The following is a 70,411-nucleotide window of genomic DNA, read 5'->3' as shown; positions in this document are numbered from 1 at the left end:
GGGCCTTGACCGAGGACCCCCCCTCCCCCCGCAGGGTTCACAGCCCACGTCCTTCTCCCCGGGGCGGCCGCGGTCCCGGTCGGCGGCTGCGGCTCCCCCTGAGCCACTCCCGGGCTTGGGGCCGCCCTCTGCTCACGGGGTCACCGGGCTCCCCGTCCCGGCGTCTCTGCCCTGATGTCCTTGTCACATGAGGACAGCAGTCCTGCCCGGTCACGTCCATCAGAGCCCAGCCCCGGGGCACCGGGTCGCCGACGGGCTGGGGCACCGGGGCAGCACCCACCTCGGCCCGGGGCGCTGGGGGCCTGCGGGGCCTCGGGGCCCGGCCCAGGTAGGGGAGGCCTCGAGGCGGTGGCCGAGGGGAGCGGGGCCTCTGACAACATTTCAATGATGAGAAGGCGGTTTCAGGATTGCTGTGCTTACCCTTCTGAACCTACGGCTGCCAGATTTTCCAGTAAACCTCCCTGTGAAGGTCGGGGATTTTCCTGTCCCGACGTCTGGCCGCCGGTCCTGCCCCCAGACGGCTGAGTGGACGCGGGCCCCGGTCGCACACGTCCCCCGCGGCCGCGGCCTCCTCTGTGGCTCGGCGTCCGGTGCCCTTCATCCGGCTCCTGGCCTTTCACAGTAATTTGAGGATAGACGTGAGCCCGACGCGGCCCAAGGCTCCAAGCGGGGCGGCTGGGACCAGGGAACACGGGGCAGGCCGCCCTCGGGGGAGTACGGTGGCCCGGGCCCTGGGTGAAGCCCCATCCGCTCCTGTCCCGGGAGCCCTGCTGCCTGCAATCTGGAACCTTCCAGGCCATCCCGCCCAGCCCCTCCTCCCTGGTCTCTTGGAGGCCCTTCCACTGCAGGTCCAGAACCTTCCAGGCCATCATCCACAGCCCGATCCTCCCCAGTCTCCTGCAGGCCCTTCAAACTAGGCTTCAGAACCTTCCAAGACATCCTGCCCAGCCCCTCCACCCGTGTCTCTTGTAGGCCCTTCCAACTGCATTTCCAGAACCTTCCAGGCCATCTTGCCCAGCCCCTCCTCCCTGGTCCCCTGCAGGCCCTTCCAACTGCGTTTCCAGAACCTTCCAGGCCAGCCCAGCCCAGCCCCTCCTCCCTGGTCTCCTGCAGGCCCTTCCAACTGGGGGTCCAGAACCTTCAGGCCATCCTGGTCCAGCTCCTCCTCCCTGCTCTCTTGGAGGCCCTTCCAACTGCAGGTCCGGAACCTTCCGGGCCATTCTGGCCCAGCCCCTCCTACCTGGTCCCTGCAGGCCCTTCGAACTGGGTTTCAGAACCTTCCAGGCCATCCCGCCCAGCCTATCCTACAGGCCCTTCCAACTGCAGGTCCAGAACCTTCCAGGCCATCCAGGCCAAGCCCCTCCTCCCTGGTTTCCTATAAATCTTTCCAACTGTGGGTCCAGAACCTTCCAGTCCATCCCAGCTGAGCCCCTCCTCCCTGGTCTCCTGCAGGTCCTTCCAACTGTGGTTCTAGACCCTTCCAGGCCATCCCGCCCAGCCCCTCCTCCTCGGTCTCCTACAGGCCATTCCAACTGGGAGTCCAGAACCTTCCAGGCTATCCCAGCTGAGCCCCTCCTCCCTGGTCTCCTATAGGCCCTTCTAACTGTGGGTCCAGAACCTTCCAGGCCATCCTGCCCAGCCCCTCCTCCCGGGTCTCATGCAGGCCCTTCCAACTGTGGGTCTAGAACCCCTGCAGGCCCTCTCAGCGCCATCCCTTCCCTGCGTGGTAGGAATTGTGCCCCAGCCTCAGCATGTGTCACTGGAGCGGCCAGTGTCCTGCCCTGACATCGGGAGGGACGGGGACGGGGTGCTGCAGCACTCGCTCTGCTCCCAGGGCCCTGGGTCCCCCGTGCTTGCACAGTGCCCTCCCAGCGCTCCCTGGGCCCCGCGCCCCCCAGCCGACGCCGGGCCCCCCACTCGGTGCCTGCTGTCGCCCCCACGCTACGCAGCCGGACAAGGCACCACCGATGATGAGGCTGCCCTGGGGGTCACCCGATGCGGCCCTGCTCTCCGGGCACCGGGTGCCCTCGGCCCCTGGGCCCGGCCCGGCGGGTTTCCCCAGCGCCTCCCCACCGCCACAGCCCCTGCTGCTGTTCCACCGGGGGCTCCTTGGTTTCTTGTAAAAGACGAGGTTCGAGTAACCCCGAAGCTCTATTCCCACCTTATTTCATAAACACAACAGGGAAATGCCGGTGACACAGGCGTGTTTTCGAGCTCTGCAGTGGAAACACACCACTTCCTCCCACTGAGTCAGGTGGGTCACAGTCCCTGTCGGGCTCCGGGTGCCGCAGCTGCTTCATGCCACTGACACTCGACTGCTGTGTCACTATTTCCACTGAAAATTTTTACTCTCCCAGTGGAACTCAGCCATTCACAAGGCTGTGGGGTGTTTTGTGTGTGTCTGTGTTTGTGTGTGTGGTTTTCTCGGTAAGGATTGCGTTAAGTCAACAGCGGGGGGGGGGGGGGGAGGAGGGGTCAGTGGGCTCGCTCAGCATCCACGGGCAGCCCTGCCCCCCTGCACCCCCGGCTCAGGAGGCACCGGCCTCTGGACATCTCGCCCCCAGGTAGCAAGTCAAACAGGAGCCGGGCACGATCAGGGACAGGAGGCAGGAGTGGCCGGAGCCTGGCGCCCGGTTGGCTGCCCCAGGTGTCGCCGGCACGAGGCCCAGGGCCAGGCTGCCGCCTCACTGCTGCCGTCAGACCTGCAGGCCTGCTGGGCACTAGACGCTGTCTGTTCCGTGATGCCCTAGGTGCTGCGGCCGCAGCTCTCGACTCCCCATCCCAAACCTGTCAGCGTCTTCCCGCTGCCTGCACACGCGGGGTCCCTGCCAGGAGCACCCTCCGTCCCTGGGGCCCCTGCCCATCCCCAGCAGAAGGTGCCCACCCTCGCCGTCCTGCGTGGGGGCTGTGGGAAGGCTGGAGGGCTCCTCCGGGTGGGGAGAGGTCGCACCCAGAAGGCTACAGCACTGGCCAGGCAGGCAGGTGGCCAGGTCCTGGGAATGATATGGAGAAGCTTCCGGAAGCCCAAGAGTCTGGGAAAACCAGAACTGGAAGCCAGGTAGGAGCCTAATATTCCAAATATTTCCATAAGAAAATGTCGCCTGGCATTTAGCAGACAGAGACCTTTCCCGGGCAAGGGGACCTGCGGAGCCCACAGGCGGGAACGCTGGCCCTCTGGCCTCGGTGGGAAGCTCCCCCTCAAGCGCAGCAGCTCCGGACACCCCGCCTGGGCCACTGCCTGCCCCCCTCTCCCAGCCTGGGCCCCACTCTTTGCACCCAGGCCATCCTCTCCCAGCCGCAGCGTCTGTCTGAACTCCAGCTTTGGAAAGCCCGTGGTGACCCCAGTGCTTTTGCACGTCCGGTAAACACAGTGAGTGCCACCACCCGCCCCACCCAGCGGTGCTCCAGGTCCCTTTACTTCCGTTGCTCCATCTAAAGGTTCCTACCATCCCCTCATGGAGGGGTCCAGGCGCCAGCAACCCTATCTAGCTGCTAGTCTAGTCCCAAAGTCCAACTACTGCCACGGCCTTCCCTGAACACTTGGTAACCCCAGGCCCGCGGGCCACGAAGCTCGAGTAGTCTTTCCCGACCGCCAGAGACCCAGCAGGATCCAGGTCACGTCTGCGCCCCTTGAAGGACTGATTGCCCCTCAAGTTTTTCTATCTCAATCTCCAATTTTAATACAATGCGAAGCTGCATCAAGTATAAGATGTATTTGTCATTGTCAATCCATTCTTTGCTATTTTTCCTTTAAACTGTTTCTTGGAAAAAATAAAAATAAATAAAAGAAAGAAGAAAGAAAGAAAGAAAGAAAGAAAGAAAGAAAGAAAGAAAGAAAGAAAGAAAGAAGAAAGAAAGAAAGAAGAAGAAGAAAGAGAAAGAAAGAAAGGAAAGAAAGAAAGAAAGAAAGAAAGAAAGACAGAAAGAAAGAAAAAAAGAAGGAAGGACAGGGAAGGAAGGAAGGAAGAAGAAAGAAAGAAGAAAGAAAGAAAGGAAAGAAAGAAAAGAAGAAAGAAAGAAAGAAAGAAAGAAAGAAAGAAAGAAAGAAAGAAAGAAAGAAAGAAAGAAAAACTGTTTCTTGGGACAGTTCCTACGGTGGCTTCTGGAAAGGTCTGGATGGACCTGGGCTCCTGAGTGTGGCTTTTTAACCTTCATACCTGTTTTGTTCCAGAGACTCTATTTCGTAACACCAAAGTTAAAAACCACAGAAACCCGAGTTACCAGCCAGCAGGCAGGAAGATGTGTTCCATTTTGTTTATTTACAACGATTCTAATGAATCCCCTGACTTATTGCTTGAAACTCTGAAAAACCAGAAAAAAAGGGGGGAAAAAAGTCTCTATTGTCATCTGAAAGGGAAAAACAAAAACAACCCTAATCACACTTCACATGGTCTGGGGTTTCTGAGCCCCGCCTGGAGCACTGGCCGCTTTTCCATTGTTTCTCTGCGATGTAACCCTCACTCTCTCTAGAACCATCCTCTCATTTCCTCTTCACGGGTGTTGTGGTTTGGTCTTTGATTTCAAATTCATTCAACATTCATTCAGCAAAAACCTGATGAGCACGTTATCGCATCAGTTCACCAAACACCTCCTGAAAGCCTGCTGTGCCGTGTCCATCTGAGCTCCCGGGGCCTTTGGTGCCTCACCACACGGCCCTGACGATCCAGTCTTCCCCTGGGATGAGCGTGCTGAGGGGGCAGCAACTGGCTACAGGCCTATCCTGGGCCGTGTTCGTCCAGTGGGTGAAAGCATGTCGCTGCTGTGGTTCGCAGAAGTAGCCATTTGGAACACTTGTTGTAGCCTGGGATGACTCACAGATGCACCGTGAGCCACGGGCTATCATCACCCCCATTTACCTGATGATGGAAACTGAGGCACACAGCTAGTCAGCGGCAGAGTACAACGCAATAGATGAAACAAAGACAGACTGTACCTTGAAGTGATGGAGATGAAGACCACACAAGGAAAGCCAAATGTCACAGAAGCTAAATTTTTGTATCATGGAGAAACTTCATACTTGAAAGAAGCTAGAAATAATACAGTGAACCTCTATGTGCCCATCCCCTTGCCTTAAGAATGACCAAAGTGGTGTCATTCTAGTCTCATTCTTACCCGTCTTTAAAATATATCTTAAAATATGCATTGATCTATGAAATACAACATAAGGAGCTAACAATGAATTCAGCAGCATTTACAAATAAATTTGCATTTGTTCTATCACAACAGAATCATATATATTTGAAAAGAGTGGTAAAATCTACACAGGGCACCAAGTGCTCAGCTGCTACGTGCTTGATATTCACTTACAGGCCTCTATAGTAATAGCTGCGTAGCCATGGATCCAATTCTTCTTGTGCTGTTGCTCTTTAACATTTTGTTTTGAAATCATGTAGATTTGCAAAAAGCTCGCTAAAATCGTATAAAGAATTCCCATATATCGTCCACCTAGCTTCCCAAATGTCCATACTTTATTTATTGCTTGTTTAGCATTCTAGCTCTCTAAATAGTCTTTTTTTTCTGAACCGAGTGAGAGTAAATTGCGTACACTGCACTCCCTCCGCACTAAATTCTTCAGTGTGTCATTACTACAGGAAAACAGAGGCCTTCTCTCCGTAACCACAGTGTAATTACCCACATCAAGGACTACCAGCCTATAATCTTAACTCCAGACAACAGTCCAGTTTCACGAATAATCTCACCAATGCTCTTCTTTAGTGAAAAGAAGAAAATTGTTTTCTCCTGGTCTAGGGCACAATCCAGGGGCTCACAGGAAGGAAAGTGTCACCTGTCTTAAGCTTTCTCTGAGCTAGGACGGCTCTGCACTGTCTTTTGCCTTCATGACTTCAATGTTTTTGTAGAATGTCCCTGTTCCCATCACTATTATTACTCGCCGAAGTCCAAAAGGCTATGCCATCCCCTTGCAAGTGTTCCTCGGGGCGATCGTGCTTTCCCCGAGGTCGCCCGCAGTAGGGGAAGGCCGGCACCCCCATCTGCGCTCCCTGCATTCTCTGGATGGTCTGAGGTGTGGCTGTGCTTGCTCTCAGGGCCGAGCCCCGGCCCCGCAGGCCTGCTGTACCCCCCACCCGCACCCCGGGGCCCACTTGCTCTGCTCTCTACGCCCTCCAGGATCGCTCATCTCTAGTGACCCCGAGGAGATGAAATGCAAGGCCCGAGTCCCAGAGGGCTTTCTCCCCGCCCTTCTCTCATTGCCCCACCTTGTCTGCTTCCATTTGGGCTCCCAGTTAGTCAATTAGAAATTCTAAGGAAAGCAAAAGCTGAGCAAGAAAGTGCCTCCCTTGGCCACGCAAAAGCGGTCCTTCTCGTGGGCCCTTCTCATCTGTCCTTCTCATCGCTTGGTCGCCCGAGGGACCAGGAGTGGAGGCTTGATTACGGCGCCTGAACAACGGAGCTGGTGTTATCAGCTGTGACTTGGTCACAGACAGAATGTAAAATATTTGATGTAAAATAACAATGCAGCTCACAGAGGACGAGAATCCATGCACGACAGGGATAAAGGCTTCCTTTCTAAGCCCATTGAGGGAGAAATAAAAATGTATTTTTTAAGTTACAGAGATAATCAGTAAGAGAACTAGAAACAGGTTTAAGAAAAGAAATCCTCAAAAGAAAAAAAAAAAGAAAAAAAATGAAATCCTCAGGTCCGATCCTCTGGGGAAGTCAGTAGAACATTGTTTAAAATTAATAACCCAGAAAACACTGATGCTCAAATGTTACAGACCCACACGGAGGTATTTGCCAGGAGGATGGACGAAGGAATGCCAAACACGGCCTGGGAGGCAGGGCTGGGGAGGGAGACACCAGGACCATCTCTTTCCATTGAAGGCCTTCTGGTATTCTCTGCTAATCTACCTTGTAAAAATTGCCTTGATAGTTTTTTTTTTTTTTTTTTTTTAAAGACCAGTGAACTAAATCAGAGAAGCAAAATTCTTGTCTTGGTTTTCCTGTCTAGCAATTCTTGTCTAGCAATCAGCTACTATCTTGGCAACAGTTTAATGCCTTGTGGATGGTGAATCCTTGCCTCGCCAACCCTCTTGGAGTCCTTTGCAAGAGACAAGGAAGATTAGGTATTTTGTTGGCTGTGTGTTGCAAGTAGTAGCAATAGTAGTAGTAGTAGTAGTAGTAGTATCACAATATGTCATTATTAGAAGAGGGGGAACAAACATGTGAAAAACAGTCCAAAAATAAAAATAAATAAATTAAGATGCTAATGAGAGCCGTGCAATACCATGTAAATGAGGGAGAAGATTTATAAGGGAAGAGCCGAAGCACTCCATGGTAAGGTGAAGGTGCTGGTCTCGGAGAAGACCGTCCCACCCTTGGGGAAACCAAGGCCCCGATACATATATCCTATCATTTCAACCGGCGTGCCTTTGACCCAGTCATTCCACTTGTGATGATGCACGCACTCTTTTGAAGCCAACGTAAATGTTAAGTAAGGGTTAAATAGAGAATTAAGAAATCTCACTACAACATACGTCACACGTACTACTGCAACATGGAAAATCTTTATTATATTACAAGCAGACAATAAAATCACACTTGCATTATGATATATACTACAGTGATAGCCGTGCAAAAATACATGAATATGGACAATAATTGAAAAGGTATAAAGACAGTGAAAATATTCATTTGTCCATTCAAAAACTATTTGGGACACTTGACGGGATGAGCAAGCAGGTGTTATATGATGGCAAATCGAACTCCAATAAAATATAAATATTTGAATCCCCATGCTGTCCCAAGCACTATGTGAGTCAACAGAAATAGTTCCACACTCCCAGGGCTTAGGATTTAGTAACACAGTCTTAATGCCATTGTAATTATGCTAAGAATGTCAAGGATGGCATTTTATTCACAAAAACTTTTTTAAAAAGAGGAGTAGTTTTTGCTACGGGTTAAATTTGTCCCCCCCAAAATTTATATGGCGAAGCCCAACTCTCCGGTGTGATGGTATTAGGAGGTGGGGCCTTTGGGAGGTAATCAGGTCACTGGGACCCTCATGAGTGGTACTAGTGCCCTTATAAGGAGTTTTTATGAGGATACATTCGAGGACACAGTGAGAAGAGAACCGTCTACAAAACAGGAAGAGGGACCAGATACCAGCCGAGGTGGCACCTCGGTCTTGAAGCCTTCCAGCCTCTGGAAATGTGAGAAATAAATGTTTGTTGTTTAAAGCTTCCAGTCTGTGGTGATTTGTCATAGTAGCTCAAATGGACTCCGACCGTTTCTGACGAGGGAACAAGACTAAGAACAGTTATCCCTGTAGGTAGGAGGTGGCTGTGAGGACGAAGGCCGGCAGAGGCAGGTTTAGAAAGGACTATTCCATGAACTGTGCAGCGAAGTCATGAACCTTCTTTGCCCAGAGAGTTCTAGCACATGAACATGCACGTAGGTTCTCACGACTTCAGGTACGTTGACCCAACAATAGACTCATCCAAGATGAACGAGGGGGGGCCTGTTGTGTCCCCAGGTGCTGACACCGAGGCGAGAATGATGAGCAAGTGTCTGAGAGGTGCTGCAGTGGAGAGCGAGGCAGGGGCGGGAGAGGTCAGCGGGAGTCCCCGGTGCCCGGAACCCTGGAAGTAGTTCGCAGGCTCGGAACCCACGCCACCACCGAAGACCATGGAGCTAGGGCATTTGTCCTCCACGCCAACGTGCTGCTTCCCGGGGCTCCCCTGTCTGCCATCCTGCATTCATGCGGACGTGGGGTCAGAAGCCCATGGGTGCACAGGGAGGCCATGGGCAGGACCCCACACCGCCGGCTACAAGGAGAGTCTCTGAGCGTGCATGGGGGCGGTGCAGAGCGTGGTCCTCTATCTTTGGGAATTGCTCCAGGCCCTGGCCCAGGGGAGCCCCAAGCTGGGAGGCTGCTTGCTTGGGGCAGCCTACGAGGTCCACAGGCGGCATCGCTTCTCACTGCTGTTTTCCAGCGGGTAGTACCGGCAGGGGATGGAGTTTCCCCGAAACAAGTTCCATCCCGTTCCATGCATTGACCTCACCGTGCACCGTGTAGAGATGGATGCATCTGGAAAGAGCCGCAATAAGCTGCCCCAAGAGTCACTAAGGGGAAAATCAGAAACATGTGCTCCTGCCAGTGAAACTCAGTGCCTGTCCATAGGCCTGGGCCTTTCCCGAAAGGCAGCCAGGCACACGTGGCCCAAACCTCCTTAGTCTATTCTGAACCTGTCTCCCACCGGCACCCAAGCATCCACAAGCAGGATGTGACTAGTGGGCCACGCCAGTGGGGGAGGCTGGACAACGGAGAGGCCACTCCTTGAGAGTAGAGCATTGAAGGTGATTGTAGGAAGGGATTTCTGGCAGGCCAGAGTAAGTCCCAGGAAGTCCCTCAGTCTTGGGCACAGTGGGATAGTTGGTCAACCTGCACAGTAGAGGAATCCTAGTGGTGGCGTGTCCTAGAACGGCTACGGCACCGACAGAGAACGAGATCAGCCCAGGGCCCTTCGGTGTAATTTAGAGGTTTTGAGAGATCTTCCCTCCCCGAGGTAGCACTCCCATCAACCTTTCACATATTAGAAACATCTAAAACATGAATAATATTTTGGTATTACATTATCTTAGTTTATTCCTTTTTTCATTTTTGCATATTTTTTATTGGAGTTGCCAACGTATAGTATCACATCCTGTCAAGTGCCCCCCCCCAGTGCCTATCACCCAGTCACCCCCACCCCCCGCCCACCTCCCCTTCCACTACCCTTTGTTTGTTTCCGATTTAGGAGTCTCTCATGGTTTGTCTCCCTCTCTATTTTTTCCCACTCAGTTCCCCTCCTTTCCCCTATAATCCTTTCACTATTTTTTATATTCCCCAAATGAATGAGACCATATAATGTTTGTCCTTCTCCGATTGACTTACTTCACTCAGCATCATACCCTCCAGTTCCATCCACATCGAAGCAAATGGTGGGTATTTGTCGTTTCTAATGGCTGAGGAATATCCCATTGTATACATAGACCACAGCTTCTCTATCCATCATCTGTCGATGGACACCGAGGCTCCTTCCACAGCTTGGCTATTGTGGACATTGCTGCTGTGAACATCAGGGTGCAGGTGTCCTGGTGTTTCATTGCATCTGTATCTTTGGGGTAAATCCCCAGCAGGGCAATTGCTGGGTCGTAGGGCAGGTCTATTTTTAACTCTTTGAGGATCTTCTGCACAGTTTTCCAGAGTGGCTGCACCAGGTCACATTCCCACCAACAGTGTAAGATGGTTCCCCTTTCTCCACATCCTCCCCAACATTTGTGGTTTCCTGCCTTGTTAATTTTCCCCATTCTCACTGGTGTGAGGTGGGATCTCATTGTGGTTTTGATTTGTATTTCCCTGATGGCCAGTGATGCGGAGCATTTTCTCATGTGCATGTTGGCCACGTCTAGGTCTTCCTCTGTGAGATTCTTGTTCATGTCTTTTGCCCATTTCATGATTGGATTGTTTCTTTGGTGTTGAGTTTAATAAGTTCTTTATAGATCTTGGACACTAGCCCTTTATCTGATACGTCTTTTGCAAATATCTTCTCCCATCTGTAGGTTGTCTTGTAGTTTTGTTGACTGTATCCTTTGCTGTGCAGAAGCTTCTTATCTTGATGAAGTCCCAAGAGTTCATTTTTGCTTTTGTTTCTCTTGCCTTCATGGATGTATCTTGCAAGAAGTTACTGTGGCAAAATTTAAAAAGGGTGTTGCCTGGGTTCTCCTCTAGGATTTTGATGGATTCTTGTCTCACATTTAGATCTTTCATCCATTTGGGGTGTATCTTGGTGTCTGGTGTAAGAGAATGGTCCAGTTTCATTCTTCTGCACGTGGCTGTCCAATGTTCCCAGCACCATTTATTGAAGAGACTGTCCTTTTTCCAGTGGAGAGTCTTTCCTGCTTTGTCGAATATTAGTTGACCATAGGGTTGAGGGTCCACTTCTGGGTTCTCTATTCTGTTCTATTGATCTATGTGTCTGTGTCTGTGCCAGGACCACACTGTCTTGATGACCACAGCTCTGTAGCACAACCTGAAATCTGGCATTGTGATGCCCCTGGCTCTGGTTTTCTTTATCAATATCCCCCTGGCTATTCGGGGTCTTTTCTGATTCCACACAAATCTTAAGATGATTTGTTCCAACTCTGTGAAGAAAGTCCATGGTATTCTGATAGGGATTGCATTGAATGTGTAAATTATAAAACATGACTAACCTTGCCCCCAATTTCTCTGATTACTTGAATGTAAGCTACCTCGGGGAGGTCACTTACCATTTATTCTTCCCATTTTCCCAACTGCACAACCACAGCATGGGAGCAGATGGAAGGTGGGAGGGAGACATTTAGTTTGCTTTGTCTACTTTGCTTATTTTCACGGTCTTTGTGGCCTGTTCAACTCCCAGGTACAAGGGACATTTTCAATCTCCTGCTTGGGGCAGGTGAGGATAATTGGAACTCACGGTACCACAAGCATCCGCAGGCCCAGGAGGCATTGGCTCCACAGCCTGGTTCTTCATGGCCCTTTGTGGTCACAGGGTGCCCCACAGTTTTCTGAAGCATGGGGGCAGTGCTTCTCACCATATATATTGCTTTTTATTCTGAAGAAAAAGAGAAGGGGAGATGGTGTGTTGTCAGGGGAAGAAAAGAAATCTGAACGTTGAAATAATTAACCATGCCTATGACAAATGCAGCAGCGGGGGCCACAGACACATGAGGAAAGTGACCAACTTGTCCTGATTGGCCTGGGACCGTCCCATTTTTTAAACAGAAATTTCTAGGGCACCTGGGTGTCCCATTCACTTAAGCATCTGACTCCTGAATGTGGCTTAGGTCACAGCCTCAGGGTCATGACATTGAGGCCAGAGTCGGGCTCTGTGCTCAGCAGAGTCCGCGTGAAGTTCTCTCTCCCTCACCCTATGCCGTCTCTCTCTCTCTCTGAAATAAATAAATAAACCTTAAAACCAAAACAAAAAAAAAAACCAGAAATTCCTGAATCCCAGGACTGAGGGGGGAGGTCAGCTGGGATGTTGGTTGCCGCCATCCATGGGTGAGGGGCCCTAGTGGTGGAGGAGGCGGCAGCGGGGTCGGGCGAGCTGGGGCTTGTGGGGGGCAGGGGTGGCGCTTTCCCCACTCGGCCCTGTGTGCCCTCCTCAAGCCACCCTGTTTCAGGGACTCCTGTACTTTCTGCCGTCTGCATACACGAGGCAGAAAATCGTGCTTGCGGCTGCAGCGGGGGCTCCAGGCAGCGCGGGGCCAGGAGCAGGAGTGGGCGGCGGGCGCAGTAGGGTCGCAGGCAGGGCCCCCAAGGCGGCGGCGACAGGGTGGTTAGCTGTGTGCTTGCTCCCTGCCCTGTGCCCCTGGAGGACACGAGCCACCTGCTCTCCACGTCACCCGTGTGGCCGCGCTGAGCTGCAGGGAGGCGGCGGCACAGTGTTCCCAGGGCGGGAGGGGACAGCAGAGCGTCGGCCAACAGCACGAATGGTTTTGGGGGGATGGATTTTGCCAGCAGTGGGGGGGGGTCTGGCCTGGGGGGGCACGGCCTCCAGGGCTCCCATGGGGGCCTGCTCCCCAAGCTGCTGCCCAGGGGACTCGGCTGGACCCCCTCCCCAAGCCCCGGCCAGGGGGTCTCGGCTGGACCCCCCCATCTGCACACGGACAGCCCGGGAGTGGCCGCGGCTCTGCGGTGGGTGCAGGTGACCAGGAAGGCGGAGCGGCCGAGAGCCCTGGGAGGCGCCGGTGCACCTGCCCGGGTGGCGCTGGGGTCGGAGCTGCACCTGTGTCTCGACTCCAGACCCGACAGCTGAGCCCCGGGCACAGGACGGGCCCGCGGGGTGAGGACGCGGGTACAAGTGCTGACGCGAGTGGGACCAACGTCGGCGACGGCCTTGCCCGGTCGTGGCTCTCAGGTCAGGGTCCCCGTCCCCGGGAGGCCCCTGGGCCCAGGGCCTCAGGCAGCCTCGCGGGGTGGCTCCACACAGCCTTGAGCCGACCAGCAGAGCTCTCCCGGGAAATTAGACTTTCTCCTGTTTCCTAATACTGCATGATGCTCTTTTTGGCCCTATTTTTGGAAAATGAACACACCCTAGAATCTGACGCTCGATGCAATTAGATCAGCAAAATGTCTTCGGTGCATTTATGTGAGGAAATATTAAGGTTTTCGTTTTTTTCCGGTGAATCCAGATGAATCTAAACAATGCAAATTGATAGTTATTTAACAAATCTTCAATTGATTTTCAGTATATATTTACGTCAAAGAAAAGGCCTTTGGAGGTATGTGTGCTTTTAAAATTAATTTCTTGCCGTGGTGACTGGGATTTATTTCAAAACAATCCTGGGGATGAGGGGTAGCGGGATGCTCACGTGAACGATCCTGGGCACGAGTGGAGAATTATTGGAGCTGGCAGGGAGTTCAGAGGGTCACTGCTGCTGTCCTCTCTTTGGTGGTATATGCTTGGAATATAACGAATGATTGAAAAGTCACTGTTTTTACATTTTAAGTGGATAAGTGCATTTAAGGTGATTCCTGGCAGTTCCTGGTGCCGCTGTTGGTGAGGAAAGGTGTCTAATGAGGTCCAGAGCCGAGGGGCTAAGAAGAGCTTTCAGGGTTTTTTTTCTAATTTTATTTATTTATTCATTTTATTTATTTATTTATTTATTTATTTATTTATTTATTTATTTATTTATTTATTTTATTTATTTAATTTTATTTATTTATTCAGGTTATTTATACACACAGAGACAGAGGCAGAGACCCAGGCAGAGGGAGAAGCAGGCTCCATGCAGGGAGCCCGACCTGGGACTCGATCCCGGGACCCCAGGATCATGCCCTGGGCCAAAGACAGGCGCTCAACCCCTGAGCCACCCGGGCGTCCCAGAATGTTTGTTTTCATCACTGTCTCCTGCCTCTGGGCCCTCCTTCAAAATGTGACTGAGGACACGTCTCTTTGAAGAAGCCTGCCCTGAAAATGCTTGCACACTGGTGCACTCGCTCGCGCCTCCAGCTGCCACTGCACGCACCCCTCCTGGCCACGAACTCGACGTGGTTAAAATCGCATCTTACGCCCGTCTGTCTCTAACTTAAAGAAGATATAGTCCTGGTGTGGTTTAAGATGAATGCCTGTGGCCCCTGCAAATCCATATGCTGAAACCCTAACCCTCACGGTGATGATGCGAGGAGGTGGGGCCTTAATTAAGTTATGAGGTCACCACTATCGTGGGATTAGTGTCCTTATAAAAGAGACCGCAGAGAGCACCCTCGACCCTTCCACACCATCTATAAATCAGGAAGCTCTCACTAGACAACACCACCAAGAAAAAAAGGCAGAGCTTAAAAAAATAAAAAAAAATTTTAAAAAGCAATGATTTGGGGGGTCTCAGAATTGCAATTTGAGGAGTACAGATTTGAACCTAAATAGTGACCCCCTGGAGAAAAAAAAGTCAAGAGTTTTTAAAGACAAAGGGAGTACTAGTATATATTACATACAAAGAAGTTGGTTTTGTTTTATTTTGTGTCTTCGAATTTTTATTTAATAAAATTACGAGTTTTTTTTAAATATTTTTTAAAGTTTTTAACTATTTTTAAATTTTACTTATTAAAAATATTTCTAAAAATAAAATTTTCATTTAAATAAAAATTAAGGAGTGCTGCCCTGGCGTAAGGAGTAGAATTCACGGATTCATCCCTTACATGCAACACTGCGTGCTTATTATAAAAAGCGCCCTCCTCAATTCCCACCACCCGTCTAGCCCATCTTCCTGCCTCCTCCCCTCCACAGCCCTATTTGTTCTCTATCTTTAAGAGTCTCTTACGGTTTGTTTCCTTCTCTTTTCTTTTTTTTTTTTTCCCCGTCCCATATGTTCCTCTGTTTTGTTTCCTAAATTCTACATGAGTGAAACCATACAGCATTTGTCTTTCTCTGATTTATCCTGCTTAGCACAAAACACTAGCTCCAGCTACGTCATTGCAAATGACAAGATTTCATTTTTAATGGCTGAGGAATATTCCATTGTACGTCCGCTGTATCTTCTTTATCCAGTCATCAGTCAAGAGACATTTGGGCTCTCTCCATAGTTTGGCTTCCGTTGAGAGGCTGCTATAAACCTCACGGTGCATGGACCCCTTAAAGAAATCTGCATTTTTGCATCCTTTGGGTAAATACCTAGCAGCACTATCGTTAGATCACAGGGTAATTCTATTTTTAACTTTGTGAGGAAGGGGCTGCACCAGTTTGCGTTCCCACCAACAGGGCAAGAGGGCTCCCCTTTTCTCCGCATCCTCACCAATACCTGTTGTTTCTCGTCTTGTTCATGTCAGCCATTCTGACCAGGGTGAGGTGGTATCTCATTGTGGCTTTAATTTGTATTTCCCTGCTGATGTGTGATGTTGAACCCTTTTTCATGCGTCTGTTAACCCTGTGGATGTCTTCTTTGGAAAAATATCTATTCACGTCTTCTGCCCATTTCCTAACTGGATTATTTGTTTTTTGGGGGTGTTGAGTTTGATAAGTTCCTTATAGATCTTGGATACTCGCAGCCCTTTATCTGATATGTTATATGCAGATATCTTCTCCCATTCCACGGGCTGCCTTTTAGTTTTATTTATTGTTTTCTTTTTTGTGTAGAAACTTCTTATCTTGATGAAATCCCAATAGTTCATTTTTGCTTTTGTTTCCCTTGCCTTTGGCAATGTGTCTAGTATGAAGTTGCCATGGCTAAGGTTATCAACAGAGAATTTGGATTGGTGTTGGTGCCAGAAAACTAATCTCGATCGAATATAATTGGTTGCTAAGGCTACCACTAAGCAAAGGCTCCTACGGTAGAATGTTTTTGGTATAACTTGGGCTGGATCCTTGGAATACCTGCAATTTGGCCCAGTTCAAAAGTTCATGGTTCCTCCCCGAAGGATGTACACGAGGCCCATCTCCTTCACGGCTCCTCAGCTCCATTTTAAATCACCGCGACGCAAGTGACTCCATTTTTTTTATTTTCATCTTACACCACACCAAATCCTCCAGCATCATGACCTTGGACTTCCCGGCCTCCAGAACTGTGAGAAAATAAAAAGTGTTGTGTATAAACAACCCAGTCTGTGTGTGGAACTCTGTTATCCAAGCCAAGCTAAGACAGAGTGGAGGTTTACGATGGTGCAACCACTGTGGAAAACGGTATGGCGGTTCCTCTAAAAGTCACACGTAGAATTGACATATGATCAAGCAATTCCACTTCTGGATACATATATACCCAAGAGGCATGAGAGCAGGCCCTTGAGTAGATATTTGTGCCCCAATGTTCATAGCTGCATTATCCATAATAGTTACAAGGTGAAGCAACCCAAGCAACTCCACCCGGAGTAGGAGAACGGTTGGGCATAGCGTGGCAGGTGCATACAATGGAATACATGGACGGTTGGGCATACAATATTCCATACAATGGAATATATGCCAACAGTCGGGCATAACGTGGCAGGTGCATACAATGGAATAGTGTTCCATTTAACAAGGAAGGCGATTCTGACACACGCAACAACATGCGTGAACTTTGAAGACGTTACACATGGCGAAGTGAGCCAAACACAAAAGGACACAAACCGTATGATCCCACTCATACGAGGTACCTAGAGTAGCCAATTCATAGACACAGGAGGTAGAGGAGTGGTGGCCGGGGGCCGGGGTGGTGGAAGAAGGAGGGGTTACTGGGTGCAGGGATGAGGACTTCTGTGGTGCTGGTTGCACAACAACGCGAGTGTACTTGGCGCCACTGAAGTACACACTTGAAAATGGTAGATGGCAAATGTTATGTTGCACATATTAAGAAAAAGATTAAAATCCAAGTTTCCTTCATCTCCCCATCCTCCGGCCCTGGCTCAGAGCCCGGTATCCTCCTCCCGAACTCTTTCCAGAGCAGAATGCAACATGTTCTTTTGAATAGTCGCAGTAGTTGCCAATGGAATTGATCCGAAGGAACAGTCACATCACTCGGGGTCAAGTCCGCGGAGAGCATTTAGCTCAGGAGTCAGCGCGGCAACGAACCGGCGCGACTGTGCAGCCCAATGCAGACGCTCGCTTGCGTGACCCCCGCAAAGTGTGCAGCCTCGTTCGTGGAAGACGTGTCTCCTGGGCCGGGAGCCGGGGACCGGCCCTGACTGGGGCCCGGAGGTCGAAGGGCGTGGGCTTTCTCCCAGGGCTCCCCGATTCTAAACGCAGGGTTGAGGCCTCCGGCTCCCCAGGTGGCATCCGGCGCGGCGGCGGCTTTATGCATCGGGGGAGACAGAGCCTGTGCCCGCAGCTCTGCAGACCTGAGCCCTGGCTGTCCCGCCCTGGCCTCGCTGCGGCTCTTCTTTCCCTTCTAACCCGAAGTCAATGTTAATCAAAAACAAATGAGGCCAACGTGTGGGCAAATCGCCTTTTGCATTTCAGTTCATGCCGATGAATAAGACCAAGGATTTGGGGGAAGCCCAGGCATTTCTAGCAACTGAGGAACTGTGTTTGACCTGGGCGTTTTCCCTGCGAGCGTGGACGGTTGCTGGAGGCCGCAGAGTGAACCAAGAGCCCTGGCGAGGAGTGTCGGTGCCCTGGGAGCACGCCCGCAGCCCGCGCCTCCTCACCCCTGCCTTGCACAAGCGGCTCCGGGCCAGCCTGCCGGTGGGAGCGGGCGGAGGCGGCCCGTGCACCCCTGCTGGGCCCCACGGGGTTGCCCCGAGGCCCTCCAGAGCCACGCTGCCCGTTGCACAGTCAAGGGAATCCTCACTTTAACCAAAGGCTAATATGAGTGCACGTGACCTGAGGTGCTGCACAACCGCTCCCCAGCGAGGGGTCACCTTTTAGGGTCTCCGGCGGTTCCCATCCTCGTGCGAGGGGCAGAGCCAGCCCAGCTCGCGCATCCTCATCAGTCACCGGATGTCTCACACCGTTCGCAGGTGGCTGAGGACGTAAAATGAGCAAGACCCGGCCCACAAGGGCAGCGGCGCCAGCCATAAAGGTGGGAGACACTGCTGGACGGTCGGGGCCGCCGGTCCTCCTGACACCTGCCTGCACCTGCCGCCCCACGGAGCCCTCCTCTTCCCTGACCCTGAGAAGTGCACGCTCGGCAGACAGCCCTAGTGACATCGGCCGCCGTCTCTCTTCCTTTCTTTTTCTTCTATAAATTTATGTCTGGCTCTTCTGTCAACATGATCTGTTAGAAATAACAGAACTCCATGGCATTCTGCACAAGGGGAAACAATTTTCTGAGCTCCGGAGCCATCAGAAACAAGTGCTTCGGATGCAGACTCATAAAGACCTCGACATGTACTAAGATCCACTCTTTCTGTTGTACAAAAGCATAGAATTGGGAAACTACCACAGTCAGGAGTCTGGACAGTCCCGTCATTCCCCAAAACTTCCCCTCTGCTCTCACCCCCAGCATCCCCTGATCTCTTCTCTGATACTTTTTGGCCTTTTCTAGAATGTCATGTAAGTGGAATCACCCCATACGTAGCTTTTGAGTCTTGCTTCTTTCACTTAAAAAAAAAAAGTCATCTAAGATTAATTCATGTTTCTGCAAAAAGAAGTTTTCAGTTTTCTTGGTTAAATGCGTAGGAGGAGGGCATTGTGGTCATAGGTTAAGTGCACGTTTGAGTTTATAAAAGAACCCCACCAAACTGTCTACCTAAGTGGTTGTAGCATTTTGTCTTCTTACCAACAACATATGGGAATTTTGGTTGCTCCACATCCTTGCCAATGTCATTTTTTTCAGGGTTTTTTTTTTTTTTTCTTATTTTAGCCATTCTTTTTTTTTTTTTTTTTAAGATTATTTATTTATTTATTCATGAGAGACACAGGGAGAGGCAGGCGGAGACACAGGCAGAGGGAAAAGCAGGCTCCCTGCAGGGAGCCGGACGTGGGACTTGATCCGGGGTCTCCGGGATCACGCCCTGGGCCAAAGGCAGACACTCAACCGCTGAGCCACCCAGGTGTCCCTATTGTAGCCATTCTTATAGGTTTACATTAGTCTTGGTAGTTTGAATTTCTCCGATAACTAATTCTACAGATCATCTTTGTGTGTGCTTATCCGCCATCCATTTACCTTCTTTGCTGGAGGTTTGTCACCGAGATACCTCAAACATGCAGATACTGAGAGAACAGATGCCCCTCTGCCTGGCCACCACTAACGGCTATGAGGTGCAGCTGCTGCCCTCGAGTTGGTGTATTTAATTCCCATGAATATCTTTGTTCATTTACCATTTTTGTAGACACACAATAGAGCTGGAGAGGCAGAATGAAAATGGATTGTTTCTGGAGAATTACAATGGAAATGGGGGATTACCACGTCTTGAAGACCTACCTCTGCAAGCCTGTGCCTTCTGATGGCCTCCATGGGATTGGCAAGGCTGGGTCTGTTCTGCTGTCGAGCGGTTCTGATTTTTCTCCTGTCGTCTGTCTGTCTGCATGGTTAGGACGTGAGTGTAACCCCTGGTGGCTGTGGGCTCACCGACGGTCTCTCCCCAGCTCTTTGCACAGCCAAGACTGTCCCTGTGAGGGTGTGGTTTGAGGTAGCTACGGGGTCTGACCCTGACTGCGTGCATGCTGGAGGCAAACGGAGAAGGAGCTCCCCCTCTCCTACTGCGCGGCAGCAGCATGCAGGTCCCCGAGCCCCACGCTGCACTTTGACCTTCACCGTGAGCCTGAGCCTTGAGCCTTGAGCCTTGAGCTTGGGCTTTTGTAACTCGTGACGAAAGACTCATGAAAACGGGCTGTGGTTGCGGATCTCCACGGGCCTAAGGCTGGTTTGGTGGAGTTGTCTAGTGAATAAGGGCAATACCGTGGCACTGAAATCCCTGGCACCAACCGGGAGTTGGCGATCTGCAGAGCATCTGTTTCCATGGGCATCTGGGCCAAAGGGCGTGGACGAAGGAGCCCGATGTCACCCACCACTGGGAAAACACGTTTGCTCAAGCCCTGGTGCTGGTCCATGTTTCAGCCTTTGTGGGAGCTCAACGTGTTTCCAGGCCTGTTGTAGGCGCTGGTGACACCCAGAGGGGAGAAGGATCATTTCCGGGTACACATATTGTCCCCAGGGCGTTGGAAGGCTTAACGGGGTGTCTCGCGCTCACACGGCTTGTGGTACAAGTGAGGCATCCTCAGTCCTCGAGACAGCCCGGAAATCCATAAACAGACACTCAACCTGCACAGACCAGTGACATCAGAATCCTGGACAAGTCACAGTGGGCCACGGCCTCTAGCTGGAATCCAGCACACGTGACTGTGTCATCCATCTGCTTCCCCCATTTCCTTCCTGACCTCTTCCACTTCTCTTCCCGGGCTTGTACCTCCTTTATCTTCTGCCTTCCTGTGGTTTTGTCGTGTCCCTGTTACTGTTAGTCTAAGTAACTAATTCGTTGGCATACCTCCCTCCGCGGACCAATGTAAAGCAGGGCCGTTGTGCACTGTTGTGTAGGTTGTACACTGCACAACTCTAGGGGCACCATCCATCTCATAGTTAATGGAGTTGTATTTATAAATATACACATATATAATATTTATGTATTTGTTAGTACAACTTCCTGTTTGCTGGAGATAAAATACTTTAAGAAAGAGGCGCCTTTGTCCAACTTGCACAAAGACCCTGTCAGGCTAACAGGGGTGCTGATTGTAATCAGCTAGATGGCAATGACCCCGTCTTCTTTCTATAGGCTTTATTTATATATTTATAGAAATACATTTATATATTTATATTTATAGAAATACATTTATATATTTATATTTATATATATTTATATTTATATATATGAAAATATATATATTTGTATGTATAAAAATATATATCTATATTTATATAAATATATTTATAGAAATATATATAAATATATTTATATAAATATAATTTATTATATTAATAATATATAATTTATTATTATATTATATATAAATATTATATTAAGTCTTAAATATAAAATATAATCAATTATATGAATATATATTTATATAAATATTTAAATATATATTTATATACATATTTTATTATTTATTTTAATATAGGCTTTATTTTTCAGAAGAGGTTTAGGTTTACAGAAAAATCACCAAGTACAGGAAGTTCCTAAATGCCGCCTTCCCCCCCACCTCCAAACCCATATAGAGGAACTCTGTCTTTCTAAATATCAAAATCCCATATCCAAGCCCAAGGTTTGGAACACAGGTTTTCATTCCAAGTTTTTATTTTAAAAAGTCGAATCAAGTTACTCACCACCAGTGATCCGTACCCGAGTGTGACCCTGAATCAGCTGAATGACAGGAACTTTACCTAATGGAACACTGGCCTCGGTCATAATAATAGATGGAGGTGTGCCACTAGGTGCCAGGAACCAAGAGGGCTGCTTCCTGGACATCTTGGACTTGGCCGGATCAGATCCTCATTTTACATTTGTGGAGATGTGAGTTCAAGGAGATTAGGAGATGGTCTAAGATCACACATGTGAGTGGCAGCACCAGAATGGGAACCCAGGGCTCACGACCCCTGAGCCACGTCTCGTCTGTACGTTCACAGTCGAGTAGATGCTCTGGCCACGTGTGACATGGAACGCTTGAAATGTGGGTAGCCTGCACTGAGATATGCATCTACAGAAAAAGAATGTAAAATAGCTCATTAACAATTGTTTCTTTTTTAAAAAAGATTTTTATTTATTCATGAGAAATACACAGAGAGAGACAGAGACCCAGGCAGAGGGAGAAGCAGGCTCCCTGCAGGGAGCCCGACGCGGGACTCGATCCCAGGACCCCGGGGTCACGCCAGACGCTCAACCGCTGAGCCACCCGGGTGCCCAAGCAATTGTTTCATATTGAGTACATTAGAAGGATAATGTTGGATAGACTGGATTTTATATAAAATATATTCGCAAAACTAATTCCCCCTGCTTCTTTTCATTCTTTTTTTTTCCTTTACCTGTTTTACATTTTTTTAAATTTAAATTCAATCAGCCAACATTATCAGTTTCAGATGTAGTTTTCGATAATTCCTCCGTTGCGTGTAACGCCTGGCGCTCATCCCGTCAGGTGCCCCCCGTCAGTGCCCCTCACCCCGTCACCCTGTCCCCTGCCTGCGTCCCCTCCAGCAACCCTCAGTTTGTCCCCCAGAGTTAGAGTCCCTCGTGGTTTGTGTCCCTCTCTGATTTCTTCCCATTCAATTTTCCCTCCCTTCCCTCACAATCCTCTGCTCTCTTTCCTATATTCCACATATGGGTGAAACCATATGACAAGTGTCTTTCTCTGATTCACGTACCTCACCCAGCATAATCCCCTCCAGTTCCGCCCACATCAGTGTAAAGGGTGGGTGTCCCTCCTTCCTGGTGGCTGAGTAACCCTCCATCGCATACATAGACCACATCTCCTTCACCCATGTGGCTGCCAGGAAGTCTAAAATCACGTAAGTGACTCACTTTTGTGGGTTGCATCATATTTTACCGGGTAATACGGCGGAGCTTGCACTGTCCTCCTCCTGGATAGCCCTGCTCGCTAGAAGCCGAGGGAGCTCCTTTGTTTCATGGCAAGAATGGGACAGAGAGGCTGAAGACTTGGTGGAGTCCCAGCTCGGGCAGAGATCTGGTCCTAGGCAGGCTCCTATCCCTCTCCGTGCCTCAGTTTCCTCATATAGCAAAGTGGAAAGATGGAGTCCCAGCTTGGGCAGAGATCTGGTCCTAGGCAGGCTCCTATCCCTCTCCGTGCCTCAGTTTCCTCATATAGCAGAGCGGACAGATGGCCAGGATTGGGGGCAATAGGAAGCCAAAGTGACAATCGTGCCATGCTCCCTATGCCTTCCTTGAAGCACATCCAATTACCCTGTGGTTTTGTGGCTCAGATGCGCAGCCATCCATAGAGCGGGTAATTTTCTTAGGATCTAGAATAAACAGTCGTTAACACTGTTGTCGTTCTCCAGCGTCCCTCCCACCCGCACCGAGGGCACAAAGGCCATAGAGCTCATCCGCTTGGAAGATGCTCGTGGGCGAAGGAATCTTCAGATGCAAGAAAGCCAAGCGGCTCTGGTTCTTAGTGACTTTTAGGATGTTGTTCCTCTCGTACACTTATTTCTTTCTTGTGGTTTATTTCATCAATAGAGGACCTTGATGTAATCACTTCCCTGTAATTCAGAGATAGCATCTCTTTCGCTAAATATAGAACGGCGTCTCTGCCAGTGTATTTCACAAGCAAGCCCTACCTTGCATGGAAACTAAACGAGAAATTGGAATTACTAATAATGACATAACAGTGGCATGGACATGAAGCCGAATTTAGGATGTCTAAATACAGAGAATAACACCCCTGGAATAAAGAGGTAGAAAAACATGGTACTCGTTGCAAAACTTTCCATTTGACTCCAGACACTCGCCTTCTCAAGTGGGCGCCCGCGTTTACACAGCGGCCTGCGTGTTATCTCCGCCGCCCTGGATCTGAACCAGCAGGGCGACCGTCCCTCCGTGTCGGGGTGCCCAGGGAACCCCTGGAGAGTCACGCTGGACACTATCTCAGGAGCAGGATGGGAGGATGGGGACGGAAACTAGCTCGTCCAGGTAGCCCACACCATCCACTCAAAAGGTGATGATGCTGCTCTCGGGGTCCGGGACTGCGCCCCCCGAATTTTCACTCCAGAAACTCAGGCCACTCAGCTGGGCATCTCATTGCCATGTGCCTTCTATGATATTTTTATTTAATTTATTTTTTATTGGTGTTCAACTTGCCCACCTATAGCATAACACCCAGTGCTCATCCCGTCAAGTGCCCCCCTCCGTGCCCGTCGCCCAGTCACCCCCACTTCTATGATATTAAGGAGACTTTTCTCGAGCTGAGTGACACGCGTGAGAAAGAGAATTAGCAGACGACGTGCTCAAACCCGAAGGAAGGGAATCAGTGGATGGGAACTGGCAATGAGCAAAGGGAAGTTGGCTGGAGTCTACCATTTGGGTGACGTTTCCGTTCAATTTTTTTTTTTTTTAATTCATCTCCTCTTCCCTATCTTGTTAGGTTTGAAGAAAAGCAGGCTCAGCCAGGACGGCAGAGCCGGGGCCAAGCGTCTGAAGGCTGTTGTGATGCGAAGGACTCTGCTGGGCCCAGATGACTCCCACTTCGCTAGAGCGAGTAGCTCCGCCCACGGGACTCGTGAGTCCAGGTGGGCACGGCAGGTGCCTCCTGCTGCCTGGCCCCACCTGGCCCTGGGCCTGGGAGATGCTCTCAGGGGGAGGCCGGCCTCCTCCGGGCGCTGCTGGGCGTTCGGAACGCTTGAGCGCCGGGTCTGGAAGGGGAGTGTGAGGAGGGGCGCCCCGTGCCCTGTGGCCCTTCTCGCCCGGCCCTCTGCTACCCCCCCCACCCCGTACCCTCCGAAGCAGCTGGAACCAGGAGCGGGAGGCAGAGAGCGAGGGGGGAGGCCGGGCCCACCAGTGCTGTCCTGGCAGGTGGTGCACGTGGGTTACAGGGGCCGGATTGGGGGGGGCCCGCAGCTCAGGTGCCCCCGACGTGGGGCGGGAGGGCTGTTTGGCAGCACGGGGTCGTGTCCTAGCTCCGTGGTCCGAACGCAAACCACGGCTAACGGCCGAAGCGGAGAGGAGCGAGCAGCAGTCAGAGGACTCGGGGACACGGAGGCCCTGTCCTGGGGACACCTGCTCACGGCCTCGGGGCCCCGAGCCACCGTGGAGGCCTCACTGCAGGGCGGCCTGGGCCGGGGGGCCGGGGTCTGGGGGTCCTGGGGTCTGGGGCCCGGGGGACAGGCTGTGCGGGAGCTCAGGCCCGGGCCCCAGGAGAGCCCCGAGGACCCACTGGTCCGATGAGTAAAGGTCGTTCCCCGCCCAGAGCTTGTGCTTCTGTCGCGGGCCCCGCGCTCTGGCCGCAGAGAAGTCACTCATCACCCGGGACGCCGGGGACTTGCTGGGCTCACCGGGGACAGGCTGCCCCGCTCCTGACCCTGACACAGGTCCTCCGTGGACAGGCCCTGCGAGCCCTTGCCCTGCGCCGGGGCCCTGAGCTCACCGAGGGGCGCCCCACGCACACCGAGCGCCAAGCCCTTGACACACACCGTGGCTTCCGGGGCCCGCGAATGGGCTAGTGGGGCCCTCAACCGCCCCGTGGCAGTGGCCGGGCCCCCGACTGTGCCGATGGGAACGCCGAAGGTGCCCTAGAACTCGCTGCGGGACGCCGATGGGAGGCCCAAGCTGCCTTGGCGGCCCCAGGCTGCTACCCCAGAGCTTGCCCTTGGTGCCCTCCCGCCCCCCGTCCTGTTCTCCTCTCTCTTTTCCCCGAAGGCCATGCCCACCCCTCAAGGGCAACATCCCTCCCCAATGGCTCTCAGGCAGCACTTTTGTCCAAAATGCTGGGGAATCCATCCAATTCTCACTCGAATGTTCTGGTCCCCAAACCTCATTCCACTCTGCACAGCTGAGCTAAACAGCCGAGCTCTTCTTCTGCATTTCCGATGGGACTTTCTGAGGGTTGTCTGTCTTCACTCGAAAGGGTAGTTGGCAACCTGACCTGCCTGAAGGCCCCCAGAGCTGAAGAGAGAATCAGGAATTAGGAAGTAGGGAGGGCATTCCCCTGCGTTTCAGGTCCGACCCCCCTCCCCCGGGGCCCAGGCCCAAGGCTGGGGACAGCAGCAGGCAGCCCACGCCGACCACAAACCCGTGGTCCCCAGCGTATGAGTCCTTTCTCCACACTCCAAGTTTCTTGACTAAGAAACAACTCTACTAAGAAATCTTCTCCCATTTTAACACATTTTGGTCATGGGGGAGCTGAGGGCCTGGTGACTAGAGCCATGTTCCCGCTGGAAGGGAGCACGGAGAGCCCCAGGACCAGACGAGTGGCTGGAAGGGCCCATCAAGACCTCCCGCGGCGGAGGGTGAGGTCCACACGGGGACCACTCACCCTGCCTTCCTTCCCCCACTTTTTCTTCAAAAGCAGAAGATAAAATAATATTTCTGTCTAAACCTAAATGTTTTTAAGTTTGATGTTGCCTATGATAACTGAGATGCTAAGTGTCTGAAAACTCTGGATCGTGCCTTGCTGGGTTTTTTTGTTTTGTTTTTTAATATAATGGAAAGCAGCCCATTTAGCTGCATTAGGGGAATTACTGAGACACTGGGCCGCTGGGATGTGATCACACACCGAATCACACAGTGGTGAGTAAGACCCGGGTGAGACCGCCCAGGCTACACGGCGACAGAAATGACTGCATGTGTGCATGCTTCTTAATTTAATGTCTCAGCTTTAATGTTTGCATTTCTTGGTCTTTTTGCCAGGAAGAGGCTCTAGCATGTCATCCTTTACAGAGAAGAGTAATGTTTTAGCGACATGATAAAATGTTAAGTCAGTACGTGAGACTCGCCGGGCATTGGAAAAGGCCTGGGCCGAACGGCACCCACACGCTTCTCAACAAGGCCGGAGTTGCACAAAGAGACCCAGCCGGGCTTCAAACAAGGATTTGCTTATTTGCTTGAGATCTATGGTTGGTCAGACAAAAAGTTTTCTAAAGAGTAAGTGCTCCCTTCCAGCCTGTATAATCCCACCACAGTGGTGGGAGGTGGAGGGAGTGAGCGGGTCAGTCTAGATTCCGGCGGGCAGCGGGTGCTCGGTCCTTTGGGGGAGGGAGTGGATTTTCTTGAGGGTCTGCAATGCTCCAGTTTTGCAAATGTAACCCTTGAACTGTCGTTTAAAAAACCCAAATCTTAAATGTGTCACACTATTTTCATTAATAAGATATATTGATTGATTGATATGTTCTTCATTAAGATAAATTACAGGGTAAAAGACAGAAAATCAGAAAATCTCCCATGAAATCAATAATCAATCGAGAAGTTAGTGTTTCCTGAGGTGAGCACTTGACGGGATGAGCACAGGGTGTTATTCTATATGTTGGCAAATGGAACACCAATAAAAAATAAATTTAAATCAGAAAATAAATAAATAAAAAATTAAAAAATTAAAAATTAAATAAATAAATAAATAAATAAGTTAGTGTTTCTTATTTAACTAAATCTGTCATTCATTTGGTAAATGCTGTGCCATGAAGCACCATGCCAGGTGTGGGGAGGTGGAGAGACAGGTATTTGGTGTCTCCCCAAGGAGTGGTGTGTCCCACAGGTGTGTGAGGAGTGCTTTAGGGGGTGCAGTGATGGGCATTTTTTCCAATCTTTACTATTTATTTTAAATGGATATTGGAAAATGGATATACAACAAGCACCCCAACATTGTGTCTTTGGCCAATTTTTATTCTTTACAATGATGCTAAAGTAGGCATTTAAATTTGAAAACTGGGTCTACCTAAAGATGTTAAGAAAATAGTGAAAGGGAATAAAGGGGAAAGGAGAAAAAATGAGTGGGAAATGTCAGAAAGAGAGACAGAACATGAGAGACTCCGAACTCTGGGAAACAAACTGGGGGTGGTAGAAGGGGAGGTGGGCAGAGGGTGGGGGTGCCTGGGTGATGGGCACTGAGGTGGGCACTTGATGGGATGAGCACTGGGTGTTATTCTATATGTTGGCAAGTTGGACACCAATTAAAAAATAAATTTATAAAAAAAAACAAAAAAAGATGTTAAGAAAATAACAATACTTTTGGGAAGTCACATTTTATTTTATTTTTTATTTTTTTTTTTTATTTTTTTAAGATTTTATTTATTTGTTCATGAGAGACAGAGAGAGAGAGGGATAGAGACACAGGCAGAGGGAGAAGCAGGCTCCATGCAGGGAGCCTGACGTGGGACTCGATCCAAGGTCTCCAGGATCACTCCCTGGGCTGCAGGCGGCTATAAACCGCTGTGCCACCAGGGCTGCCCATGGGAAGTCACATTTTAAATACATATTGAATGAGTAAATAATATTTGTCATGGATTTTAATTAGTTAATATCTAAAAAATAATACAATTTTGAATGCAGTGTATATGTGATTAAAACTTAGGAAACATTGAAACAAGCTACCTTCTTACTCTCAAAAGAGCTTATAATAAATATTGACTTAAAAATAATAACTAATAGCTCCATAGCACTAATTATGCCCCAGATATTATTCTTGTCACTTTCCCCATTTTACAGAATAAACTGAAAAAAGAGAGTTAGTTGTATAGCAGGGTGAGCTGGGGTTAGGTCCCTTCCCGACACCTATTAGTGATGCAGACTTAGTGAGGCACTTACCTGCTGGCCCGCAGTTGCTCCTTTGATAAGGGGATAAACAACACGACGCCTGTCCCCTCGGTTCCTTCAACGATCACATGAGCTGATACATGTGAAGCACTTAGCAGCCAATAAACGGTAATTTAAAGAGAATTTAAATGGAGTCAGGCAAATTTTAATGCAAAATCTCACATCCTTGGGTTTTTCTCTTTCTGGAAGCCTTGGTGTTCTTTTTGCCCACCTTCAGGGAGAGGCTCCCATCTGGGGGACTCCTCTTGGTGAAAAAAGGCCAAAGGTCTTAGAAAGTCTGGGTTTGATGCCAGTGGGCAGCTCACCAGCCATGTGAACTGGGCAAACCGTTGCCTCCCTGATCCAACTCCTCCACTACAGCTTGACATCAGATTGGCAGGTGAGGTTTTGAAATCAGAAAGATCTGCATTAGAATCCTGGCTTTGCTGCGGCTTCTTCTTCTTCTTCTTCTTCTTCTTCTTTTTTATTTAAATTCAGTTGGCCAACATATAGGCCTTGCTTCTTAGGAGTTGTTCAACATTAAGTTGGTAACTTCAGGTTTCCAAGCCTTGTTATCTTCACCTTAAAAATGGAAATGAAGGGCAGCCTGGGTGGCTCAGTGGTTTAGCCCCACCTTCGGCCCAGGGCGTGATCCTGGAGGCCTGGGATCGAGTCCCACCCACGTCAGGCTCCCTGCATGGAGCCTGCTTCTCCCTCTATGTCTCTGCCTCTCTCTGTGTGTGTCTCTCATGAATAAATAAATAAAATCTTCTTTAAAAATGGGAATGAAAATAATTCCTTCTCAGAGGTCACCACTGGCCCCTCCCACCCCTGGCTGATGACTGTGGCCTCCCCACAGTACCTATGCAGTATGTGCCACGTCTTATCCCATGATACTCTCAAGGTCGGGATGTTGTCCTATTGAAGTTGTGTATCCCTGGAGACCAGCAGAGGGCCAGGAACATGGTGGATCGTCTTCTGAAGATGTCCATTGAATTAATAAGCTTTTTAAAAAAAATGTTCCTTAGAAAGCAACAAGTGTTTGAGACGATGTGGAGAAATTGGAATCCTTTTGCATTGCTTGTAGGAATGGGAGATGGTGCAGCCCCTAAAGGGTTTCAGGAAAGCATGTAGTGTCAAAAAAACAAATAAAATAAAAAAATAAAATAAAATAAATAAAATAATAATTAAATTAAATTAAATTAAAAAAAGAAAGCATGTAGCGTCTTCAAAAAAATTAAACATAGAGTTACCATGTGATCTAGCAATTCCACATATATCCCAAAGAATTGAAAGCAGGATCTTGAACAGCTATTTACCCCTCCATGTTCATAGCAGCATTGTTCACAATAGTCAAAAGTTGGAAGCAACCCAAATGTCCATCCATAGAAGGACGAATGGTACACAAAATGTGGTATATGCATACAATGCAGTAATTATTTAGCCTTTAAAAGAAGGAAATTCTTTTCTTTTATTTTTATAAATTTATTTTTTATTGGTGTCTAATTTGCCAACATATAGAAGAAAAGAAGGAGATTCTGACGCATGCTACAACATGGATGAACCTTGAGGACATTATAGTGAGTGAAATAAGCCAGGCACAAAGGACAGATACGGGATGATTGTACTTATACGAGGTCCCCAGGGTAGTCAAATTCACAGAGACAAAATAGAATGGGGGTTACCAGAGGCTGGGGGGAGGTGGGAAGGGAGTGAATGCTTAATGAGTGCAGAGTTTCAGTTTTATAAGATGAAAAGAGTTCTGTGGTGGTGGTTGCACAACAATGTGAATGTACTTAGCACCGCTGAACTGTACAGTTGAACATGGTACATTTATTTTTAGTGAGTTTTACCACCATTAAAAATATACGTCAGCCTCTGGCAAGAGAAACAAAAGCAAAATTAAACTATTGGGACTACATCAAAATCAAAAGCTTTTGTACAGGGAAGGAAACCAATAAAACAAAAAGGCAACCTACTTAATGAAAGAAGATATTTGCAAATGATATAACTGATAACAGGTTAATATCGAAAATACATAAAAACTTATAAAACTTAACACCAAAACAAATAAATAAATAAAATAATCCAATCAGAAAAGGGCGGAAGAACTGAATAGCGGTTTTTCCAAAAAAGACATATAGATGGTGAAGAGACACATGAAAAGATGTTCAGCATCACTCATCATCAGGGAAATGCAAATTAAAACCTCAATGAGATACCACCTCACAGCACTCGGAATGGCTAAAATCAACCACACTGGAAGCAACACGTGCTGGAGAGGATGTGGAGAAAAGGGCACCTGGTGCAGTTGGTGGGAATGGGAATCAGGCAGCCACCGTGAAAACAGGGTGGAATTTCTTCAAAAAATCAAAAATTTAATTACCATATGGCCTAGTAACTGCACTACTGGATATCTATCCAAAGAAAACAAAAATACTAATTTGAAATGGTAGGTGCATGCCTGCATATATCTCCCCTTCCATCCCTCCTTCCCTCCCTCCTTCACATTACGGGAGCCAGGCCACAGAAGCAATCCACGTGTCCGCACGTAGATGAACGGATACCGAAGATGGGACATACGGAATAGCACTCGCTCATCAAAAAGAATGAAATCTCGTAGTTTGCAACAACCCAGATGGATCTAGAGAGTATAATTCCACGTCAGAGAAAGACAAACAGCATGCAATTTCACTCATAGGTGGAATTTAAGAAACAAAATAATGACCAAATAAACAAACCAAAAAAACAGACCAAGAAGAAAATAAAGTCAAATACAGAAAACAAACTGGTGGTTGGCAGAGGGGAGTGGGGGGGGGAGGGGGAGCCGTGAGGTAGGTAAGGATCACCCTGGTGAGCACGGAGGGATGCACAGAGTTGTCGCCTCGGCGTGTTGTGCACCTGAAAGTAGCATGACGCTGTACCCTATACGGGAAGGAGGGACGGAGGGAAGGAAGGAGGGAGGGAAGGAAGGAGGGAAGGAAGGAAGGAGAGAAGGAAGGAGGGAGGGAGGGAGGGAGGGAGGGAGGGAAGGGGAGAAAGAAGGACAGAAGGAAGGATGGAGGGAAGGAGGGAGGGAAGGAAGGAGGGATGGAAGGGGAGAAGGAAGGAAGGAGGGAACGTAGGAGGAAGGGAAGGAGGGAGAGAAGGAAGAAGGGAAGGAGGGAAGGAAGGTAGGAAGGAGGGAAGGAGAGAAGGAAGGAAGGAAGGAAGGAAGGAAGGAAGGAAGGAAGGAAGGAAGGAAGGAAGGAAGGAAGGAGGGAAGGAGGAAGGGAAGGAGGGAAGGAAGGTAGGAAGGAGGGAAGGAGGAGAAGGAAGGAAGGAAGGAAGGAAGGAAGGAAGGAAGGAAGGAAGGAAGGAGGGAAGGAGGGAGGGAAGGAGGGAGGGAAGGGAAGAAGGAAGGAAGGAGGGAACGTAGGAGGAAAGGAAGGAGGGAGAGAAGGAAGGAATGAAGGAAGAAGGGAAGGAAGGAATGAGGGAGGGAAGGAAATAGAGGGAAGGAAAGAAGGAGGGAAGTAGGGAAGGAAGGAGGGAGGGAGGGAGGGAAGGCAGGAAGGAGGGAAGGACGGAAGGAAGGACAGAAGGAAGGAGGGAGGGAGGGAGGGAGGGAGGGAAAGAAGAAGGAAGGAAGGAAGGAAGGAAGGAAGGAAGGAAGGAAGGAAGGAAGGAAGGAAGGAGGGAGGGAGGGAGGGAAAGAAGGAAGGAAGGAAGGAAGGAAGGAAGGAAGGAAGGAAGGAAGGAAGGAAGGAAGGAAGGAGGGAGGGAGGGAAGCGTTCTTTTCCCTCCTATTTTCAAGCAACCCCAAGCATTACCCTTCACCTGCCGGTAGACAGCGGGGCCACAGGCAGAGTGAGGCCGAGGAGAGAGGCGGGCGGGGAGGCTGGAAGGCAGTCCTCCCGGGTGGGGGGCACGGTCACCGCCAGGAATCAGGACAGTGTCCCCCTCCATGTGGCAGCTGGAGGACAACCGCTGGCCCGGAGAGAAGGTGAGGGGGGCGGGCATCGGGGGAAGCAGGGGCAAGGGCCGGACCAGGGAAGGGCAGGAGCAGAGGCTGAGCCCTCCCCACTCCGGCCATGGGGAGCCTCCTAGGCGGCGGGCACCGGCCCCCCCCCCCCGGGCCCCTGGGTGGCACCGCGACCCTGGCCCCCAGGACCCCACACGGAAGTGCAAGCCAGGAAATGCACACGCAGCGGCGCTGCTCGGAAACGCAGCCCCAGCAGGACCGCGGCGCGTGCTTCTGTCTTGGACGAGAAATCAGGGAGGGCTGGAGCGACCTCGGAAAGTCCAAACGACACACGAGAGAACCGAGGATCCGCGCCGCTGCGCCACTTACAGAAAGAACATCTACCCTGTTTGTTTTCAAACTTGCTTTCTTTCCAACAAAGTGAGCGACGTTTTCCATGAGATGCTCGTGGGCCGTGATGTGCAGGGCCCCAGGCTGTGTCACGGAAGGGTCACCCTGGGGTCCCTGCCCGGCCTGGGGTCCCCGCCCGGCCCGCTGCAGCCTGCACTGCCGGAGTGGATGCTCGGCGGCACCCCGGCGTCCACCTCGGGGACCCTGTGGCCGGGACAGAGGTCAGGAGGCGGGCCGTTGCCAGCAAGAGCGGCCGCGCGGCCCGAAAACCGGGGGGCACAAGCCCAGTCCCCGGGGAGGGTCTAAGGAACCGGACCCGGTTTCTCCAGCAGCGTCATTTCCACTCTGGCTCCTACTCCCCTGGGATGACGCGAACCTGGCACCAACTCAGCCTCTGTGTCACCTCCTCCCTCCAGTGGCACGAGCCCGGTGGGGGCACAGCGGGGCGAGTGTGGCCAGGGCCCTGGCCCTCGGGGTGCCTGCCGCAGTGGCACCCTGGGCGTCCAGCCGGTGGCCTTGGCGGGCCTGGGCTCCCCTCGGGACCTGCGCCCTGCTGCCCTGCTGGCTGCTGTCCTCCAGGGCACGGTCTCTGAAAGGCCCCCGGGCAGGGGTGGCCCCTGTCCCCGAGCTGCGGCAGCCCTTGCAGCCCCTCCCCGTTCTCCTCTCTGTGGCTCAGAGCACCTGCATCCGGCCAGGCCGGGGGCCGGGAAGGGTGACGGGGTGGCCGTGCCCAAGGTCCAGCTGCCCCCGGTAGCCTCGGCGGCAGACACAGGCGCCAGTGGCCCCCTCCTGTCCGGCGGCAACGATGGCCCACGGCCCGGCAGTGGCTCCTCTGGGGCCCACACGGGAGGCCAGATGCCGACACCCGCCGCCGGAGGCCCGAGCGCTTGCAGAGAGTGAGGGTGCGTGGCCAGGGCCCAGCGGGGAGGCCGAGGCTGGCCGGGTGTCAGGGGGCCTCCTGGGAGGGAGGGAGGGGAGCCCCCTGGACCCTGGAGTTGGGCACCGCGGGCTGCACAGCCGGGAGGCCAGGAGGACACTGGAGGCTCCAGGCACCGGCTCCGGGGCGCGGGACACGCAGCGGGGGACCCGGCCTTGCTGATGCTGCTCCTGGAAGCCTCCATCCTCCGAGCACGTGGGCTCCGGGGAGAAAACGGAGAGTCCGCGTCTACCCGGAGCAGAGCAGCAGCGGCTCCCGGACACAGCAAGTGCCCGTGGTTGGGGTTCCCCAGGCTGGGGACCTGCTCCAGGCCGGGGATAGACGGGCGACGAGGCCGGACGGTCTGCCCGCCAGCCGCCAGGGAGGCCTGCAGGTGCCACGTGCCCACGGGCCTGGTCCGTGACCCTCCACCAGGCCGGCAGGCAGCGTTGCCGAGCCGCTTAGACCATCCTAGAGAGAAACGGGGTGTTACGGCTCCTCAGGTGGCTTTCCAGAGACGCGATGCGGAACGTGGTGACCGATTTCTGGCGTCGAGAATCACTGCCGGTGCACGCACGTGCAAGTATTTATTTGTGCAAGTAATGGTTGCCGTAAGGGGAGTGAACCCGACACAGTGGAGCCTGCGCCCGTGCCTCGGGACAGGCACCCGAGGGAGGTGTGAACTTACTTGAGCCCCAGTCCGAGGGCTCAGAATGTCTTTGAAATCCTTTTTTAGGCCTAAAGAATCGACAGATCATGGTTCATGTGCAGTGACTCCAGCTCTTCGGTACCAGCTGAACAGTTAGAGCCCCAGCCAGCAGCATGTAGTTCATATTCCCACCTGCTCGATTTAATTTAGAAAATCCAAAGCTATTTAAAATCCGATCTATGGAACCGTTTAGAAAACCCAGAATTCTCTAAGCTGATAGTCTGGGGCTCCTGGGTCACCAGCGCTTCTGGCAGCTCCATGAAACCGCTGGCGGCAGGGCTCCCGCCCCCCCGCCCCCCAAGTGCAGCCCCGACCCCCGAGGGCCCCACTAGACCTGCAGGCCCTCCGTCGGCTCTCTCACTGCGGAGTCTCACGTTATAGTTCACATTCCGGATGCTGGTTAACCTACATCCCCTCCTCTTTAACAACAACGACAAAATCAAAGAAGTCATGAATATAAAAGGAAATATTAAGAATTTCCTTGGGTCGAGTAGACCTTTTAAAACACACAAGGGAGAAGAAGGCAAGGATTGTTCAACACGCTCCTTAGATGGGTTTCCGTGGGCTGGAGAAGCTGCCCTACGCTGCCGGGACCAGTGTTGCCTTTCTTTTCTTTTTTTCTTTCTTTCTTTTTTTTTTTTTTTTTTTTTTTTTTAAAGCCTAGCAGAGCACTTTGAGATCTGATTTTACGAACACATATGACAACCAGGAAGGAAGCAGGCTGCCGAAGCAGCCTCTTTGAAAGAACACAACAGAAGGAGGAAGTATTTTAAAAGCTATCAAGATGAGTGTTTAATAACACACACACAGCTCCTCACAGATGACTTTTTTAAAAAGCCTTTATTTAACAACTACATGAAACAACAGATTATCACAAACGGCGAACTGTTTTGAAAAGCAGTCTACACCAAGATGCACGACACTGTTATGTACAATCATCTTCTGCAGAGCGATTTGCTTCTTCTCTAGACACCCTTGCCCAGGAGGCCCGGAGGCCCGGAGGCCCGGAGGCCAGGCCCCAGGAGGGAACCAGCGTAGCCCCGTGGGGACCCACCAGAGCAGCTCGTCCGGGCACTGATACAGGCGGGGGGGTGGGGGGGCGGGCCCAACACCCACCAGGTTCCTCCCACCTCGGACACTAAGGCACAATGGGAGTCCACACTGGAGGACGACTGTCCGCTGGACTCTTGCTCTTGTCCACATCCTCTCTCTCTCCCTCACTTCGACGACACTCGGCGTGCGTGCTTTCCTAAGAGCAGTGGAAACAAATCCCGGGAAAATCGACCCTCACCACACTCATGTGAAAAGCCATCTGACCCCAGCTGATGAGAGCCGGGTGAGACCCACCTTCATGGATGTGGGGCGACCTCAGCGATGGAACAGCCAGGAAAGTCCGTTGCAGGACGACACCTACGGCAGGACAGCCCTAATGCAACATTTAAATGGATGCCGGGCGACCACAAACTCGGGAGGTACAGACTAAAAATACAGACCTCAAGGAAGCTCATCGCTTCCAGAAAAACATTCACCTGTGGGGAAATGGGAGAAATGTGATCAAAGAATTAAGGGGGCTTTGAACTAAAAAAATATTTGCTACCAAAAAAAAAAAAAAAAAAAACCAACTGCAACAATTGATGTTCAGTGGTGCAGCCAACACAGGAGAAAGGCTTCTTTCAGTGCGTGTCCACCTGTTGCCCAGCCTCTCAGGCAGGAGCTCATGCCAGGTTCTTCACCCTGATTTCTTCATGATTCATTCCTTAGCACACACTCTGGATTCCTCCAAATTAAAAAAAAAAAAAAAAGTAGATGGAAGTAAGGATGAGAAAAGGGACAGCAGCCCAAGCCAAGAGCATTTTCCAGGAAATGTAACTCCAGTGTTAAAGTAGCTTAATATCAAAAAAAAAAAAAAAAAAAAAAAGAAAAAGAAAAGAAAAGAAAAAGAAAAAAGAAAAGAAAAAAGAATGCGCAACAGCGTAGAAATAAGCTTCTGTTTGGAGAATTCAGAAGACACAGCACCCCTGGGATTGACACCAGGGAACTTCTCTGAAGTGCTGGCGTGGGTTAAATATTCTCCAGGGAGGAGGGGCCGCATACACTGGGGCCTGTGTCACAGCAATTCCTAATTTTGCCTTCAATTTCCCCTTAGGATAATATACCCTAAAACACTTTGCATCTATAAGATGTATAAATTACTGCAATTCACAAAATATAATCCGCTGTCCACACGCATTCACTCCTAGCGGCTGGTGAAATTCCTCGCTCGGCCTGCACGGCCTGCACGGGTGGGGTTCTGCAAGGACAAGGCCTCGGGAAAGGGTGAGGTAAATGCATCCTTAGGTTGAAAGAGCAGCTGCATTAAAGTGGCTGCAAGATGATCCTAGGAGGTGGTTCGTTTTGTTTTTTTTCTGAGTTGATGTAAACCTACAGAGAAGTGAAGCGTATTGGAAGAATAAGTGAAACTCTTCTTGCAGATATCTCAAGGGAGGAATTTGGGCTGGCGAAAAGGAGGACGATGTGCTCCTTTTTTTTTTTTTTTTTTTTTTTTGGCCTGTGTATACTGTTTCCATTTCCTGTAGTTAATATGTATCATGTTACCATTAAAAAGTCCTTGGGCCGCCCGGGTGGCTCAGTCAGTTGAGCATCTGCCTTCGGCTCAGGTCGTGACCCCGGGGTCCTGGGATCGAGCCCCACGTCAGGCTCCTTGCTCAGCAGGGAGCCTGCTTCTCCCGCTCCCTCTGTCCCCCTCTCCCCGTTCTCTCTAAGTAAATAAATAAAATTCTTTTTAAAAATCCTCCTTTTTAAAGGTTAAAAAAACGTCATTCCAATTGTTTCATTGCTTACCAAATTGGATAAAGGCCATAGATAATCTGTCTAATGTAAGGGGCACAGCTTGTTGAATGATTTGGAAATACAGGCTGGAATAAGAGAGGCATATATTTGAGAACTATTAAGTCTTTTGCTGAGCCTGAAAGTAAGAGCAGTTTTTCGTAGTATAATAAAAATATCAGTTGCCAGCATCAGTCTAAACATCTGTGCTTTTCCAAAACAATCAACAAGGAAGTGACCAGGTTCACTTAAGCAAGTAGAGATCTTGGTGATTCTATAAAAAGATTTATTTGGAAAAAGCCCAGTAAAAGCCCTGTCAAACCATATTGGCATGAGGAAGCACATAATATACAAAATAAGCAAAAACAGCCCACTGAGTCTGCAGTTACGCAATCAGTGAAATCCTGTCATCATCTTTCCTAACAGAGTTCAACAAATTGAAAAGCATCGGCTCCTCCTCTTTAGTGTTGTCATGGATAACTAACTGATAGCCAAACAAAACAAACAGGGTAAGAGGGGGAAATGTCACCGAGTTTCAAAAATATATCTTCAGTACTTGGATTGTTACCCTTTTCTTCTTTTTTAAAAATATAGCTCTAGCCATGATTTCTATTCTATAGAGAATAGAATATAGAGAATAGAGAGAATAGAGAGACAAAAAACAAAACAAAAACTATCTCAAGTACCCATTGCCAGACTGTAGGCCTTACTAAACACACTAATCAAGGGTAGCCCTAATGCTTTTTTTTAACCTATTTCCAGAAAATACCAATTGGTTCTCAGGGGCGCCCGAGGAGAGAGAGCAAACGGAGGGGGGTGTGGTTAGACAAGGCAGGGAAGCCGTGGGGCCAGGCCCGGGCCCGGGCGCAGCGGGTTAATGAGCCAGCCTGAGGCTGGAGGCACCGTGGTCCAGTCCCAGCCAAAGATTCTCTAACAGCAAGCATTGTCTACAAGAGCGACATCTTCTATGGGCATTAACATGTTCCTTTTGTGGGCAGAGTCACCTCAAATTTAGACATTAGTTCCCTGAGTAATAGTACGACACTCGTGTGCTTCTATCCCTCCAGTTAGTGGTCGACACTGAAACACAAGTTTTCTCCGTTTTCAAGCAACAGATAATCCACATCAAATTAAAGAGAGCATTTAAGTCAATGTAAACACATCCTTTGGTCAACGTTCACAGTGATCCTCAAAGGCGGCAGTCTACGGGAGACCCTGCAAACCGCGTTTCCTTAGGAATAAGCTCGCTTAGACGGAGCCGGGGTGGTTTTGGGTTTTTTTGGGGTTTTTTTGTTTGTTTGTTTGTTTGTTTGTTTGTTTGTTTTTACGCTCATTCTTGCCGAGATTCTCCTCAAGGGCTGAAGTCCCAATCGCCAGCTTTCTCAAAAGGAAAAGAGGGAGTTCGGTCAGCTGTCCCTGGGAACGTCGGGTATCTACGGTGGCACGACGCCCCTCGGCGGCCCTCTCATTCTTGAATGGAGGAGTGGCGAATAGACCTGTGGTAGTCCTCGGGGCTGCCGATGTGCTCGGGCAGGTCGTAGCCCCGCAGGAAGTGTCCACTGTTTTGCTGAGCAAAATAGTACAGCTGTCTGGCGAGTAGAGGTTCGACCTTTAATAAGAGATTTTAAGAAGACGTTATTGAAACATGCTTTCGAGCGCCCTGCGACTGGCTCGTCGTTACTGACTCCGTATTTCAGGGACGGCGGAGTCCGAGGTTGGCACCACCGGTCAACCGTGGCACTGTGGGAAGCCGTTCCTGCGGGCGCCCTCCCATGCCAGGCGACGAGCCCTACTGAGCTCTGAGTTTCGACTGCATTAACGTCAGGGATGGTGCTTTTCAATGATCAGCCGCTTAAAATTTACGTTTGGCTAAGCCTAAGCAAATCAGGGACATGACCAAACTAAAAGGCCGTTGAAGGTGACCAGTGAAGGTGGAGCTAACTCAGGATAATTAAGGCCAATGCATTTCTCCGCGACCACAGCTTGACGGGGACGCAGGTGCAAACCCTGAGCAATTTACAATTCCTGGACCACCTAGATAATCCACAGATTTCTAAGGGAAAGGAAGAAGAAAGGGGCAAAATCTATGCAAACAACAACACTGCTATTATGGGGAAAGAGAGGCTAATTGAACCCAAATTCATCTAGTTTGGCTATTTGTGTGGTTCATAGTCACCAAAAAAAAAAAAAAAAAAAAAAAATTCAGCTTTCAGCATGTCCTTAATTTACAACATCTAAGAAAACAGAATACTTTGTTAATCAATTCCACTATTAAATTGAGCCTTTATGTTATTTGATATATAGAAACTTAAGCATAATTCATATGACATGCCTGAAATAAATTAAATCCATAATAAAAAGGAGTAGAACTCGTGGTGTACACCAATCCATCTTTCTTTTCCACCCCAGACACCTAGATTCCAGGGACCATTGCTTGAGGAACCCATCACTGCCTGATTCAGAGGATGCCTGGTGCACCCAGAACACCCTTAAAATCTGGCGGGTGCAGGAGTTTTTCACCAACTTTTGACATGTTATTTGTCAATACCAAGTTTATTTAGTTATTTAACAGTCCTGGGTGTTAACAAGATATTAATTATTGTATCAATTACTGGAGAGAATTCGTGAAAAAGCCCTAAAATCTACAAGACTATATATATATTTTTGTTGTTGTTGGTTGGTTGGTGGATTGGTTTTTGATTTTTCAAATCAAGAGGAGGAGGATTACGGGTTTACAATTAGTGTTTTATTTCAGTTTTTCAACAACAACAAAAAAACATTATCAGAACTACAATATGACCTGAATATTTATATTATTGAGTATGATCTCTTTTACCTTTTTGTCTGGGCCCATTAATGACTCTCAAAGGTAGGTAGCAATGTGAAGTTCTCAAATTCAAAACTCTTAGGTATTCAAAGCTCTGTTTTCTGTGGCAAATTTATTCCAAATGCTATCTCTATAAATCATTTTTTCTTTTCTATTTTATGAAAAAGGTGTTTACTTGCTGCAGTCGAACCTATTTCAAACTCTGCTAGAGAACACTGGTGGTCTGAGCTACTTAAATTCCTTGACAGAGTTAGCTTCCTCCAAATAACACATGGCCCTCGGTTTCCACCAGTTAAATAATGTCTAAAAATCCAGAAATAAAAGGGGATTTGGGAAACATTTGGGGGAACAGCAAAATACTTAAGTCAATGGACAGCTTCCCATCTGGAAAGAGCTTGTCCGTTGAGTGGAGGTCAGCTAGAAGGCATTTTAAAGGCAATATTAAATATGGAGAATATTAAGGGGACACTTTTACGACCAGTCCTTTTAAATCCTTATAAAACGGGAATAGGACACTGTCATGATGGGACAAAGAGGCCCACGGTGCAGGTTTGATGAGTAGACATCTAGGGCTGGGAAGAACTTGTGGGTCCCTGGACTCCCAGCACCATTCACTGGGCCATGCTTCCTCCCTTAGGATGTTCCCGTCACTTGACATATATTTGTATTTGAGAATTTTCTAAATGGGACCCTACCCCTGATGGAAAATAGGGAAACTCCATCATTTGAATGGGACTAAATACTTACGTGAGCAGTGATGAGCTTCCTTTGCCTCTGAGGATCTGGAAACTCTTCCCCGAAGCACAGAGTTACCTGGAATCTTGGCAGGGGACGGCCATGGTGAGCAAAAGCTTGCAGCTCTAGAGAACCCCACAAGAAAAAGACAGAAACAAATGACCCTGATCAGAAACGATCCTTGAACGTGCCGGGTTAAAACAGGAGGCAGAAGCTCACTGCTGATTTGGAAAACTGAAGGAGTGAGTATTCTTTATTTCTCTTAAGTGGGATTCCTAACCTCAGACCCCAATAGAGAATTCCATGTCCATGTCCATATGTGTGCTTTTCCCGAGACAGCTCTAGGTTTCACCTGATTCTTTATGGGAAACGTGCCCTGCAGATGAAGACTCTTGACTTATAGCCCTGGAGCCAGGGCAGTGCGAAGGGTGGGAGAAAGGAGTGAAGGCTGAAGGAAAAGGAAAAGCAATGTAGCTACATTGAGGCAAAAGAATAATTTATATAAAGGAGAAATTTCATTTAAAAAAAATCAAAATTGGGACGCCTGGGTGGGTCAAGGGTTGAGCATCTGCCTTCGGCCCAGGGCGTGACTCCAGGGTCCCAGGATCAAGTCCCACATTGGGCTCCCTGCAGGGATCCTGCTTCTCCCTCTGCCTGTGTCTCTGTGTCTTTCATGAATAAATAAATAAAATCCTTAAAAAAATATTTAAAAATAAATAAATAAATAAAAATGTTCTGATTATTTAAAAATGTCATCTCAAAACAGCTGAGCGCTTATAATCCGGTATCTGGGCCAGTCGGGACTTCTCCATGACTCAGGCGCCCCTGCAAATGCTTTCCTGTTATCTTGGGGACTGAGCACCAGCTCTGGGCAGCTGCCTCCTGCTTGGCGCGGAGCCTAAACTGTGGGACTTTGGGCTGACTTGTTGCCTGTCTCCTGCGAGAGACGTTGCTTTGGAAGGAGAAAGGGGGCAGCCCAGGTGGCTCAGCGGTTTAAGCGACGCCTTCAGCCCAGGGCGTGATCCTGGACACCCGGGATCGAGTCCCAAGTCGGGCTCCCTGCATGGAGCCTGCTTCTCCCTCTGCCTCTCTCTCTCTCTCTCTCTCTGTCTCTCTCATGAATAAATAAAAATCTTTAAAAAAAAAAAAAAAAAGGAAGGAGAAAGGTAGTGATGAAGCACCCGGCCCCACCCTGGTGGGTGTGTGGACCCTCCAGGCACCCCTCCCCGGGAAGGGCGCGGAGCAGCGAAGCCGCACGTGCAGTCCCTGGCACTGACCCTGGCCCCTCGCCCACGTCCAGGAGGACTCTAAGACTCCAGCTGCTCCTAAGCTTTCCTTCCCAGCAGTTAAATGTCGCGCCTGCAGAGGAAGGCCCCGCAGTGCTGCTACACCTCCTGCAAGCCGAATGCACAGCATCTTGATCAGATATGCGCCTTGTGCACCTCCAGGCTCTGACTTCAGGGGCCGTCCCTAGGAGTCTGCGAATCCTGAATGGGCAGATATCAAAGATCTTCACTGTGCTCGTCAACTGAAGCGAAGTTTCTAACTAACTCACTGGACTGCTTGACTTCCTGCTTTTTTTTTTCTTCCAGAATTCAAATCAAGCCTAACTGACTCAGTCAGAATGTGTCGCAGGCATTCACACTGCTGAGGCCCGAGCCTCCACCTACACGCGCCAGTCAGAGTGGCGAGTTGGCACAATTCTCCGAAAAAGTCACGTCTCAAATGCTTGATAATACGAGAACATTCTGTGGGAATCCTTGATTATGCAGAAGCTGGTCTGCACAGCTGCAGTGTTTGAGTTCACAGGTTCCTCCCTGAGCCTCAGGGACCACTTCAAGATAAGGGGGTGTAGTGAGCAAAAAGCTCAGCCCCTGGTTACGAGGAACCAAAAACAACCCTTGCTCACAGATAAACGTTGAACCCTGGGCAGGTGAACTGAGCCTGGGGTGCTCGGGGCCGGGCCTCAAGCCGTGTGCCTCTAGTCCGGGTCCAGCTCTCAGTGCCTGGCACTTGAGGGGCACGTACAGCCTCGTGACATGGGAGGATCTGACCTTCCTAAAACACACGTGGCGAGAAACTCACAGACACCAGTGTCCTTCCTCGGGGACTCTGACTAAAGCCCTAGGCCTGCGGCTTCTTCCGAGTCCAAAGAGGCCAAGACCCACCGTCTCTGAGGAGACCCAGCGCCCGCGGACCCCTCGGCCTCCGCCGCAGACAGGGGAGGTGCAGACAGGACAGCCCCCGGCAGCCCCCGAGCCGCCCCGGGCTGCCCCCCGTGATCACCACGCTGGGCCCAGCGTGTGCAGAAGTCACGGCGTGGACCTGAAGGCAGTTCTGCTGACACCGGAGAAAGGGACGTGCAGGCCCGCAGGCCCTTCTCACCCTGGTGCTGCCACGGGTCTGGCACTCACAGACCCACGTCTCCCTCTTCCTCTTGTCACACTTCCTAGTCAAGGGTCAGTCATATAGGGACATACCCATTTGGGGGGGGGGTGCATCAAAGAGAATTTGGATGAGTCTACACCAATCTGGGGAACCAAACCCAAAAGGCTGAGCGACTGTCAGTCGTACCAAAGCACGCAGGTACTTCACATTTCTGTTTTAAATGAATTGAATCAGAAGCGTATTCACAGAAAGGAGAGGGACCTGAAGACCCAAAGCCATAGGGCATTTCTGAAGGGTACTTATCAAAGAGTAGCTCAAGGACAGGGCACAGAAATAGTGGACAGCCGAGAGAACAGCTTTCTCCCCCAAAAAGAGGTTTCATCAACATAGACGACGGCCAAATGGATACTCTGGATGAAGCTTCAGCACGAATGTGGCCATTGGTTTCACAAAAACCAGCCCAGGACTAATTCACTTGTCATGAAATCAAAACTTACTAGTTTTAGAAAATCTTACTTGAGACGTGTATACCGTAGAGATACCTCAAAGCCTTCTCATGATTTCCCCTTTGCAAAGCCGGTTCCGCACACTCCCTCCTCGTCCCCCCTGCTGGAGGGCATCTGCACGGGGCACCGCATCCCACAGCCAAGAACGCTAACGGTACACCTCTGACCCTTATAATTTTCTGAGGGACCTTAACAAATAGTAGCTTGCTGGGATCCCACTAGCAGTAAAGCGTGAACCTTCTGCGTCAGTGACTATCGGTTGAATCCCAGAATTTCTAGCTGTCCACCTGAGCCACAATCCCCTGGCGCAAGCTCCGTTCTCTTCACGCGCCTCTGCCGATGGAGAGGAGTGGGTGGTAGAGGCAAAGGTGAGAGGTGAACACACAGGAACCCTATCTCAGATCACGCAGGGTGGGCTCAGGGGCTCCTAGACGGAGGACCTCCGCTTGGGGCGGGAGTGACCATCTGTTTGGACCACGGTGGTGGGCACCGCGTCACCCCCTCCATTCTGTGTCTCAGGCTCACAGGCATGGGACGCTCCATTCTAACAGAGAATTTGGCGCGTTACCTGCTAAAAACTGCTGTGTGTCGAAGAGCTTGCAGGTCTGGTCCCTCTCCAGTTTGTTGGGCCTGTCACTGCACAGTGCCAGGGGCCCATCCCAGTAGATCCTGCTCTGGCACAGTCTTTTGGCATAAAGCCCATCAGGGGCCATCCAGAGGACCACACCCCTCTCCAAGTGGCTCAGAAGTTTCTCGATGTTTTTCCTCTGGCCATTGTCCTCTGGGTAGGGGAACAGGACCTGGTCCAGGTTACTGGCATCGTAAGTGTGCCCGTGGGAGATCCGACAGCCTTCTGGGCTCGATGTGGTCAGCTCTTTCACCAGGATCTCCCGGTAGTACAAGCAGATGTGCAGTCGGCAGTCTGCAAACACAGAGATTTCAAGGTCAGTGCCGATGGACCCAGGAGCACTGGACACCCATCAGGATCCCAAACTAGGTGACCAGAACACGTACGCTTGGGGGGCCCCTGGTGTCTGTCCCAGGATATTCCACAAAAACTAGAAAGTTCCAGCTTAAGGAAGTTCAGGAAATGCTGTACGCCCTCATCTCCCTCCCGGAGCCACAGACAGTAACAGATATTAAAGAAATCCTGCAAGAAACCTATCGAATTTACGTGGCCAAAGATTTCTTCTCATGGAGGGGGATCACGCCTTACATCGTTTTTCTGCACGATGTATTTGACTTGTGTCAGACACTTTCTGTGTCATTGTTTTAGTGTTGATGCTGGCGGTGATGACAAGAATCGTGTCTAAAATACTAAGGCACGTAGCACTGTACAAAATTCATCTTCAAGCATGGCGATCAGCTTTGATTTTTTGGAGGAGGTAAAGCCTAAGTTTAATTCCTACTAGCAGAGAGATATAAAGGTGTTTCAATAAATAAAAATATTTACATCTGAAACGGCCCTAAACTACCATTATGACGTCACTTACATTAAGATATATACACACACACAAGTGCACATTGAGGTCTTAGGGAAGGTAAGCTCTAAGACTCTAACAGCAGTGACCCCTGGGTGGTAGGAATGCAAGGTTTTTGTTTTCCAGTTTTGCCTTTCCAATGGTCATGTTAGTTTTTGTGCAGTGTGTGTATGTACGACTTGTATAATAAAATTAATTCATGAAGAAAGAAAAGAATCCATGGAGAAAAAGATGTTCTAAGGCTAAAATAACTGCACCGTCTATTATATCCATCAGTAAACCCACCCTATGGTGGGAAATTTTCCTTCAGAATATGACCCACAGACTGAAAGGACCAAGCTCGGTCTGCAAAGGGCCCCTTCACCGAAGTGCGGAAGGGCTCACGGGCCGGAGCGAGCCATCCGTGACTGTGTGGGACCCAGGAACGGGAATCGGCTCGGCCAACGCGCTCGAGGTTGATCATTCGTCTGTATTGTGCATATTCCCAAGAAAGCGACCCACAAAACCCTCTTATTCCCCAACGGTCGGTTGTGAGACTGAACCCTCATCACCGTCTCTGTCCTCCACTCCAATTCCTGCGGCTGTAAACGCACTAGCTGGGAGCCGGGCTCTCACGGAGAGCATTGGGAACCCGAGGCGACCCGCAGGGCAGGCCTCATTGCATCTAACGTCCTCAGGAATCACGAGGTCACAGCGACATAATAGCTGTTTACCCCCCACCCTCCAGGCACCCGCACAGGTCTTAGGTGCTTAAGAGAAGGCTTAGAACGTTTCTAAAAACAAGCACAAGTCTTGCCGCTCAGAAACACCCCCCTTCTGTCACTTAGGACCATGTGAGAAAAGAGGCAGCAAGCCTCGTTCAGAGCTGTAGAGCCGAGAAGAGTAAGTGGTGAACTTGGAAGCAGGAAAGGTGCCCGGAATCCCTGCCACCTTGATAATTTATTTTATTCCATCACTGTTTTTTTAAAAAAAAAAAGCCTGAGGGGAAGGGGATAATTCATTCTGAAGCTTAGGCTACTCATGTTTAACATAATTATGCATCTCATTTTAAAACAACCCAAAATACTATCCAAAAATAAATAAATAAATATACAGGCAACACATACGTTTCATGAACCTTGAGGTGCCTTCCTTAAAACACGTAGGATCTCTGAGCTTGTAGGAATCCTTTTAGAAGTGAAACTCTGAAAGCCGATCTAATCCAAATTTTTCGCAAGACTTATCGAATTTCAGAGGAAGAGCGCCACGTCCATTGCTTTCAGGCGCACAAATGTGGCAGAGAGGGGAGCAGGACTCCCGTCCCCAGGAGGCCAGACAGGAAGACCTACCTGTGACTAAGCCTGGAAGGATGATGAGCTTTTCAAAATGAGAAACCCTTGTGTATTTTTTCTAAGAGATTCTACTACATTGAGAGAATATTGGCTGAAGCGGGGCCAATACTGGTGTATCGAGCTGGGGCATTTGCGTGTCCCTGGAAATTCAGATAGATGTCACTGGAAACCTTAAAAGACTGGACACAAGCCAGCATTTAGAATCAAAAGCTGGCTTCTCGGTGCTGAGTGTTCTACTGATGCTTCTGGCTCACACCCGCGGGAGTCAGATGTGTCCACACCCGCTCTAGCCCAGGTGGAAGAAGCCAGTGCCGCGGCCTGTGCCCGGGGACACCACCCCCACCCCGCACCCACCCCAGCAAGTCTACCCGAAGGTGGAAGGTGAGGGCGGGGCGCCGGGCAGCCAGCCTGCTGTGCGGCTCCAGGAGGGAACGCTGCACTCACCTGAGAGCGCCAAGGCTTCGGCAGACCTTATGCTTGGCTCTATGGGGATTCCTGGGGCCTGGGACTCAGGCGGGGCACAAGCATAAAAGGTTCCTGTCACCTGGCAACCTGCATTCGTAAATAAGAGTCAGATGATGTCTAAACAGAGTCTGTCCAACCAAGACGCAAGGGAGGTCTCCTCTCCCTGGGTTGTGGCCGCTGAGCCCCCGGGGACGCACCAGCCCTGGGAGGGAAGCGCCAGGGGCCCTGCGGGGAAGACTGGGGGCATCCTCCAGGGGCAAAGAGAAGCCGAAGCCCAAATCGGGAAAACACAAGACTGAAAGAGGAAGGAGGCTTTTCAGAGCCGCGGAAGGAAACCTGGAACCATCCCTCTGTAAGTGTTTCTCTCTCGTCTTAAACTCAGCGAGCACCGCCGTCACCTCACATAATCACCCTGTGCGTGTGCTACGTCGGGGGGATACTCAAGCTCTGCTCTCCTACGGCTTTTAATACGATGCAGTATTGCGGACTGTCGTCACCATGGCTGTTCGGGTCCCCAGGGCTCGCTCGTCCGGTACCCGCCAGTCCGTACCTGTGAGCGGCGTCCTCCGTAACTACCCTGAGCAACGGGATGACCCAGGTCAAGGAGATCTACCCTGTCCTGTCCACACAGCGGGGTCATAGGAGAGCTGAGAGCTCAGGTCTGCCTGAGTTCCGCTGCCAAAGGGCCCAATCAAAAACTTACAAGTTGTTCACACCACATTTATCTAGTTCTCTATTCCCGGGCTCAGGAGCAAAACCGAACCATGCGCCTTGGCTGCCCAGTAGCTGCAGGTCACGTTACGCAATAACGGAGAAAGAATACGTAATAGGACACGGTTTTGTGGCACCTCATTTGCTGTCAACTATGCCTCCACGCCGCGTGTGCCAATCCCGTATTTCCCTAGAGTTCGAGGCATTGCCCTGTTACTAAGTTCTTATTCAACAGAGCCCGATGCACTAGACACAGGTGTGAACCTCAGCAAGCGGTTCCAGGGGGGCCAACTCCTCCACGGCGGGATGGAAAGCAGCCTTTGTTGCAAATCGCTCTTGAAACGCTAGTGCAATCAAATTCTGGGCTTTTCTGGAAACTTGCCACTGAACGTGAATCTCAAATCCCATAAAGCCAAAACCGACTTGAACACGATCAGTAAAAAGGGAGCTGACCACATTGCGAAGAACCCAATACTCCTAGAACACACAGAAGGATCTGATCCTGACCCGCTCGGGATTCCTACCGAACCACCTAACTCCGAGTCCTGGAAGCTTGTGCTCCGTTCAATACACCGTGAGGTTCTCTCTGCGGGGTTAACCGGTGCTTCTGCGGAGACATCTCACCTCGACATCTGGGGAGCTCCTACGGGCAGAGGACCCCAAGCGCCCGGGATAGGCGAAGCTCTGGACCCGACACCTCTGCAGGCTTTTCTCTTCTTACTATTTACTCATTGCATTCGTACTATCACTTCTAGTCCCCAAATCACTCTGATGGGCACCGCATCGGGGTAGGTAAACTCCCGGCCCTGTGGGGCTCGAGCTCCTGAGCTCAGGATGGAGAGCCACATGCTCCACGTGCTGAGCAGCCGGTGGCTGGCGGGCCCAGTCGGCTCCTGGGGTCCCGTAGGGGAGGGCCCGGCACAGCTGGAGCACGCCCACTTAGGGGCAGCCAGAAAGCGGCAGAGCTGCGAGGCCATCGGTCCCGTCAGCATTCGGGACAGTCCAGGGGGAAGGCTGACCAAATCTATCACTTTTCGCCCAAGATTATTTAGGGAAGATGAAAGATGCTAACCTATCAGACAGAGAACTCAGGAGACAGAGCCAACCAGCCTGACGTCTGAGACCCCTTGGCTTCAACGAAAGGCTGGGTTCGGGGACCTGAGGTCGAACTCCAGCCCCTCGCTTTTCACTGGGTAACTTTGGGCATTCGTTACATGGTGTGATTTTACCTCAAAAACAGCAGGGCAGTTTGTAGCTGCCTGGGTTAGGTCTCTGCAATGTTTATTTTCTTGCTTTTATGTATTCATTCATTTATTTTGACATTAGTGCCCCCTTTCATTTTTTCTGCAACACTTATTTTTTAAAAAATTTTTAAAAAAAGATTTCTATTCATTTCCTTGAGAGAGAGAAGCAAGAGAGCGCAAGCGGTGGGTGAGGGCAGAGAGAGGGAGAAGCGGGCCCCCCACTGAGCAGGGAGCCTGTTGGGCCTGGTCCCAGGCCAGTGTGAAGGGAACCAGGGCAGACCCTAACCGAGCAAGCAGCAGCCACCCGGAACCATGCCTGTGATGTTTAAATAAGGTCTCGCATCAGGCGGTTCACACCTGGCACAGGTAGGCCAGGTGTGAGCAAGTCTTGGAGCGCCTCCCCTTCCCAGGCTGCAGGAGGGAGAGCTCCCTTTCTCCCTCACTGTGCGGGAGAAGGGCAGGAGCCGGGGCAGCGCCGGGGATGGGTCGGGGGAGGCCGGGGCCCCGGGCCAGGTGTGCTCTGCTGCACCCCTTACCGTTTTCACAAGCCGGGCCCTGCCAGTGGTGGCCGCGGGATCCAAACGTCACCGGACACTGATACGGGATCTCCGCGTGGGGCTGATCGGGGATGTACTCCCTCCAGCCTCGCTCGTGGGGAGGCATCATGTAGTTATGAACCTGCTAAAGGAATATGAGGGCGCGGCTGAGACGAAAAGCCACCAGCCGGGCAGGGACCAGCGGCTGCCCTGCGAGAGGGAGGCCGATTCCCTTGTACTCAGCTCCCCGCAGAACCTCTGAAGTCGCTCACAGCCGCATCGTCTTATCATCTCGAGAGCCTCTGGAGTGAAAAGCTCATCACACTAGGTGGAAAGTAGCCATAAAGACTCAAGAGGCACAATGAAGACAGTGTTGTAAGGAACGATTTGTCTAAAGCTTCGTCATATGGCTGAACCTGGCACCAAAAGTCCTGCAGGGAAATCTGCTTTCTCCTACCCACCAGAGTGAAGCAAACAGAGCCGTAATTCACATCAGAAAAGTCTGAAGAGATCAGCTGCCCTGTGGTTTCACATGATAAAGCGCTACTTCCAAAATTTTCATCTCCCCGAAAAGATCTGTTTCCCAGATTTCAGAATCGGGCGAAATCTGCGCTAACGGGCAGACACGTTTGCCTCTCCTCTCCTGAAAACCAGCACCGAGAGCAACACCAGGTGGGAAGTGAGACATTCGTCCCATGATTGGGGACGGGGTTCGGCTGGTTGACTAATAACAAAAACAAAGTGCTGCTGTTTTTGTTTGTTCACTTTTCCTGCTGCGTGGGGCCCGCTGGCTCACGTGGCCTCGCCCAGACCCAGCCTCCCCTTCCAGGCGCCCATACCCTTCGGCCCGTACCTGCGCTGGCAGCGAGGTGTAGGGAGCTGTCATGGTGTAGGGGTGGCTCATGGTCATCTGCGGGTCCTCCAGGGTGAGCTGCTTTGCTCCTATGCGTTTGGGCCAAAGGCAAATGGCAGAGTGTGAAAAAAGGAACTGTCATAAGTAAAAGTGAAATCTTAGAAAAATGCATGAGAGTTTAATTCCTAGAAGGCATAACGGTGTTGACAAATAAGACAGTTTTTCAGCAATTCCCACGGGCGATTATGTGCTCAGGCCCTTAAAGTGATTTCTGCGAGGTCTGACTTATGTAGGACAGGTAGGGAGGGAGCTGGAAAGCCGCGTGTGAGTGCACCTCGTCACACGCAGGGGCCCACCAGCAGGATGTGCCACAGGTGGAGTCATCTGTCTGGTTTGTGTGAAATGCAGATTCTTGAGCTCTACTCTGACACGCTGGTCAGGAACTTGGAAAGAGAAGACCCGAATTTCAATAGGCATCCCAACTGGCCACAGTATACTCTAAAAATCGGCATTTTTATTACTATGATTAGTAATACTACCTGCACGCTTCCTTTCTACAGAATGGTCACGTGAAATACCGATAAGTAAAGATAAAACTTTGAATGGGTTTTCCTTTTTTTTTTTTTTTTGAAAAAATGGGCCCATATCTGACTCCAGTAGAAATAACTGAGAAACATGCGCACACGTGGATGTGCATACGCCTGCGGGCAGAGAGCTGGAATCTGAGAAGTTATCCCACACTAGCACAGGAGCTTCAGTTCATGGCCCTGAGGATTTGGGCAAAGAGCCTGTTGGGCTTGAACATGAGGCAGGAGGCAGGCAGGCTATAAAAAAAGGAAAAGGAAGAGAAAGAAAGAAAGAGAAAGAAGAAAGAAAGAAAGAAAGAAAGAAAGAAAGAAAGAAAGAAAGAAGAAAGAAAGAAAGAAAGAAAGAAAGAAGAAGAAAGAAATGAAAGAAAGAAAGAAAGAAAGAAAAAGAAAGAAAGAAAAAAGGAAGGAAGGAAGGAAGGAAGGAAGGAAGGGAAGGAAGGAAGGAAGGAAGGAAGGAAGGAAGGAAAGGGAAAGGAAAGATAAGAAAAACCGACCTTCAGAATGAGATTGAGGCCTCAAGGGTGTCAGGCTGCCCATGTTCCGTACCCCAGTCTAGGAAGTCCCACCTTTTTTGGCGCCCTCGGGCACAATCCTGTACACTTTGTAGGGGTCCGAGATGTCCAGCTGGCTCCTCTCCACCAGCTCCTCAAAGTCATTGCTCTTGTTCAAAGCGCATCGTAAGCGCGTCTTCCAGGTCGGAGGGTCGGGCTTGTCTATGCCTTCTCGGAACTTTCCTTTAAATAGTGCCCAAGCCTTGTGGGAACGAAGGGAGGAGGCAAAGTTAAAATACAAGGTTGTTTTTTTTTTAATAATAAATTTATTTTTTATTGGTGTTCAATTTGCCAACATACAGAACAGAAAAAAATGAACCTAAGAATTGTATTTCTAAAGGGAAGAATGAGGCTTCTGTGATTTACACGGGACAGAAGCCCAGCAGGTGTCCTCCTGGTGGAGCAGTTTCAGCTTTGGGCTCTATCAGGGCTTCCCGGAGGTCTGGGTGCTTAGGGGGAGGTCTGGGTGCTTGGGGGGAGATCTGGGTGCTTAGGGGGAGGTCTGGGTGCTTAGAGGGAGGTCTGGGTGCTTGCGGGGGAGGTTTGGGTGCTTAGGGGGAGGTCTGGGTGCTTAGGGGGAGGTTTGGGTGCTAAGGGGGAGGTCTGAGTGCTTGGGGGGAGGTCTGGGTGCTTAGGGGGAGGTCTGGGTGCTTAGGGAGGGTGGGGAGGAGTGAAGAGCACCTGGGCCCTGGTCACTGCATCTGCAATGCGCTGCCCCGGAGCTGGGGGGAGCTGCGGGGGCCGGGGGGGGGGGGGCTGCAGGGGAGGCTGTAGGGGAGGCTGCAGGGGTGGCTGGAGGGTGGGCTGCGGGGGAGACTGCAGGGGAAGCTGCAGGGGGGCCTGCGGGGGCTGCGGGGAGGGGGGCAGGGGTGGCTGCGGCTGAGGAGGCTCAGACCCTCCAGGGACTCCCCGCGGAGTCCCCAGGCCGCCGCGCTCCGCCTGCAGGTGTGTGGGGGGGTCCCGGAGCGCAGGTCGCTGGGCGCCCCGGGGTCATCCCACCCCCACACTCAGACCCAGACCAGGCCCGGAGGGAGACCTGGAAGGAGGGAGTCAGAGGGACGTGGAGACAGGGACGCGCGGGGAGCGGGGAGGCCAGAGGGGGGGCTGGAGTCTCGGGGACCACGCGGCCGGGCCGGGGAGGGAGGACGGGGAGGGAGGACGGGCCCCAGCACCCCCGCCCCAGGTGCCGGGGCTCAGGCGGGGAAGCTGCCGGGGTCGGGCCGGCCGGGATGCTCCCCGCGCCCCCGCGCGCGCGCCCCGCCCCACCTTGAAGAGCGCCGCGTCCTCCTCGCGGTTGTAGTCCTGCTTGCCCGCGTGCTTCCAGGGGATGCGGAAGATGCTCTTGTCCTCGTTCTCCCACACGAGCCCCGGGTACTTGCCGCTGTCGATCTGGTCGATGAGCCACTGGCGGAGCTTCCCGTTGCCGCAGCTCACGGCGCTCATGCCGAAGTCCCCGCCGCGGCCGCCGCCCTCCAGGTTCATGCCCCGCCGCGCTGCGCCGCCGCCTGCCCGCGCCCCGACACCCCGACACCCGGCGTCAGCGCCGCACCCCGCGACCCGCGCCCGGCCCTGCACCCGGCACCCGGCCCCTGGCCCCGGCACCCGGCACCCGGCACCCAGCACCCAGCACCCAGCACCCAGCCCCGCGCAGACGCCCGGCACGTGGGGCGCCCGCCGTCCGTGCGCTCCAAGGGCCCGGCCTCCCCATCCCGGTCCCCCCCGTCCCCCTCCAGTCCGCCCCCCCACGGCCCCGCACCTGCACCGCCCCGGGGCCCAGCCGCGCACCGCACCCGACCGAGGCAGAGCGCCCCGGGGACACTGGCCGAGGAGCCGCGAGGTCCCAGGGCCCCCCCCCACCCCCGGCAGCCGCGGAGGCCCCGGTGACCGAGGACCCCTCGGGACTCCCCACCCTGGGCCGCGGACTGGAACCCTTCCTCCTGCGCGGAGCCCCCCGCCGCCCCGGGCCGCATCCCGCCCCCCGCGTGGCCTCCCGGGCCCGGGATGAGCTGGGGCGCCCTCCGCGGAGCAGGGTCCCCGGGATGGGGGCTCGGGGATGGGGGCCGGGGATGGGGGCCGGGGATGGGGGTCCGGGGGGCCGGGGATGGGGGCCCGGGGATGGGGGCCCGGGCTGTGCCGGGGGCCGGAGGTTGGGGGGCCGGAGGTTGGGGGGCCGGCTGAGCGGGGGCTCCCTCCGCGGAGCCCGGAGCAGGGTCCCCGGGATGGAGGCTCGGGGATGGGGGCCGAGGATGGGGGCCGGGGATGGGGGCCGGGGATGAGGGCCCGGGCCGAGCCGGGGCGCCGTCCGCAGCAGGGTCCCCGGGATGATGGGTCGGGGGATGCGTCCCCGGGATGGGGGGCCGCGGGGTCGGAGCACGCGGAGGTGAAGGGGGCCGGGACTCTGCGGGGCGCCGTCCGCAGCAGGGCCCGGGGATGGGGATGGGGCCGGGGCCGGGGCCGGGGTTCGGGCCTCCCCAGGACGCGCTCCCTCCAGCCCCTGCCCGCGCCCCCGCCCCGCCGCGACCTTACCTCGCCCCCGACTCGGCGCTGAGGCCGCGCTGGTCCCAAGTTCAACTGGTGAAGCCGAGTAAGTGTCGAGGTGGGAAAGAGGAACTTATAAAGCTTAAAAGCCCGCTGGGGCGGAGCCGGGGGCGGAGCTGGGCGGGCAGCGCGGCGCGACCCGGGTCGGGGCGAGGGGGCGCTGCTGGCGGGGACCCGGCGCCGCGGGGGAGGCCGGGCTCGGGCCGCGGGAGCGCGTGGCGGGGGGGGGGGGGGGGGCGGGGGCACGGGGGGCACTGGGGGGACGGGGGCTCTGGGCGCACGGGGGGTGCTGGGGACACGGGGGGTGCTGGGGACACGGGGGATGCTGGGCGCACGGGGGATGCTGGGCGCACGGGGGGGCTCTGGGCGCACGGGGGCGCTGGAGGGGACCCCGTGTGCCGGGGGGACCCCGTGTGCCGCGGGGACCCCGTCCGCTGTGCCCGGGCAGGCGCACCTGCAGCGGGCTGGCGGCGGGCCCCCCGCGGGAGGCTTCCTGCCCAGGGCGGGGCGCGGAAGGGGACCTCGCTGAGCTCTCCTGGCGGCTCCCGGCGGCGCGGCGAGGGCGGGAAGTGGGGCCTGGTGCAGGGGACCTCACCTGCACAGCTTGCACCCGAGCCCGAGCAGCCGCGGGGGCGCCCCCCTCCCCCCCGGGATGCAGCTGGCGCCGCGAGCCCCCAGGAGCTGAGAAATCGGGAGGGAACTCGGGGCTCCCCTGGAGCTGGGCAGCGCCTCGGAGGCCGTCCGCGAGCTGGAAACGCTCCCAGACCTCTGTGTCCATTAAAGCAGGGTCCCCAGGTGATGCGCGGGGACCCCGACCTAGTTAAGGCAGCAGGAGGGCGGGGGGGGGAGGGGTCTGCAAGCGCCCAGCCCTGGGCTTCAGTTCACCTTGAAATGACCCCGCCTAACCTCAGTCCGGCAGGAAGCGACTTGCTGGTGGGGCTTGGATGTCCGGGAGAGGACCAGCATTTGAAAGGACCTGCGAGTTGACTTAATTTCCCCAGATGTCCTTAATATTCAAGCGAACTGCGTGTGCATCTGCCCGCTGCGCTTTCAGCAGAGCATCTGGGATGCTTCCAGCATGTTGGTGCACTTAGCAATTGCACTTAGCAATTTCAGGTAAACCGTCAGATCACCGGTTTCTATATGATTTTAGACCACCACCAGCCTAGGTCAATTTGCGACTTTTGAAAAGCTTTTGATTTCACTTACCTCTCAGTTTTTCTCTTTTGAACTCACGTGTGGGCTCGATGATGTCTCTTATCCAAAGGAAAACCCGAGTTTGGGCGACAGCAAAACAGGCGGTGATGCGCGGCTTAGGTCCGCCTTCCCTGACCCTAACGGACTTTCTCAGAAATTAACAGGATGCTACATTTTTATTCACCCAAGCAAGTTTTCCATTATCAGAGTCTGTGTTATAAACAACAAAGCTTTGTTCAGAGAAAACTCTAGTCACAACCCATTTTTCTTCCTCTCTTCTCCTTTCACAGAGTCATTCATTTAGCAGACTTTTTTGAGCACCTGCTCCACGTCACAAACTACTGTAGGCACTTGGGTCACCTAAGTGGACACGGCAGACACCACCGCCTTCGCGTTGTGCCACGTCCTGATCTGTACGCTTCCTTTCCCCAGAGGGTTCTCAACACATAGAAAGAGATTGCTAAAAACAAAAATGGCAAAGGAGCTTTTTGCACTTTCCTCCACGTGTCTTCTGCACCAGGTTCAGTTAGTTTCAGCATTTTTTTCACTCATCTAGAAGAAAACAACAGTCATTTATGAAACTTTCGGAGACTTCACATCAGCCTTGCTTTATTTATTTTTTTGTATATATATATATATTTTTTTTATTGGAGTTCGATTTGCCAACATGTAGTATAACACCCAGTGCTCATCTCGTCAGGTGCCCCCCTCAGTGCCCGTCACCCAGGCACCCCGTCCCCCCGCCCACCTCCCCCTCCACAACCCTTAGTTTCCCAAGGTCGTCGTCTCTCCTGTTCTTCACCCTCTGATTTTCTCAGCCTTGCTTTACAATGTGATTGCTCAGTGTGGGACCCAATCCCCGCATAGGGCCATAGGCAGACGCTCAACCACTGAGCAAAAAAAAAAAAAAAAAAAAGAATGTGATTGCTAATCTTCAACGCCATCTTCTGGCTTACTCGTTTGTCATATTGATTTGCTAGAAGTGATTTTTTTTTGTTTTGTTTTAATGATGAGATGAATACAAAGAACGATATATCTTAAACATATAAAAATTAAATGATATATTTTAAACATTGAAGCTCTTGACATCCTCATTAACCCCGGGGGAAGGGGACGAGTAAACAGGTAGGAGTTGCCAATTACTCACCAAAGACTTACATCTTAGTCATAGTTGAAGCAAAAATGACAACAATTTTTAAGTTCAGCCTTCCCCCCACACACAGACACACTCATGTAAACTAAAGGGTTCTTGGGTAACAGAAGAACTAGACATTTATCTCCAAATGTCACAACCTCTTAAACAGTGAAGACACATAGGAAATCAACCAATTGAGTGTCCATCCGAAACAGAAGCTGACCATTGTATGCTGTGAGGAGGCTACCTGAGGAGGCGAGTGGTCCAGAAGCTGTGAATGGGGCACAGTCTGCGGGGAGCAGTGCAATTTCCCATTTACAGTATCATGAAAAGACTGTAAGACAGGCTAAATTTACTTACATTCAGTATGTTGAGAAATCAGTCTTTTAAAATTATACATTCATATGCAAGAAAAATATTTTTAAATTTTATTTGTTTATTTGAGAGAGAGAGAGAGCGAGAGAGCATACGTACGTGAGAGAGAGGGGCAGGGGGAGGGAGAAGCAGGCCCCCCAGTGAGCAGGGAGCCCGACGCAGGGCTCCGTCCCAGGACCCTGGGATCTCGGCCTGAGCCGAAGGCAGATACTTAACCAACTGAGCCACCCAGGAGCCCCGATACAAATATTTCTTAAAACTCATACTAGAAACAAAAAGTAGATCATAGGAATCTGGTTTTTGACAAAGCCATTTTCTCACTAATTTATTTTTTAAAGGGTGCGGCGCTACAATTAGTTAAAAAGCAATACAACTATATCCTTGAAAAAGTTGAAAGGGCGATTATTTATAATTACTTGTAAAAATCAGGAAAATACTGAAAATGTCTTGTTGTGATGATGTAGAATAATACAGGATAAATATCTCCTCTTGGGCAGTTTGTGAATGTTAAATATTACTATTAACCACGCATTTTGTAATGCGGTATTATCATGCTCTTATTATTATAAGTAGTGATACTATGTATTATATTAGTGCTATTGGATGACTCCATACATCTACATGGTGTCACTATGTGTTACAGTATGTAGTCCTAATGATATTACGTGGCAGCATCGCAGGTCTTGTGTAATAACGCACAATATACGTAGTAACATAGTAACAGGCACTTGGCGCCGCACTCTTCCATGTACTATAGTAACAGACCGCCGTACTGTATAGTACGATACTATAGATACTATAGCGTGATCACAGGATAGCCCTACTGACAATTAAGTGCTCAAGTAGGAGGGTCAGCTAGGTCTGGTTCAAATCCGTGAGGTCTTGGGTGGACTATTTTTTTTTTTAAGATTTTCTTTATATATTCACGAGAGACACGGAGAGAGAGAGAGCGAGAGGCAGAGACCCAGGCAGAGGGAGAAGCAGGCTCCCTGCGGGGACCCCAATGCGGGACTCGATCCCGGGACCCCGGGGTCATGCCCTAGGCCCAAGGCCGGTGCTCCACCGCTGAGCCCCCTGGGCGCCCCTGGGGTGACCTATTTAGCCAAAGTCTAACCCTCACTCGTACAGAGAAGGTGCCGGCTCTCTTGCTGCGCTAACGTGTGCCGGGCCGAGGAGGAGGAGTGGCTCGGCCCAGAGCTTGGCTTAACCCCAAGTGTTCAACAAACTGGGCCCCTTATCATCATGTCGTGCTTCAACATGAAGGGTTTCCTAGACTTTATCTGGATCTCGCAGCCGAATCCGCGCAGTGAGGGCGGCGATACGCACCCCATTGTGCAGATGAGGAGGGAGGCCCACCGAGATCCCAGGGGTTGGCCCAAGGCCACGTTCTGACCGAACCAACTGAGTCCTTTCCCTTGGGTACAGGTATTTAGCGGCCTGTCGCGTTAATATTTCAGGATCAGCCTCTAAGCACCCGCCTGTCAGCCCGCAGGGGGCATTTTCCCTTCAGTTGGGTGCTCGCTGGTTAGGGCAACGTGGGGGAGACGCAGCCTTCCCGACCCTGCGCCCCTCGTCTGTGAACTGGAGGTCAGCAGCGGGCAGCCGCTGAACCTTGTTCCAACCCCAAAGTAACTGCTGTCTTATTTCTGCTCAAACTTAAAATGATTAACGACAGCGCAGTGGCCTTTCTGGTTATGGCGAATTCCGAATAAGAAAAGTTGTGTCTCGTTTCGTGGCATTTTTTTTTCATTTCGTTGCGTTTTTACGTCGTGGCCCTAACCACTGATCTCCATCCGTCCTCACAAAGCTGTATTCACTTGGAGAAAACTGGAGGAAACGAGTGCTGCTTCTCAACCTCTACCCGCAAGTATTCAGTCCTTCGGGGGGAAAAGATTCTAAACTTACAAGCAACCCATACAGGAGAGGAGTCGGGATGGAATACTCTGGAAATGAAATGATACGTTAAATGTTTTCACCGAACTTCCAGTGGAAAGGGATTGTACTGGTCTTTCTTTGTAAAGAGAGAAATTCGAATGCCACTGTGGTGTAGAAACGTGATTATTTTCTCATGCAGAGTCTCGGACTCTTTCCTAATTTAATTTGCAAAGTGCCCGGAGTCTCCTCGGGAAGGAACTTCGCAGAGTTCCCTGCGCTTCCAGAACGCAGGCCGTTCAGCACGAGAGCGTGAGCCCCTGGGGACAGAGCCCACGTGCGTGGCTCTTCCTCAGGCCCAGTGCGCCCCCTGCTTTCACGCTTACGGGAAATTGGTCATTTTAATCCATTGATAAAAGGTCACAAGGTCACGGACGCCAAGGCAGCGTTGTCTCCTTTGGCGACGTGGTTCTTGGCGAGGGACGCTGGACGCTGCCGACTGTTCACCAAGCCAACGAGAACGCAACTGCAGCATCTTCTGAAAGCTGGAGCAACCGGTGGCAACCAGGCAGGCTTGGCTGAGTCCACCGTTTGCAGCAGGTCCTGAGGACCCTCCGCCCGTCTGCTGTCCTTCCGGCTGCGAATCCTGAGACGATGCACCATTATTTTCAAATGTGGTTCTGCTGCGGAGGGTCGGGGCATGCGGGGTGGTGGGGTCTGTGCCCGTGCATCGCCAGCAGGTCCCAGAGACCCCAGAGCCTAGGCCCGCGGGGCTCTTCGTGGTTACGCAGTCGTTTGCCCGCTGGTTGTCCTAGCCTGAGAAGCCAGGCTGACCAAGCAGCATCTGGCGGGGACCTTCCTGGTCACAGGGACGAGGGAAACCATCCAGGGGAACCAAGCTGTTCCTCAAGCTTGACGTCACCGAGCCTCGTGCTCCCCTGTTGCGGGGCAAGAAGCGCCCGGAAGGAAGGGAGCCCGGGAGTCGCAGGAGTAAGTAGAGGCAAGTAGCCAGGAGTCCTGGGCCCAGGGGGGCGACGAGGAGGCGGCCGACGGCCCGATGGAGAGGCCGTGGGGGGCGCGGGAAGTGTCCTGTGGATGCTGCGGGGAGCGGCGGGCGGGGTTGAGGGGAGGCCCGGCTCGGAGTGGGGGCGAGGTGGCCCGGAGCCGAAGCAACGGCGTCCGGAGGGGCAGGGGCTGAGGTGGCACCCCGACGTCCAGGCCGGTGGGTGGGTGCTGCACTTCCCTTGGGGTCGGCGCCCCTCCGACCACCCGGCACCGGGACACAGAATCCTCTGCGGCTCGTATTTGAGCCGCAGCTTTGTGCCGTGGGCCTTGGAGCAGCGGCCTCCGGGGGACGCTTGGGGACCGCCCGGGGCACCAGGACAGACCCGGCCACGGAGGCGGGCTGCGGGCCTGCCGGGTGCCACGGACTGGCTGCCTGCAGTGTGGACACCACGGAGTCGGGAGGAGGAAGCGGCTCGGGAGGGAGGAAAGCCAGATGCAGGGCCCGTGGCAAGGCCGCAGCGCGCAGGGGTGTGTGGAGGTCGAGGCCTGGCCCGGTGAGGCCGGCGGTGCCCGGGGCGGGCGGCAGGGCCCATGGCAGGTGGTGGAGGCCGGCAGGGGGTCGGCACCCACACAGGCAGGGAGGAGGCGGCGGGAGAGGGGGCGCCCCCCGCGGTTGAGGGACGACCCGCAGGAGGTCCGTTAGGCCACGGGACGGTGGCTCCACGCGGCGTTCAAGGCCTCTGCCATGGCAGCTGACTGGAGCACCAGGGACGACGTCCATTTAAGCCCGGATCTCGGAAACTCCCAGCTCCCTCTTTTCCAGACTCCCCCACCGGTGCTCCGCGGAGAAGGTGGGAACGCGATTCCTTTGGAGGCTCCGAGGCACGAGCAGAGGCCACGGCTTGGTGCTGGGGCAGAGGTGTGAGAGGGGGGCAGGGGGACACGCACGGCGGGCACCTGTCGCAGGGCAGACCCTGCAGTGGCTCCCGGGTGCCTGGCCACCGGCGGACGGGCTGGGGCCTAGTGGGAACGCGCTGCCCTTTGTCCGCCCCGTTGTGACCCAGGGCATCGACGCGGGCACTGTGGCTCCCCGCACAGAACGGCTGGGACCCGGGCTTCGAGGGCACAGTGTCGGGGCGGCCGGGCCCTCACCTGGCCCTCACCTGGCCCTGGGCCTCGTACCGCGCACCTGCCGCTCACCTGGTGCCCACCTGCTGCCTCCATCCCCACGCTGGTCCCGTGGACGCAAAGCCATGCAGACTTGGGGTTGGGTGCCCTGGCATGTGGTGTCTGCACCCTGCGTTTGTCTGCCCCGCTTGCCCCCCGCACACCCCACCTGCAGGTAGGGGAGGCAGAGACGTGACGCCAGGCACCTCCCTCCCACCCTGGTCACCGCCCCAAGACCCGGCCTCCGCCCAGACACCTGCGGAGCCACCGAGGGAAGGACACGTGTTCGGTTCCCTCTGAGCAGCCCTTGCGGCCACGCAGGTCCCGGGGCGCTCAGCGGGCCAGTCGGAGCGCCCCGTGTGGGCCTCCGGGGAGGCAGGTGGGGCTGCGGGCCTGAAGGACGCTCCCTCGGGCCGTGGAGGGCGCAGCAGGAGGTCCGCAGGCAGCGGGGGGTGTGCAGAGCAGGGTGGGCCTGGCCCAGCCTCCCGGGGGCCTCCTCCAAGCCTCCGGTGGGGGGCCTCTTCCCGCTGCCCGGGGCCTCCCCTGACGGCCTCTCCTCCCTCCCGTTCCTGGCCCCATTGGGAAGACGCCAGGTGGAATGCCGGTGGGTCCCGGCCAGGCCCCAGGGACCAGGGGGTCACGGAGAAGGAGGCGTGGGAGTGGAGAGTCATGGTTCACCGAGGGGTGGGCAAGAGAGGGAGACACCAGACAGGCTGAGACCCGGACAGCAGCCGGTGACGAAGGAGTGACACTCACGAGGGAGGGTGTCACGTGTGTCCTGGGGATTTGGGCTTGAGGCGCCAGAAAACTACCCGGGCAGGTGGTCTTGTAAAGAGCCCTTGGGTTTCACCCTTGGAAGCGGGTTCGGGGGGCCAGGCAGGTTCGCCCCCGGCAGGCAGGGGACAGCGGGGGACTCGCTGACCACTAAACACGGCGGGCGTCTCCGTTGGCAGCAGGCCTCTACTTGCCCCCCAGACTTGTGGGCTTGGGGCAGTGGGAGGTCAGGAGGAGCTTGGGCTCCCTGAGCACGGACTTGGGTCACTTCCCTCCCGGAGGTTTATCCAGTGAGCCGTGGAGTGGCCCTGGTGGGACCAACCAGCCACATCCTTCAGGACCGCTGCGGCATCCTGGGCCCTGGCAGGTCCCCCGGGCCCACGCCGTTCCCGGGCAGCACCAGCCATTGGGCCCATCTATGGGGTCCAGGCGGCAGCCTGGGAGGAGTCTCGGCAGGTGCCGCTCTGGCCCAGGGCCCCGGCCACGTGCAAGGGAGCCACCCCGACATCGGGTCTGCAGCTTACCACGACATCGGGTCTGCAGGCCCCCCGATTGCCCCGCCGGCTTCCGCTGTCATGTACAGGTGAAGCTCACACCTCGGCCCTGGCTGCGGAGGCGAGCACGCTGAGGTCCGCGGGCTCCTGCAGGTGCCTGCTGTCAGCAGAAGGAGCCGACTGGTGAGGGCCCCGGCCTCGTGCCTCAGTGTGAAGCGAGTCCATATGATTAACTGAGAACAATCAGCCTCGTTAACAAGCCCTCTGTCTGGAAAACTCTTTGGGGCTACCTGTGCTTGCTCCCTGCCTTTCACGAGGCCTCTACCCAGAGGCCACAGAGCGGGGGACCCTCCAATCCAACACGTGGACGCTTGCCTGACGCCAACACGTCGCTCTCCGTGGCCTACTTCTGTTACCTGTTGACGCTGTTGATGGCTTATCTCGACTTAGCACAGCGCGAGCCCCGTGGAGGTCGGGACTTCAACACCCTTGCACCTGGCACCGCCAGCTCATACAGCACTTTGCACCCATATTAGATACTCCGTAAATGTTTTCTGGCTAAATGAGTAAATGATCATTAAAAAGAGAAAATTATAAATAAATAAATAAATAAATAAATAAATAAATAAATAAATAAATAGAGAAAATTCGTACCCATTTAAATGAGACCGTATGACACTACATCTATATGAGTGAAAAAAACACGTCCCTCTAGAAAGCAATTGGAAACCCTTCAAAAATATTCATCTCAGCATTTGTTACTGTAAAACCTGGAATCAATTTAAATGTCTAATCATTGGGGAACAATTAAATACGTGTTCGCACATTCACACAGTTGGGCGATTTATTTGTGAAAATTTGTGTTAATTTGGGGGAAATGCTCATGAGTTCAAGTTAAAGGAAAAAGAGCAGAATGCAAAATCATATGTGTGATACAATCTTAACTGAGAAAAAAGCACAAGAGTTAGGGAAAATCCCAGCGTGTGTGGTGAGGTCACACATTATTTATATACGTTGTTTTTATCTCCACTTTTTTTCTGACATTTGTACTTTCAGGGGCATAGAAAGATCTTATAATCCAAACCGTAAAAAAATCTCTTAAGGACAGAAAATTAACACATATTGATATTGCCTTACCGTGTTGATTTATGCCCATGCTTGACCTTGACTTTCACTGAATCCCTCAATCTATGCCAGCCTTCCATTTTTCCCCATCTTACTAGAACATTCATTCCTTAAACGCATCTTTGATGTAAATCACTCCTATTTTCACATATGTGTCTTTTTTTTTCTGGATGGCTTGCAATCTGGTTTGGGTTGAAGCTCTTGGCAGGGAAATACAGAACTCCATTGTCAAAACCCGAAGATGATATTCTGGGTTAGGTATTTTGGGGAAATACAAAGATATATTAAAGCGTGGTTCCTCCCCTCAATAAATTTTCAGCTGAGTAGCTCTCATTCTCTGGTCTTTACCTTGGAGGAACTGTTTTTATTAAACCACCAGTGACATTCTTTGGCAAAAATCCAATGGCCTCATCCCTTTCCTGAGCCTCTGGGCCTCTGAGCTCCGCGGCCTGTGCCGATCAGCTCCTCCTCTGTGACATCCCACCCAGTCTGGTCTTCGGCAGCATTTTGTACCCTTGATAGTGGCTTTCACAATCCTTCGGGCTTTAACTTGAACTCCTTTCCTGCTTCTCAGAATCTCTAGGCCTCACAAGGCTCTTGAATCAACCCTGGTTATCTGACCAAGCACTTCAAAGATGTTTATCTTCATGACACCAATCACTCTCATAACCTTGGGCCCAGTGGCCTCGGCTGCCCTCTTCCACCAAAAATAATAAAATAAACCTCAAAGTTTGCCTCCAACCTCTCCCATACCCCCGTCCCCTAATGATTCAAGCGCTCCGTCTTTAGCAGGAAAAGGCAGGTCCCCGTGCATCCGGGAATATTCTCTTCACAGCCGTAATTTAACCATTCAACCACAGCTCTCAACTTCCTCTTCCTGGACTTATCCTTTCTGCCCTCCTCACCTTTAATAGTGATTAAAACATCTTCTTTGCACAAGATCGTATCTCAGAATAAGTGTAATATCTATTTTTATTTTTTTATTTATTTTATTTTTATTCATTCATTTATTTTTATTTATTTTAAAAACCACTTTATGGAGGCATGATTGACATGTAAGAAGCTATACATACCTAGTGTACATAACGTGAGTTCGGGGGTTCGCATACGTCTGTGAAATCATCCTCACGACCCTGGCTATCAATGCATGCCTCAGTTTCCAGAGTTCTCTCTCATCCCTCGTTAATATTATTAGTATTGCTATTTTGTAGGAAGAACACTCAGCATAAGATCGCCCATCCTCGTAGCCAAGCTTCGGTACGCGGGACAGTATTATCAGCCATCGGCCCCGTGCTGGGCAGTGGATCTCCAGAACTTCCTCGCCCCGCACAGCTGAAACGTTGCCCCCTTTGGCCATCGCCTCCCTCTATCCCCCTCCTCCCAGATCCTGGCAATCGCCACTCAACTTGCTGCTTTTATCGGTTTTACTATTTTAGATTTTACATATAATTGAGGTCATACAGCCTGTGTCTTCCTGCATCTGGCTTATCTCACGTAGCCTAATGTCCTCCAGACCCATCCATGCTGTCACAAGAGGCAGAACTTCCTTTTTCTAAAGGGGGAATAATACTCCATTGTGTAGATATATATCACGTTTTCTTCATCCATTCAATATAGACATGTTTTTAATCTTGGATTTGTGTATCTCTCTTGTAGTATCCTACTTCCCCCTAATAAGTTCTGAGGACAAGAGTTGTGTTTTCTATGGCTTTATTATTTTTCACAAGACTTAAAATAGTGGTCTGTACAAAGGGAGTTACCTGACAGGAAAAAATGAACATTTGGGCAATTTTTCAAATAAAGGTCATTTTTTTTCAACCTGCTATTGCGACAAATAAGATATTTGGGTGTACACTATCTTAACTGTCCATCGACACTGGCCAAATTCAGGTGCTTTTTCTCTGATACTTCATTTTAACCCTATAGAAACATCAGAGATACATTTTACCTGATTCTCAAGCTTTCCAGGTGATACCCAACTCCTGCCAGAGTTTAAGAGCATCTCCTTATACAACTCTTCCTTTTTTTTTTTTGTTTTTCAGAGAGCAGATCACCAAAAATGTGGGTTTTTTTTTTTTTGACATTTCCCTAGTCTTTCCTTGTTTTTCATGCCCTGACACTTTTGATGGTACAAGTCAGTTTGTAGGACGTCTCTGATGTTTTCTCATATAATGAGGTGGTGCGTTTTGGCGGGGATCCCGCGGAAGTGATGCTGCACCATCCTTGGTGCATCATATCAGGAGTGTGTGAGCTGATAGACTTCCTTGGTGATGTTTTCTTAAAGACCATGTGAACGTGGCTGCAGAGTACCTCCACTGCAAAGTTACTATTTGTCTCTTTCTAACTGGTTAATCTCCTTGGAGAAATAAGTTGAGACTGAAAAGATCCTGTTTCTTCTCAGGCTGGGCCCAGTGATTTTTGTATCTATCAGAGAATCTTGCTTGCCATGATTATTACAATCAGATTTGTCTATTGGTGATTTTGTATTTCCCTCATTCCTTCCATATTTGTTAACTTGAATCCTTATGTAAGGAAGAGTTGCTCCTTCTCTGCCGTTTATCTGTCCATCGACCTATCTTCATCACTATAGACTCAGGAATATTTTTTTTCCTGTTGGTTAGAATACATTACTTCTAATTTATGGATTGGAATCCATTGTTTATTTATGAGATTATCCATTAATCTCAAATTATTCCAATTTGGCCAATGGCAGCTCATTCAAATTGTCTCTTGTGCCTTCCCTTTCTTTTTCAAATATTTTCCTATTTTCTGGCCCCACAAGTCTCAAGTTAATTTTGTATTTTCCCTGATCAAACCCTGGAATCAACCACTTATTCTTTTTTTTCAAATTTAATTCCAGTATAGTTAACATAGAGTGTCATATTAGTTTCGGGCGTACAATATAGTGATTCAACAATTCCAAACATCGCCTGGTACTCACCACTACAAGAGCTCTCCTTAATCCCCGTCACCTACTAACTTTACCTCACCTCCTTCCCCTGGGAACCATCAGTTTGTTCTTTATAGTTGAGTCTGTTTGTTGCTCTGTCTCTCTCACTCCCTTTTTTCCCCCTTTGTTGGTTTGTTTTGTCTCTTAGATTTGCATATGAGTGAGGCCATATGATATTTGTCTTTCTCTGACTGACTTATTTCATTTAGCAGAATATTCTAGCTTCATTCATGTTGTTGTGAATGCAAGATTTCATTCTTTTTTATGGCTGAATAATAATTCCATCATATATTGGAATCAACCACTTCCCCACAAAATGCATTCCTACATTTTAAAATTTCTGCTTTCCAATCATTGTTGCATTCCATCGGTCAACTTTTCATGGAGACTTTGGCCCCAGGAGAGCGGGGAACTTGCTTGTCTGGTCATGGCTATTTTCTTACCACCCAAAACAGCCCCTGACACAGGTTAGGAGCCCACTCTCATCCCCTTTGGGAACTTCTCTTTACTCACCAGAGAGTTCTGATCACTGGCTGTCAGAGAAATTGGTGACTTTGAGCAATTCTAGTTTTTGCGAGCCTGGAGAGGCTGAAACTAGGAATCAAATCTCTGTGCTCATTTTTCTAAAAATTGTTTTTAATGCAACAGAATCTAAGTCACTCCACATACTCGAATGCTACTTCAAGCAGTCAGGAAACAGGGATATGTTGTAGAGCATCTCAGTAACTAATCATAAAGTTTGGTATTTAATGTGTGGTACTGACACAAATCTCAAGGAATTCATTGGCAAACACATGCCAAATTTATAACCAGGCAATGAGCTGTTCATTCAGGTGGTCAAGGATGTACAAGCGCATTTGGAATAAGAGTGACTCCAGAAAACAAGGTATGAACCATTAGAGCTGCTGCTAAGTATTGTTGTTAAACTCATATAAAATAGAGTACTTTAAAATCTATCAGTTATCTTTGCCATTGGCAAAACATTCTAACTAAATGAACTTTTCAAAAATAAAGTCTGAATGGCATAAAATAGGCCAGAACATTCTCTCCATGTGCCATTATTGCATTGTTAAACCAAGGAGATTCACTGCTTGGATTCACAACCATCGATGAATTGTGGCACATTATAATGTAAATAATAGTTCCTTAAACCTTACAAAGAGGAGCCAAAGGTTTCAGCATGTTACACAATTGGTGTCAGTCCTGGCTCCCAACTCACGCTTAAGATAATGACTAGGAATCTAATTGAGCTTTCAGTCTCACCTTCAGGAGGTAGAAGTAAAAAAAAAAAAAAAAAAAAAAAAAAAAAAAAAAAAAAAAAAGAAAAAAAAAGAAAAAAAAAGCAGAGTTTGAAGAGACACCCTTGAGTTCAAATCCCAGCTCTCCCCCTTACGAACTATACTTCCTCAGGCAATCATTTAACTTTTCAGTCATTTGTGAAATAGTGATAATAACACAATTCCTTCATTTAAATCTTATTCATTAAGCACCTACTGTGTGTCATGTTGTATGCTAGGTGCGGTCATGAGTAACAGGCAAGACAGGTGAATTCCTCCTCTTATGGGATTTGCATTTTTTATATTAATATAGACCCACGGACATTTATTTTATTTTATCATATTATCATTATTTTTTTTTCTTTTCCCAAGTCTTCCTGTTCTTGCCATTGGGAGCTCCATCAGGTTGACTTCTGTGCCCTTGTGTTATGTCCCCAGCCTTTTTAAAAGTGATTCCTTCTTTTCTGACTCCAGAGGAGGAGACAAAGTGTTACATGAACAATTACAGTAATAGTACCTGAAGTGCTTTCACCTAACAGGACTGACTATAAGCTAAGCCTGTGGGGTGGGGAATGGGCTAGGAGAATGTACCACGCACAGGGGAGTGGACGGAATGTGCAGAGGAACTGAAAGAAGGATGCAGGCTGAGTGCTGGTGGGGCATGTGGCTAGAGGACAGCTATGTGGGCTAGATGCTTCAACGGGTGTTGTAAGCTAAGGAGCTCAAACTGAAGCTACTAAGAGTTTGAAACAGGGAGATTTTTTAAGATTAAATTAGATTACATCTACTATAATGTTTTGCACATAGAAAGTATTCAATATGGGGTGACGATGGCTATCATTCTGCCCCCATATCTATTGACACTGTGGCTACCACAGTTGCTGTTGCTGCTACTATTACTACTATCACTACCACCACCACTGCTACTTCTACTGCTACTGCTTGTACTGCTACTACTACTACCACTGCCATGGTCGCTGCCATTACTGCTACTGTGACTATTACTACTTTTATGCCTTAATCCCTATTTGGGATGCTATCACCAAAGCTGTATTTTTTTTAAGATTTATTTTCTTTATTTTAGAGAGAGAGAGAGCACACAAGTGTGGAGAGGGACAGAGGAAGAGGGAGAGAATACTCAAGCAGGCTGTCTCCTGAGTGTGGAGCCCCATGCAGGGCTCGATCCCACGACCCTGAGATCATGACCTCAGCCAAAACCAAGATTCAGATGCTTAACCAACTGAGTCCCTCAGGAGCCCACCAGAGTTTTATTTTTAATGAACTCTGTATATCTGAAGGCCTCTAAATTGAATACCAGCCACTCCATAACCTCCTCTGTTAATGTATAAGGAACTTGTTCAGATGCAATGGATACGATATGGGGGTCAGAGAAGTTGGTCTGCGGTCCTTCCCGACTAGAGGGAGCTCCAATCTGGAGAAAACTGGTCCAGACATGAAGTCAGGACTCTACCTGAATGTTTATTACCAGCTACCATGTCTGTCTTTGGTCCATGAAAAATTGATTTCAATCCAAATACTTTTGCTCATTTAGTAAGCATGTGTTGAGCATCTATCACATGCCAAGTACTATTCTGGGGGCTGGCTCCCTCAGAGCGTACACTGTTAGTGAGCAGAGTATGAAAGGGGTCTCAGAAGAATAGATTAGAATATCTGTTTCTATTTTTTTTTTAATGGTGAACTCATCCCTAGCCTAGAGAGTGACAATGGCCTCACTTGGGCCATCCAGGTGGCCCTGAATCTCCGTGATCCACACAGGGGCTTCCTAACAGGAGACAGGCCTCCTGAGGCAGAGGCTGGCAGTGGCAACCTCCATGGGGACTATCACAGTGTACTACAGGGGCCTCCTTAAGTGGACTCGCAGGCAAAGTCTTCTGATGTTAAGTAGGCAACCCCAGAAAGAACTATTCACAAAGAACCTATGAATGAAAGAGAGTAGTAAAAAAGAGCAAGCAAATAGAAAAATAAAAAAGGCAGAGCCTGTTTTTTCCCCCTGAGTACAAACTCCTTGTCAGCTGCCTTTTCAGATTCAGAAACGTTTGGTGCTAATATGACAAGCTCTGACAAGAACTCAAATTTGAGAGTCTCAACGTGGCTTTTTAAAATACAGTTGCAAATAAAATAAAATAAGATAAGATAAAATAAAATAAAATATGATAAAATAAGATAAGATAAAATAAGATAAGATAAGATAAAATAAAATAAAATAATAAAATAAAATAATAAAATAAAATAATAAAATAAAATAAAATAAAATAAAATAAAATAAAATAAAATAAAATAAAATAAAATATAGTTGCTGTAGACTGAATGATTGCGTCCTCACAGGATGCATATGTTGAAACCCCAATGCCCGAGGTGATGGTATTAGGAGGTGGGCCCTTTAGGAGGCAATCAGGTCATAAAGGTGGAGCCTTTATGAATGGGATTAGCATCTCATAAAAGGAGACCTCAGAGACCGTGTCTTATAAAAGAGAGCCCGGCCCCTTGTATCATGTGAAGACATAATGACCCAGGAAGACGGTTCTCACCAAACATTAAATCTGTCTTAAAGAAATGTAAGAAATAAATGTTCGTTGTTTAAGCCAGCTAGCCGGTGGTAGTTTGTTGCAGAAGCCAAATAAAGGAATGCACTGTCTCTCCCCCCCGAACCCGTCACTAATACTGAACCTCATACTAGATACATGGTTTACTCTAAGATCTCAGCCAGGGATCTCAACCTTGGCGCAGGGAATGGGAAGTGTAAGCAGAAATTCTCTCCCCTCGACAGAGAGGCACCGTGCAGAAGTTTGAAGTGCACAGGCTAGAACCACCTCAAGCCTATACTCACTGAGTGTATGATTCATTCGATGACGCTTATGCCAGGCAACGTGCTGGACGTTGGGGGTGCTGAGATGCATGGACGCCTTCCCCAGCCTCAGGGGACTCTTACATTTGCACACCCAGGCACTCACGCTGCATAATACAGTGGACAAGTGCTATGCGAGAAGGTCCCTGCTGGATGAAGCTCTGTGGGTGCAACAAAGGATGTGATGGGGAAGCAGAGAGGGTTCAGGGGATGAGACGCTAAATCCTAGAGGAGAGGGGCTCAGCGGCTCCCTCTGAGCAGGCCACGCAGGGGTGTCAGCGTGCTCGGGGGCAAGGATGCGCTAGTGTGCCCAGCAGAGTGTCCCGGGAGGGACGCTGCAGCCTGGGGGCTGCTAACAAGGGCACGCGTTTGTGGCCCCCAGACTGCCAAATTGTCCCACACGCACCCCATTGCCCATGGGCCACACGGCCCCTCCCAGGGAGCTGAAGGACCGTAACAATTGCCAGATGAACTTCCCAGAAATTACCTA

General features: G+C 50.9%; 1 protein-coding gene and 1 long non-coding RNA gene across 3 annotated transcripts; one reads left to right on the top strand and one right to left on the bottom strand.

The window, feature by feature from the left end:
* The first annotated feature begins 879 nt into the window (after positions 1-879).
* Positions 880-3,727, top strand: LOC119867595. Its single transcript, XR_005384104.1, has 3 exons — positions 880-1,199; positions 2,183-2,254; positions 2,565-3,727. It is a non-coding gene; the product is annotated as an uncharacterized LOC119867595 (long non-coding RNA).
* Positions 3,728-37,197: 33,470 nt separating this feature from the next.
* Positions 37,198-53,782, bottom strand: IRF4 (interferon regulatory factor 4). Of its 2 annotated transcripts, none has more exons than XM_038584000.1 (9): positions 53,673-53,782; positions 52,413-52,651; positions 51,162-51,348; positions 50,006-50,094; positions 49,153-49,297; positions 46,641-46,748; positions 43,953-44,306; positions 40,503-40,615; positions 37,198-38,537 (listed from the first exon to the last, which is right to left on the bottom strand). In XM_038584000.1, exons 2-9 carry the CDS (start codon positions 52,626-52,628, stop codon positions 38,394-38,396), a joined length of 1,356 nt encoding a protein of 451 aa, XP_038439928.1. In that variant the 5' UTR covers positions 52,629-52,651; positions 53,673-53,782; the 3' UTR covers positions 37,198-38,393. The 2 variants fall into 2 exon arrangements, with proteins under 2 accessions (XP_038439928.1, XP_038439929.1); XM_038584001.1 differs by having other exon boundaries at positions 49,153-49,294.
* Positions 53,783-70,411: the final 16,629 nt, after the last annotated feature.

This window comes from Canis lupus, chromosome 35 (assembly GCF_011100685.1).
Source record: "Canis lupus familiaris isolate Mischka breed German Shepherd chromosome 35, alternate assembly UU_Cfam_GSD_1.0, whole genome shotgun sequence".
Lineage (NCBI taxonomy): Eukaryota > Metazoa > Chordata > Mammalia > Carnivora > Canidae > Canis > Canis lupus.
The sequence above is the reverse complement of the archived record's forward strand: the minus strand, read 5'-3'. Positions and strand labels throughout refer to the sequence as shown.

What these genes read in the sequence shown, in the direction of transcription:
- IRF4 (XM_038584000.1), bottom strand. Translation starts at nt 52,628, where the DNA reads ATGAACCTGGAGGGCGGCGGCCGCGGCGGGGACTTCGGCATGAGCGCC. An exon ending in GGGCCCGGCTTGTGAAAACG is followed by an intron (nt 46,749 to 49,152) that starts GTAAGGGGTGCA and finishes TTACGAATGCAG; the next exon opens with GTTGCCAGGTGACAGGAACC. An exon ending in CGAAGCCTTGGCGCTCTCAG is followed by an intron (nt 44,307 to 46,640) that starts GTGAGTGCAGCG and finishes CTGTGTTTGCAG; the next exon opens with ACTGCCGACTGCACATCTGC.